The sequence below is a fragment of the Macrotis lagotis genome, chromosome 6 (genome assembly GCF_037893015.1).
Source record: "Macrotis lagotis isolate mMagLag1 chromosome 6, bilby.v1.9.chrom.fasta, whole genome shotgun sequence".
Lineage (NCBI taxonomy): Eukaryota > Metazoa > Chordata > Mammalia > Peramelemorphia > Peramelidae > Macrotis > Macrotis lagotis.
This window is the reverse complement of record NC_133663.1, coordinates 203,211,476-203,283,564: the sequence shown is the minus strand read 5'-3', so window position 1 is coordinate 203,283,564 and position 72,089 is coordinate 203,211,476. Positions and strand designations below refer to the sequence as shown.

Genomic DNA, 72,089 nt, shown 5'->3' with positions numbered 1-72,089 from the left:
ATAGTTGTGTCTAAACTGTGTCTGTGTGTGTGTAATTCAGATTTGAAATAGTTACAGTTGCCTGAGTTAAATGTTATTCCTTTTAGTTTGGATTTTGAATTTAATTGCTTGAAAGGATCTAGTTTTAAGTAATTAATGAAGTTGGGATCAGAGCCTATTACTTCATACCATTTAAAAGTGTGTAAATCATGAAGTCTGTGAAATTATTTCAGCTGTGAGCCAAGTTTTTGTTAACCTAATATTGATTGAAGGCTGTATTCAACTTAGATTAATTGAAACTTTAAGTTTTAGCAAATGTAGACTTTCTGCCCCCAAGAGACATTGAGAAAAGGGGGTGGAAAGGCATTTGATAGCAAAAGGTCACCACCTTGTGTATGAAAAGAAGAAACTATTTGAGAGCTAAATGAGAGTAATTTAGTAACCTTTGAGAATTCTGTAACAAGTCTTAAGAATTTGTGTGTGTTATTAAGAAGGAAAATATAATTGGGATAAATTGTAGGTCAAGGAATTTGGGAATATTGAATCATATATATTTACTGATTTCTATTGGGAAAGAAAAAATATTGTACTAAATTTTGTAATTGGATCTGTTTTGATGTTAAATTGATGTACAAGATTATTACAAACTTTCTTCCTTTACCAACAATCTCACAAGGTCTTTTGTTGGTAAAGGAAGAAAGTTTGTAATAATCTTTGTCTCTTAACTATCATCACCTGATTATGGAAGGGAATTTATATGTATATATAAAATATTGACAATATTATCAGCCTTTAAGATTACAAAATTTTTTTTGTTTCATATATATATATATTTATATATATATGTATAAAATTCTGAAAGTAAGCTGGAACTAAGCTGAAAATTTGCTTTGAAGGAAAAACATCTTTGTAACATGAGGAAGATAAAATAATGATGATGGTTTGAGATTTCTCTGTGGTAATCTCTAGCTAATTGACATGTGAAAAGTATGAAGATGATGGACAACCTTCTAGCCAGAAAGAGACATTTAGTTATTTTAAACACAGTTAATAACTAAATGGGTTCATTGCAAAAAGTTGATTTTATAAAAAAAGTTTGAATTAGGGTTATTTCATTCTTTTACATCTCAATCTGTTTATTGCATTTCATTCATAACACTGTCCTTAGGTATATGAGCAGCAATTCAATTATGGTTTTTTCTCCTGAATCTCTTATACCAAACTACAGCCTGGCACACTCTTGGTTCTCCTCAGTGCTCAATCCACCTGAAGCTCTGATTATAGGTAATTTCTATATTACAACATACTGATAATTGATAAGCCTGGCATTGGGTATGTTAAAATAGAAAGACAATATGCCAATGAAGCCATTTATTCCTATGGGGTTTGATGTTAAATGCCACAGATATAGTAAGTGACTTTTGAAAGGACGACCCTAGCTTCAACTGGGGTAGGATTCTCTTAAAGGAATCCCCTCACCTGGCTCATTGAAAAAGGATTGTCTGTATGCCATCATAAGGGAACATGTCCTCATGTCCCTCTCTGCTCTGTAATAGCAAATTGCCATGATCATTCCAGGTGCATCATAATTAAGTATGAGAGTGAGCCACCAGATCAAGATAATGCCTGTTAGTATATTTTTTAAACTGCTTTAAAGAGAGAGCAATTCTTCAACTGGAATTTTTGTTCATTCTAAACATGGCCAAAGCTAAAATAGAAAACTTTATTGCAAATTATTTTTTGGACACGTCAGTTTTAAAATGCTTATTTAGTATATTTGTTTATACAAATTTTGAGCTTTTGTTTACAACTTCTGTGGCATCCATCAATGAATCTGTGTTATATTGTAACCCATGTTCTTACAAAAAGGTATTTTGATACTGGTTTAGAATTATAAAGTATTATTCTTGCCCCTTATAGACCTAGGTTTCCTAATTATTGGGCCTCTGTTAAATAGCCTTCTCTGTTACATTATATTTTACTTGCTCAATTTTCTTACTTGAGTTTTGTTTCTCTAGCTGTATGTCTCTGAGACCAGTCTCTGCAGGATGTCAGTCAGCTTTGACAGCTGGTCATTATCTGGACCCTGCCTCAATGAAGTCCTTGCTATAATGCATTCACCTCCAAATGGATTTTGAAAGGACCAGAAGAATCTGGGTCCCAAATAATTTTAAAGGGGAGATGATGCAAGGGAAAGATGGAGAAAATTGTGAATGTAGAAATTGGGTAGAGGCGTAAATTGACTACCAACTACTCTTGAGATGCAAATTGACTACCATGGAAAAGATATAGAGAATTATGATTGTAACAGAAAAAAATTTTGTAATCTTAAAGGATGATAATATTGTCAAATTGGGTGGAGATCCCCATTTTGATGTAAATCAACTCCCACTGATTCATTGTTTAATGTAAAATTTGTATCCTGATGTCCTTAGGCTTTACCTTCTACCTAATTCCAGATCCAGTAAGGGGAAGGTAGTTCACCTTTTGCCCTCTCTGTGAGAGGCAAGACATAAAAACTTGGGTTCGACTCCCATTCAAGACCAAAGTCTTCTCTGATGTGTGGCTCCAGCCAACACTGCTTGACTGTTCTTTTATCTCTCTCTCCCCCTCTAGCTCTACCAATCCCTTTCTATATATTATAACTTCTTTTAATAATTTTTTGCTTTATTTCCACCCTTGCTTTCCTGAGTCTGAACAATGATTCCTCATAGGCAGAACCAAACTCAAGTAGCCAGCAGCTAGTCCAACTACCTTCTTTTTTAGATAAGGAAACTGGGTCCTAAGGAGGTGAAGTGATCTATCCAATATCAAACAATTGAAAGAACTGGAATTTGAATGTAGTATCTCTAACCCAATACTCTTTATACTATATCACACCTAACCATTTGTAGTGAAAAAGAAATTTCTAAAATAAAGATATGGCATTGATTGTATACTTGAGTGCTTGATTTGAACTTGGGTCAATAAGGATGATCTTTTTGGGTTACCCCCATCACATCATGAGGGTAATACACATTGTGCCTCTCGCTGTGTAGGGAAAAGGAGATGATTCACTTTACTATGTGAAGGTGGATGATCACGTTAAAATCACAAGTGTAAAGAATAATTTAAAATTTCGTGTTATTCAATTTAGCTAATGTTTATATATATCAGATATTAGAATGAGTTCCCTAATGCTTATGCTGTGTTATATTGTTGCACTTTGCTTCTCACAAGTTTCTGATGGAAAGAAAATTGGTTTTAAGAATGCTTTGATAAAATGTGAAATCAAGCTTTCTGGCTTTGGATTGCAGGGTCCTTCCATATTCTGAGATACTCTTGAATGGCTATAGTTCACAATTAAACATTAAGTGGAAGTTTCAAGGGCTTTGTAGACCTAAGACTGATCATGAGGGAAGACTGAAATAACCTTTTGTGAACAGAAAGTTGAGGTTTCAAAAAGTTATCAAACTGCTAATGCATAAAAAGGTAGAAATATAAATTTACATCCCTATTCTAGAGGCAGCCATTGAAGATCTTTGAATAGGTAAAGAATGTGCTTATGAATATGGAAATGATCAGGTCTGGGGGGAGACTGGAGGGAGGAGGACAGTTACCAAGATATTACAATAATACAGGAAATGATTGAACTACTTAAGTGCCATACCAATCCAACTTACAAAAAATTACTTTAATGAGCTAGAAAAAAATTGTGATTAAACTCATATGGAGAAACAAAGTGAAGAATATCAAGGGATTTAATGGGAAAAAGTGCAAAAGAAGGTATCTTAGCCTTACCAGATCTAAAATTATATTATAAAACATCAGTCATCAAAAATGTCTGGTACTGGCTAAGAAACAGAGTGGTGGATCAGTGGAATAGATTAGGTGCAAAAGAGACAGCAAGAAATGATTATAGTAATCTCCTGTTTGATAAGCCCAAAGGGTTTCTGGGATAAGAACTCTCTCTTTCATAAAAACTGTTGGGAAAAATTAGAAGATAGTATGTCAGAAATTGGATTAGACAAACATCCCACACTGAATTAAGTGTGTCCATAAGATCAGATCCAAGTGGGTGCAGGATTTGGGCAAAAAGACAATAGTATAAGCAACTAGGAGAACAAGGAATAATTTACCTGTCAGATCTATGGAAAGGGGAGCAGTTGATGACCAAGGAACAGATGGAGTACATCATTAAAAAGAAACTGGATAATCTTGATTATATTAAATATAAAGCTTTTGCACAATCAAAACCACTGTAACCAAGAGCAAAAGAACTGCAGAAAATTGGGAAGCAATTGTTACAATTAATGTTTCTGACAAAGGACTCATTTCTAAAATATATAGAGAACTGAGTCAAATTTACAAAAATAAAACAAAACAAAAAACAAATGAGCCATTCCCCAGTGCACAAATGGTCAAAGGATATACAAAGGCAATTTACAGATGAGGAAATCAAAGTTATCCAAAGTTATATGAAAAATTGCTCTAAATCAGTACTGATTAGAGAAATGCAAATTAAAGCATCTCTGAGGTACCAACTCATACCTCTCAGATTATGACCAGAAAGGACAATGATCAATGTTGGAAGGGATGTGGGAAATCTGGGACACTAATGGAGCTGAGAACTGATCCATGCTTTCTGGAGAGCAATTTGGAATTATGCCCAAAGGACAATGAATATGTGCCTATCCTTTCATCCAGCAGCAGTAACACTACTGGATCTATACTCAGAAGAGATCATGGAAAAGGGTAAAAACATAGCTTGTACAAAAATATTCACAACATCTCTGCAGTGGCAAAGAATTGGAAATCTGGGGGATATCAATCAACTGGGGAAATCACTGAACAAACTGTGGTATATGTATGTGATGGAACACTATTGCTCTACTGGAAACCAGGAGGGACAGGACTTCAGAGAAGCCTGGAAAAACTTGCATGAATTGATGCTGAGTAAGATGCACAGAACCAGAAGAACATTGTATACCCTAAAAGAACATGGGGCTATAATCAAACATAGTGGACCTGCTTACTCCATTAGTGCAATAATCAGGGACAATTTTAAGGATCCAGAGAAAGAACTGTGGAATTTAAACAAAGATCAAAACTTATTACCTTCAGTTTTTTAAAAAAAAAGTTGTCTCATATACTATATAATTTTACTATCTCTAATATTTTATTTCTTCCTTAAGGATATGTTTTTTTCTCTCAACACATTCAATTTTGATCAATGCATAGCATGTAAACTATGTAAAGATGATCAGATTGCTTTCTATGGAGTGGCAGGAGGGGGAAGGAGGGACGGGGAAAATGCAAAATTTTGAAAACAAAATATTTTTATAAAAAAAATAATGGAAATGAGGGCTTGAGTTAACATACTAGTGTTGTGAACAGAAAAAAAGTGAAAGATGACAGGTTGTTGAGATAGAAGTGATAAGACATGGTGACTGAATCAATGTATAGAAAACGAAGAGACTTAAAGTTTGGGAGGTTGATTCTATCAATAGAAATAAAGCAGGAAGGAGAAGAAGCAGGTTTTAGAGGGAAAATGAATTCAGTTATGGACACACTTTAAGTTTGAGTTATGAGTAAAACATTAAGTAAAACAATTGGTCATTAGAAATGTGGGGCTAGAGCTCAGAAGAAAAATACAACTGATTATATTCATTTCACAAGGCTCATCAAGATAACTACAGAGGTTATATAGAAAGAAAGAGGAGAAGAAAGTCAAAGATGGAGCCTTGGTGGAGAATACACCAGGAAATCAGACCAAATAATGACTAGAGCACTGGAATGGGAACCAGAAGTCTATCATCCTGGAAACCAAATAAGAAGAAAAGTTCAGGTCCAATGCTTCAAGAAAGACCAGGCCCCTCCAACTCTTTTTGCCTCCATGTTTTTCCAGCCCATTTTCTGAGTTACAAATGACAATGTCAAGTCACTGAAAAATAAATACTTTTTTTACTTGTGATTAAGGTCTCGTGATTTCCTGGTTTGGGAGACATTCATTCCCTAGCCTTTTTAAGAACTGACCCAGGAAATAAGAAAAAGCCAAGGCCAGAGATTAAAAAGCACAAGTATATATTTTTCCTTTTTTTAAACCTCTTGTCTATTTTTTCTGCTCCCCTTCTTCGTGATACATCCAAATAGTCTGCTGCAGTCAGAGATTGCCAGGTAACCATTTAGGCCAATTCCATTCACTGTATACTAAGAAGATGAATATGTTCAGGAAGTCTGGAATTTGCAGTTAGGCAAAATCAGCTGAGATAGCTGTGAACCTTTTGTTTAAATTACTTATGCAATCTATCTTCACAGACTCCTCTTTGACAAAGGCCATTTTTTTCAGGTTTTTTCAAGGCAAATGGGGCTAAGTGACTTGCCCAAGGCAACACAGTTAGGTAATTATTAAGTGTCTGAGGTCAGATTTGAATTCAGGTACTCCTGACTCCAGGGCCGGTGCTCTATCCACTGTGCCACCTAGTACCCCCAAAGAACATCTTTTAAAGATAGATATGTGCATTTGGAGAAGATATCTCAAGTTCATCCTGTGTTAATAAGGCAAATATTTATTGAGCACCTATGGCATGTCAGATATTGGGTTAGGTGCTGGTGATGCAAAGACAATAGAGAAAATGATCCTGCCCTCATGAATTACTTTTTAATCAAAGGGAAAGCATACATGGTTATAAGTATGTGTGTGTCTGTATATGTATGTGTTTGAATGTATTGTGTATATTCTATCATGTATGTGTACATACATGCAGTATTAAGTGCATGCATGTATTGTATATAATATACATTATGTATATATATATATATATATATATCTATATATCTATATATCTATATATATATATATATATATATATATATATACACTCCTATGAAACAGTCTTTGTTCTTCATGACCTCATTTGCGGTTTTCTTGGCACAGATACTGAATAGTTTATCTTTTCCTTCTACAGTTCATTTTGCAGAGGCGGAAACCAAGATAAACAGGGTGAAGTGGCTTGCCAGGATAAGTAAATACCTGAGGTCATATTTGAACCCAGGTCTTCCTGACTGCAGGTTCAGTGTTGTATCCACTATACTAACTAGATGTCTAGATTTAAAGTCACACTGGGAGAAATATCACTATCAGCAGGAAGAATTATAGAAAGCCTTTTGCAGAAGACAATGCTTGAGCTAAGTGTTGAAGGGAACTTGGAATGCCAAGGGACAGAGGTGATGGGAGAATTTCTTCCTTGAATATTGGCAGATTGGATATTAATCACTTATTATGTAGCAAGCATGGATGGCCTGGATCCTTCCTGAATGATGCTCCTTTTCAGGAATTCACCATTTAACAGCTAGGCTATCTTAACAGAGCACTTGGTGTGGAATCATAAAGACCCGAGTTCAAAGCCAACCTCAGACACTAGTAAGTAAGTCATTTAGCCTCTGTCTGCCTCAGTTTCCTCAATTGTAACATAGGAATAATAATAGAACCTACCTACTGGGATTTCTGTAAAGATTAAACAATATAATAGTTGCAAAATGCTTTGTATAGTGTCTGGCTCATAGCAGGTGCTATCATAAATGTTTATTCTCTCATCTCTGTTGGAGAAGGGAACTAAAGGACCAAAGTCATCTCTAGCATGAGAAGGTGGCCTGGGGTAGAAAAGACCAGGGTGAGAAGTAAAAAGAGCTTTGGACAACCAAGGGATTCAGTGTCACATGTAAGGAATGAGCTCAGAGGTCAATTCAGCTAGAGCTTAGAAGATAAAAGAGGGAATAAGAGATAATAAGGTGAGGGCCATAATATAGGTTGGGGCCACATGGTGAAAGATTTTAAATGCTAAGAGTTGCAATCTATGATTAGTATATATTTCCATTTAAAAGAAAGGTTTTTAAATGATTCTAATTTAACTATGATAAGACAAAAAAATGATAAAATTAGAAATAATATTCTAATCAGACCATGAGGAAATTGGTAGTTAATTTGTTAGTATATTTTCAAATTAATGCAGGGTCTGAAGTCAAGAAGAATCAAATTTCTGAGTTCAAATTCTACCTCAGACACTTCTTAACTGTGGGACCCTGAGCAAGTCACTTAGCCCTGTTTGACTCAGTTTAATCATCTGGAAAATGAACTGGAGAAAGAAATTGTATCCAGTATTTTCGCTAAGACCCCAAATGAGGTTGCAAATGGTTGAATACAACAGAAATAACTGAACAACACTTTTCAAATCAATTGGCCCATGTGGAAGGAAGCATATTTGTTGAACTAGCATTCAACAAACCTTCATTAAGTGCCTACTCTTTTTTAGAATATTTGATCATGAAAGGAATGAGTTGCAAAGTTTAGAAAGTCAAAGGCCCCTGGCCTCAGAGAGTATGGGTATACTGTTTATTAGAGAGAGAGATGAGAGCAGGGGTATACTGGTGAACAAATTACTCTTGGAAAAAAAATTGTATACACAACAGGTTTTTAAGTTTAATGTTTATTATTAACATTTTGTCCACCAATTTCTTAAGTTTAGCCAATCAACAAGACAATAAATCATAAAAATAATCAATTTTTATTGATTGTAGCATTTGCTAATTATTATATGAAGTTCACCCTGAAAATTTAAATATTGACTTTCAAGGGTGAGTTGGAGCTGACTTTAGGGATATCACTTTAGACTCATATAAATCACATATAATATACACATAATAACATATCTTTACATATATAGGAATAAGTACTTTAGAGAATTTGCTTCATGGGTCTGAAAAAGAGGGTGGTTACCCTCCAAAACTTTAGGATACCACTTTAGACACTATCTAGATAGATTACTTATATAATATATTTATAATAACACACACACACATATATATATATATATATATATATATATATATATATGAATAAGCACATTAGAGAATTTGATTCACAGATCTGAGGGTGATTACCCTCCAAGAAATCAAGGATTAATGTAAGAATTGACTTTTTTTGCTAGCTTTCAAAGATTTTATCAGACAAAGATGGGGATATTTGGGGAACAGAAAAAACATAAAAGTTTCTTTCTTAAAACCTTTCAACTTTCATCATTGTTCTTGGTGAGTTGGACCAGGTCACAGAAAATTCTCCATGGTCTGAGAAGTCTCAAGAAAGCATTAGATGCACTGGGGAGGAAAGGGTCAAAGATGTCAACTGCTGCCAACAACCCTATTGTCATGGCACCAATCCATTTCATAACTCTGATTCCAGGGATCTAGGATTTGATTACTATTGGAATTCTCTGACAATACAGATTGTGATCCTTTCAGGTCATGTTAGCTAAAATAATGATTGTAGTAGAAGCTAGGTTTCTGCTGATGAGCCTCTCTGAGTTGATTAGTTTTGTCCTTGGTCAATAAAACTGGTCCATGATGGAAACCTTCCCAGATCATTGCTCTACTTTTTCTATCTGTTGGACTGATCCTTCTCATCCTCTCATTTTTCTTTAAAGATTGTCATACAGGTATTAATTATTGTGCTCCAGGGTTATGTCATCTCTCTGTACTATCTTTGTTCTATTTTTTTTTCCTGGGTGCACATACATCCCAAAGCAAATGACTTCCATATTTAGCCTCACAGTTCATCTTAATTCTCAGTTTTGCATCTTTAACTACCTGCTGAACTTCTCTACCTGAATATTTCATAGACATCTCAAATGTAATATGTATAAAACAAAACTTATCTTCTCTTCTAACTGAGACATGTCAAATTTATTGCACTAGAGAACCGGATTAAAATATCACTGGGAAATGTATCACAAAATAATTTAAAAGCAATATAATGTTAATTTGTGGTTTTCTAAGTCAGTATGTAGTCAACAGGGATCCGTTTCTTTTTGATGTCATTTCCCTAGCCAGATTCCACCTTCTGACCTTTCTGAGTCTGCCAAGGGTATTAATATTCTTCTAGTTATTCTAGAAGTTATTCTCAACTCTCCACTATCACTCATCCACTCTTATCATTTGCCAAGACTTATAACTTCTACTTAGTCAACATCTTTCTCATCTGTTTTTCTCTTCCTACTTATATGAGAAGCATCCTGTTTTAGGCCCCTATAACCTCTTGCCTTGATTTATTACAACATTCTCCTAATTGGTCTCCTTTCATTCATTTTCTACCTTCTTCCACACTGTTCTCAAATGAATGTTCCTAAATTCAAGAAACTTTTGTCTTTAAGGAGCTTTATAATAAAGTGGAACCATTGTTTTTTATCATCTAAATCCTGTCCTGCTCTGACTTTAGGTTAGCTAGTGTCTGTTCAGATAGTTGAACTCAGATAGACAAGTCCTTCTGACTCCAGGTCCATCACTGTCTACTAAAACATCTAGCTGCCCAAGATAGAATAAGAGGAGATACACTTCCTTTCCAGTGAAGAGATACCTATTCTCTATAGGTGGAAAACATCTTTGCTGAATGAACTCAAGGCTAAGGTATTGCTATTTCCTGAACAATGAATTCAAGAATAAGACCGATGAGTGTTCAATCCATTTTGGTTTCCTCTTCCTTCTCTCAGTCTCTCTTTGTGGGTATAACTCTCCAGATCTTATCATCAGTTCTCTTCTTTTCTGATCCTCTCTCCCCTGGTAACAGTACCTCACTGTTTCCATGACTCCCCTTCTGTATCTCCTGCCCCAAGTGCTTCTCTAAGATCTGGTCCCATGTTTTCAGTTGACTGATAGATGTTACCTCAAACTCAGCATATTCACAATTGAGTTCATCATTTTCTCCTTAAACTTTCCCCTTTTTGTGAGTGATGGTTTTTTTGTTCTTTTGCTATTAAGAATTCAAATATTTTAGGGGCAGCTAGGTGGTGCAGTGGATAGAGCACCAGCTCTGGAGTCAAGGAGTACGTGAGTTCAAATCTGGCCTCAGACACTTAATAATTACCTAGCTGTATGTGCCCTTAGGAAAGCCACTTAACCCCACTGTCTTGCAAATAAAACCTAAAAAAAAAGATTTAAAAATTTTATTTATATATTTGGTTTTTTATTATCACCATTTGTTTGAAGTCTTTCCAACCCCTCCCAATAAATCATTCTCTATAAAGAAGAATTTTTAAAAGTTCAGCAAAATTACCCAACATATCAAAAAGTCTGGCAACATATAATGCCCATAATCTTCCAGAATCAGGGAAGTTGTCATCTCCTGTAGCTCCTTTAGTCTTTATAACTTCACAGGATTTGGTTTCACTTTGTTATTGTTGCTTGGTTCACATTGTTGTAATTATATATACTCTTTTCTTGGTTTGACTTATTTCCCTTTGCTTCCCTATCTTCATCATATCCATCATTGTCTAAAGCATGACAACATTTATGTACCACGATTTGCTTAGTTGTTTTCCAATCAATGAATATCAACTTGGTTTCTAGTTTTCTGCTTCAACAAATGAGCTACTAGGATTAGAATATGTCTGTTTGATACCCTTTCCTTGATCATCTTTGTGCAGTGTCTGTCTCTGAAGGGATTTACACATCTTTGTGCATCTGTAAAGGACCTGGAGTTCTCCCTCATTAGCCCTTTTTGTCACTTTTTGTATCCATAGCATCTTCATCTTCACCTTATAGAAGTTTGAGTTTGAATTAAAGATCAGCTCAGGTGCCACTTCCAGAGATATTTCCTGAATCATCCAGTCCTTGGTCCTCCTTTCCTTTTGAAATTACTTGGTATTTCCTTATCTCTGTTTATATAGTGCCCCACCTCCTTCACCCTCTTAAGTAGAATAAGTTTACCAAGTACAAGGACTGTTTTTTACTTTTGTTTGTACTACAGTAATAAGAATCATGATTGCTAATATTTATATAATGTTTTTACAGATACTTTGAAATTCTCATCCAATTTGATTAACACAACACTGGGAAGTAGATGCTATTATTATCCTAATTTACAGATGGGGAAATTGTGGCAAATCTGAAAAATCTGAAGATTTTGGACATAAACACACCTACACACACACACACACACACACACAATACACACAGATCAACCATTAGGCTTCAATATTTGAAAAAATTATGGTTAAAAACAAACATTCCAAAATGCACTGAAGAGGAGAATGAGAACAGTGAGTGTGAACCAAAATATTTTTCTGTAAACTCATCTATTAGATTATAAGTACTAGTTTCACTTTCCTAGCAGAAGGCTGGCTAGGTTTCTCCTCAGTATTATAGAGCATCCTTGATAAACCATTTGCTATTATCTTTCTCTAATGTCATCAGTTTGAGTTGCCTATTATGATATTACTTCAATTTAACCAATTCATTTCAGTTAGCTTTTACAAAGCTCTATTTACTTGGAATGTGTGGCAAAAACAGAAAATTGAAACTGTTTTCTTCACTAGTGCATACACTCCACTAAATTATCTTGCTCTCTGGGAAAGTGTACTCAAATTTAATGATTTTGTTTATGTGACCTTTTCCCTACTCCAAACTGCCCTATTCAATTCATTATTCAGTCTGTCATAGCTAATGGATAGATGCGTTTGCTTTTGTGTCCACTATTTTTGGTCTAAGTTTAGCAAGTTTATCATGGAATGGTGTGACTTACATCAAATCCTAGCATGAAATCCAGTTCCCCAACTCTCCTGACCTTTTGAAGCCCACAAGGTCATAGGTGACTTCAAATCTTCACCTAAAACACGAAAGAAAAAAATGCAAAGGAGTCAAGATCAGAGGCCCCATGTTCATGGGTCATGATGTCATCTTTGGATAGGAAAGGTCCAAGGCTTCCCCTCTTTACAGCATTGTTAATCACACTTCAACTGCAGCTGAGAAAGAAAGAAATCACCACAATGGGGACAAGGCTTTGGCTGATCATTTCCTTTTGTGAATGCCTCCCAATTTTAGATATATGGCCAATCAATTGTCTAACTCACCATGTGGTCAACAGAATGGAATTAGTTACAGAATGTCTGTTTGTGTTCCAAATAGGGGTGCATGGCACTTTTTGGTCGAATTCCCATGTGGGGAGTTATATCACACATTGCTTCCATCTCTTCACACACTTTCTTGATAGAAAAATAAGTATGATGAACAGAAGGAAAGTGATGTTAGCAAGTATCTGCTTTGGTAGCCTGGGTTAGGATGTACTTCTATCAGGAAGCTAGTAGGTATAGAAAAAGGCTAGTATTAATCTGACATAAACATCCCTATTGGTCACATATTGACTTGTTTTTAACATGAAATGAAAACTACGTTTTATCATAATTTTATTTATTTTGTTAAATATTTTCCAGTGACTTTTTTAATCCTGTTTAGGTCCTACATGGGGGGGGGAGTACCTGAGGCTTGTGTTTGATCCCTCTGATATACAGGATGAAGAGGTCCTCAGGCATCAGTTAGTCTGTAAAGAAAAATTGAAATGGAAAACTATCTTCCCTAAAAGCATTGCTTGAAGCAAGTCTTCTGTTTCTATAATGTTCTGGCTTTTGTCCATCTTAAATCCCCATGTTGAAGGTTTTTAATTGCTTTGTATGATTCTATTGTCTTTTGCTAAGGTCTAGAAAAATGGAAGCCCATTCATTCATTCATTCATTCATTCATGCATTTTCCCAACATCTAATCAATAGGATACATCTGACCACATCAGACCTTTGTTCAAAACCCTTACTGATTCCCTCCTGCCTATATAATCAAAGGCAAATTCCTTAGACTTCCACCCAAGTACCATCACCTAGCTCTAAACCTATCTTTCTAGTTTTATTTCATCTTAAAGGTCATCAAATGAGATAATAAGTAAAATGCTTTGCAAAGTTTGAAGTACTTAGCTAAAGCCCAAAGTAACTTCCTCAACTTTACACAGATAGTAAGCAGCCGAGCTTCTGATGGGAATCTATCAGTTGACAGGTAACCTTGAAACATGGACTTCTGGACAACCTGTATTGTTCTACAGACAGCCTTCCATTAAAGGAATACAATGTTTCCTCATGATTCCTATGCACTGCTGTCATCCTCTTGCTTCTAGACAAAGCTCAGGAAGTTGAAAAGGAACACCACCTCCCCATATTCTTACTATAGTATTTTGTCCTGAGCTTTTTTGATTTTGCAAGGTCCCCTCCTATGACTGGTGTGTCCTACATTTACATGTTAAACTTTAAGCTTTTTGATAGTGGAGCTTTGTTATTATTTTCATCTTTCTATGCCCAGGGCCTAGGATAGTGCTTTGCACTAGACTATTAAGATTTAAGGTTTAATCCAAGGGAGTTGAATTCACTTACTCAATATTTAATAAATGCCTACTTGATGCAGGGCAGTTCACAAAGTCTGCCTGTGACAAATTCACACGATGTCTGGAAGGGAAGATGAAGCATCTCTACTTGGATGTTTGAAAATTTTTTTTGACTATTTTTCCTTTATATTTTGTTTTCTGGGGATTTAGAGGTAGCTAAATGAAGAAAAGGAAAAAAAAACTGGTCTAGAACTGAGACTCACTTTCCCAATGTTAGGCCAGTGTTTGAATTTAAAAACTTGAGAATGTGAATGCTGAGTAAATACTAGTCAATTGATTTAGCTTAGTGAGGTAATAAGATACATTCCCACTTAGGTTTAGAAATGTAACTTAATCTAAAGGGAAGGGGGTGACTGGGAACAGGAAAGATAAGGAAGGAAGGGACTGATAAAAGGGGAGAGAAGGCATAAGTGAAAATAAACAAAGTTAAATTTCTAAAAGGAAAATCAAAGGGGAAAGGTAGCTAAATTTAGGTGAGGAATAGGAGAAAAGGAAAGAGATAAACATGAATGGAGAAAGATAAGATGAAGGGAAATATAGAATTAGTAATCTTAACTATAAATGTAAAAGGGATGAACTGTCCCATAAAATGGAAGTGGATAGCAGAATGGATTAAATAACCCCATTTCAGAAAAAGAAATTGAAGAAAAAATCAATAAACTCCCTAAGAAAAAGTCTCCAGGTCCAGATGGATTTACAAGTGAATTCTACCAAACATTTAAGGAACAATTAATTTCTATTCTACATAAACTACTTTAAAAAATAGGAGAGGAAGGAGTTCTGCCAAACTCCTTTTATGACACCAACATGATACTGATCACTAAACATACAAAGAAAATTATAGATCAATCTCCCTAATGAATATTGATGCTAAAATCTTAAAATTTTAGCAATGATACTACAGGATAATACACTACAGGATAATACATCGTGATCAGGTTGGATTTATAGCAGGTAGGTAGGGATGGTTCAACATTATGAAAACACTCAACTAAACTCAACATTCAATTAAACATATCAATAGTAAAACCCACAAAAATAATATGATTATCACATTAGATGCTGAAAAATCCTTTGATAAAATATAACATCTATTCCTATTAAAACCTCTAAAAAGTTTAGGAATAAATGGAGTTTTCCTTAAAATAATAAAAGTATTTATCAAAATATCAACAAATATTATATTTAATGGGAATAAACTCTGAGCATTTCCAATAAATTAAGGGGTGAAACAAGGATGCCCATTATCCCCATCGCTATTCAATATAGTATTGGAAATGCTAGCAGTAGCAATAAGAGAAGAAAAAGTAATTGAAGAAATTAGAATTGGCAATGAGGAAACAAAACTTTCACTCTTTGCAGATGTTATGATGGTATACTTAGAGAACCTGAGAAAATCATCTTAAAAACTCTTGAAACAATTAACAAATTCAGCAAAGTAGTAGGATATAAAATAAACCCATATGAATCATCAGCATTTCTATATGTGAACAAGAAAGCCCAAGAACAAGACAGAAAAATTTCATTTAAAATAAATGTAGATAACATTAAATACTTAAGAATCTACCTTCCAATACAAAACCAGAAACTGTATGAACACAATTAGAAAGCTTTCCTCACCTAAATAAAGTCAGATCTAAATAATTGGAAAAATGTCAAATTCTCATGGTTGGTTGAGCTAATATAATAAAATTTACAATTCTAATCAAATTAAATTACTTATTCAGTGCCCTACCAATCTAACTACTAAATAACTATTTTACTGAGATAGAGAAAAAAATAGAAAAAATTCATCTGTAGCAACAACAAGGCAAGAATAGCAAGGGAACTGAAGGAAAAAAATGCAAAAGAAGGTGGTCTAGGTTTACTAGATCTAAAACTATACCATAAAGCAGCAGTCATCAAAACTGCCTGGTACTGGTTAAGAAATAGAGTAATGGATCAGTGGATTAGGGTGATTTTAAAGAAACTGCAGTAAATGACTACAGTAATCTACTATTTGATAAATCCAAAGATAAATCCAAAGATTTTCTCAGGTTCTCTAGGTATACCATCATAACATCTGCAAAGAGTGAAAGTTTTGTTTCCTCATTGCCAATTCTAATTTCTTCAATTACTTTTTCTTCTCTTATTGCTACTGCTAACATTTCCAATACTATATTGAATAGCGATGGGGATAATGGGCATCCTTGTTTCACCCCTTAATTTATTGGAAATTCTCAGAGTTTACTCCTCTGGGATAGGAACTCACTATTTGACAAAAATTGTTGGGAAAACTGGAAAATACTATGGCAAAAACTAGGCATAGATCCACATCTCACACCCTATACCAAAATAAGGTCAAAATGGGTACAGGATTTAGACATAAAGAGCAATATGAGATAAATTAATAGATCAAAAAATACTCTATCTGATCTATGGAAAAGGGATACATTTATGATCAAACAAGAATTAAAGCATATAATAATTGGCGAAATGAATGAATTTGACTATATTAAATTGAAATGTTTTTGCACTAATAAAATCAATGCTGCCAAAATTAGAAGGAAAGCAGAAAGTTGGGAAACTGTCTTCACAATCAATAGTTCTGATAAAGGTCTCGTTCTAAAATATGCATCAAATTTATAAGGTCACAAGTCATTCTCCACTTGATAAATGGTCAAAGGATATGAACAAACAATTTTCAAATGAAGAAAGCTATATATAATCATATGAAAAAATGCTCCAAATCACTATTGATTAGAGAAATGCAAATTAAAACATCAATGATATATCATCTCATACCTATTAGATTAGCCCAAATGAGAAAAGGAAAATGATCAATGTTGGAGAGGTTGTGGGAGGATTGGGACACTGAGAGCACTGCTGGTAGAGTTGTGAATATACCTTTCTGGAGACAATATGGAACTATGCCTAAAGAGAAATAAAACTGTTCATACCCTTTGACCTAGCAATTCCAATTCTAGGCCTGTATCCAGAAGAATTTGTCAAAAAATGGGAAAAGTCCTACTTGTTGCAAAATATTCATAGCAGCTCTTTTTATAGTGGCAAAGAATTGGAATTTGAGGGGATGCCCATCAATTGAGGAGTGGATAAACATGTTATGGTACATGAATACTACGGAATATAATTGTTCTATAAGGAATCATAAATGGTTGGAATCCAGACAAGTATGGAATGACTTATGGGATCTGATGCTGAGCAAAGGGAGTAGAGTCAAGACAACATTGTACACATCAACAACATGAGATGAAGAACCTTGATGGAAGCAGCTCTTCTCAGCAATCCAGAGAGCTAGGACAACTGTATTAGACTAGTACTCATTTGTAAATATGTTTAACAAAATATGTATGTAAAATACTAACTTGACTGTTCCATACTGAGGGGAGAGGAGTGGGAAGGAAGGGTGGAGGGAAATTTTGTAACAGAAATATGCATGTACAAATGGCTGAAAATAAAAAAATAAAATAAAATAACAAACAATGCAAAACTTAGGGAAGAGATAGGAAAAGATAACAAAACATGAAAGGAAAACCCAAACAATACCAGAGCTCATAAAGATTCAAGTTGCACCACAGAAAGCCACTTTCCCTTAAAGGATGCTCAAAGATAGGAATGGCAAAGATACCCTGTTCTAAATAAAAACAGAAATGATATTGTTTTATTATCTTCTCCAAATATAGAAGTCTAACAGTAAAGAAGCTTACAGATCTTTGCAGAATTTATTATCTACCATATCCTGTATTTGAACTGATACTCAATGCATAACAGTAGAACCATGGTTTTGTTGATAGCTATAGCTATGAGCAAATATACTCAAATGTATTTGGGTTTATTTTATTCAGACTGTTAAACATAACCCCTTTCAATATCATAGCATCATAGATGGAATAATTAAGGAAGCACCTTGATTTCAGGTCATATGACTTTATAATGTTGACTATTGTATTTTTGATCCCAGTTTTATACTTTATCTTATATCAGCCAGGATTACTTTCGACTTGCTATATGTTAAAACTGATACCAGTTTAGTAATTATCTATCTGATAGGTGCTATCATGAAATGGAAAAATTGAAGCCATCAATTTACTCTCTGTCAAAAATTCATATTGTTAATTATAAAGAGAGTAGAAAGAGGCTGGCACCATTTACGATAATGCTGATTTTGAAATTTAGTTTTTCAACTTGGGGATCTTAATTTTTAAAATTAAGAAGCTGAGTCTCCTGCCACACCTCTTTTTTGACACATGGCTAAATGCTTTATGACTTAAAAAACTGGTAGATCATACCATGCTATTTCTCCTCAGGTTCTGCTTTCAAAAATAACAAAAAACTTTAAGAAAATAGCGTTGATCTGTTTAAAATACTTTTCAAAGAAAATTTAGAGCACAGATAAACCCCCCAAGTATGGGGGATTTCTGCAGACAAGGCAGCTACAGTGTGGGCAACAGTCTACCTATAAGGTCCAATTGTCCATCAAGGATGCCAAGGTGTCCACTAGTGATATGACCATGGGATAGACATGTCCCATTTCACCTATTGTGCAACATTAGTATAGATTTGCCTGTATCAGACAGTGCTGCAACCACCTTTAATACAAGAACAAGAACCAGAAATAAAGGGAAAAGAATAGGAGACAACATGCCTGGTTAGTGCAATAGTGCAGCAGGGAAATATTGTTCACTCAAAGAGTCTAGAGCTTCACCAAGAGGGAGGGGAGTAACTAAGAAATAGAAAATGAACTTGTAAGACACTGATTTTTATAAGAGACAGTACATAGGAGTTTACGAAACCAGTGCCATGAGTGGTCCTAAATATTTAATTAACTTAGTGCTTTTAAAATGCATTGCTTAGGGGCAGCTAGGTGGTGTAGAGAATAGAACACAGGTCTTGGAGTTAAGAGGACCTCAGTCCAAATCTGACCTTAGACACTTAATAATTGCCTAGCTGTGTGACCTTGGACAAGTCACTTAACCCCATTGCTTTAAATAAATGAACAAACAAATAAATAAGTAAATAAATAAAGAATGAATGAATGAATGAATGAATAAATAAATAGAATGCATTGCTAATTTCTGGAATTATAGGGATTTTTACCATGTTGAAGGTCTAACTTTCTACCATCACAGCAACCACATAAATATTCGGTAGCATTAATCTGTTTTTGTGTGAATGAAGAAAACAGGGCCATATATGTTCATTTCCCCTCATAACTTTCAAAGTCACAAGCATTCTAATTACATGCATTGTCAATGACATTATAATCACTGGAAGATACTCAAGATCAGCAGAAAAAGGAGAATCAGTTTATTAGTGGAAAGGAAAAAACAAGGAGAAAAAGAAAGTCATAGTGAATTATTACTTAATTATTTGCTCTTTCATGATAATATAATCTAGTAATTTTTCTAGCCTACAGATTAGCACTGTCCAGGCAAAGATACCTGATACATCTCCAAGAGATATGCCCATCCAATGTTGCTCAGGAAATAATCAATATTTGGCTGAGATTCCACAGTGTTTTCCTTCTGAACTATTGTCTATGGTTAAAACACAAAGATCCCTTCAAAATGACTTCGAAATTATTTCATTATATTTTAACAATTTTAACAATATTTAAAAAGTGAAAACACAAGACATTGTTTCCCACATACTTTAATTTTCTACATTGCTTAAAAATAACAAAACCTAGTACAATGTTTGTAATTGCTGGAATTTTCATTACGACAAATTCAAAAGGAAAAAATTAACTTCTGAAATGCAGAGCTAATAGTGGCAAATAGTGGACCATGGTCACATCATTAAAGTTCAGGTCTGTGTGTCCCAAATCAAAACAAGTGACAACAAATACAAAAGACAAAAAGGAACTTATAAGAAGAGGCTCTTGTGCACCTTCTTCTGTGAAAAACCAGTCATGGTAAAAATTTAAATGACAGATTGTCATTAATAGGGAGGGATAGAGAGAAAAGATCTGTGTTAACAAAAGGGAGAAAGAATTTAAATAAAAACTAACTTTATTCAAAGAGTCTTCCAAATCCTAATCACCCACTTACATGTTGAATAAAGTGTTTCTACAATTTTGTATTGGTCAGACATGTAAGTCACCATATTTGTCATGTTATATTCTGATGTTCACACAAGCATTAGAACAAAAGCAGTAGCTAGATTTCATGATTCCATCTGAAATAAAAGAATGGATAAGGGTGGAGGGAGGGAGATACAGGATTATTTTGGGGACACACAGAGACAAAACTAAAATACCTTATGCTGTCATTTACATGCTGATGGGGATCCAGCTGCATAAATAGGGAAATGAGAATTAATCAGAAAAACAGTGAACTAAGGAGGGGAGGGGAGCACCAGGAGGGTTTGAGGACTGGAGGAAGAACAAAAGTGCCCTTGTATCCTTGTATTGCTGGGGAAAAGTCAGAACTTTGGGCAAAATACATCCAGGAGGGCACCCCCATCTTCTTCAGGAGGATGTTCCCCACAAGCACACTCTTCTCCTCACTACGATGCCAATTTGATCTTTTGCCTTCCCACCCCAAAGGAGGCAGAGTCCCTGGCCCAGAGCAGCCAGAGTGATGGGCAACACAGGGCTTTAGTACAGAGATCACAAAAAATCTCTGCAGAACACTCAAAGGTCACTAGAAAAGCTGGTGCTGGGCAGGAGGAGGTTATAACATTACACAGATGACACTATGCCCAAATTAAACATGTAATGACGGCCCTGACAGGTGAGTGCCCCCTCAGCAGGGACAAATTTATGGAAAGACATGTAAAATTGTCTCAAATTGTTCTCTTTTCCTAGGGAGAGCCCCCACCCTCATGAGACAGAAGGATACAAGCAAAGAAGCTATCTCCTACCCAATTGGAATGGGCCAGGGGACACTCCTCCAGTGTAACATCAAAGGTACCTATAGCAGCTGGCTTTTTCTCATAATATTTGGTATGCCTTTTTTCCAGTTGCCTTTATCTTTTAAAGGACTGATGTCATCTTTGGTGGTGATAGATTGAGGGCAAAAAGGTAAGGAAAAATAAAAGATATTTGAATCCTCATTCAAATCCATCATTTATACTTGTTTAAATGGATTCTTTTAATATTTTTAATAAGTGTATCAATTAACAGTGTTACAAGTCATCCTGATCTATTTTCCTCTAGTCTTTCATTTCCAAATGAAAACTACCTTCTATTTAAAAGTATACTGATAGCTTTTTCCATCTCTTTACAACATACATTATACTGAATTTTTCAATGGAAAAAAACCCCTCCAAATGTTCACATTTGCAGTTAACTGCATTAGAGCTACAGAGGAGGATTCTTTAAATATTCTAGATCCATCATCTTTGATTTCAATATATCTCTATTGTAACTAAAACAAAACAAAACAAAACTACTGGAAGGGGAGGTGGGAGTCTGGAGGATAAAGATTCAGGAATTCTATCTTTAACATTTAGTAGCTTTATTTGTACTAATACATCTACACACACACACACACACACACACACACACACACACACACACACACACCTGTGTTGACAAATTTGATTTTTTTTTTTACCAGATGTGTGATATTACCAGTTCATGCAAAGTCCAGATTTCCTTCTTTGCACCTACGGGGGCTCTGAGAGAAACCTGTCACACTCAGAGGTGAAGAACCTTACCAGGGTAAGGCCACACAATCAATAGGTACCAGATAAGAGACTTGACTTGTACGCCCTTTTTTGTCTGACACTGAGGCTAGCTGTCTTAATCTGTTGTCCCTACTGTCTCTCATTCTAAACAGAAAAATAAAGGACTGGATAATATGTCTGGGGGCTTTCAGATTTCTATTTCAGATAATATGATCATAGTGTTTTCCTGCTGAACTGGTCTTAGTGACAGTTAAAAAGATATTTAAAATTTTATTGCTGTAGTAGTGAGTCTTGTTAAGAAAAGATACCATTCTAGGATGGTCCATATGATTTAGGAGAATGTGAGTGACAGTTGGTTTCTCATTGGCCAGGTTTAATTTCTACATAAAACAATATGTACTAGAGCTGAATTTTGTACTTCCATTTTAAAGGAATACATTTTGCTTGGTTTTTTAAATTTTTGTCATATATGTGTATATATATATATATATATATATATATATATATATATATATGTATATATTATACAAAGTTAGCTACATCTTTTTTGAGCCTAAGCTAGGCTCTAGGGACCTCAGAAGGTAAGGAAACCCAACCACTAAAGGGTATTAGAAGTAACACTGAGGAACAAATTTTTCAAGTTAGAACTTAATATTCTAAGTAGTCTTAATCAGTAAGTATGTTAAATCTATCCCATTTACTGAGGTGTTTTCTTTCTGACTCTTCTTTGGCAGAGTATGGACTCTGAAATTTTTATTCTGATTCTGTCCCAAGAAAAGTGTGCCTGGGGCAGCTAGATGGCACAGGCTCTGAAGTCAGGAGGACCTGAGTTCATATCTGACCTCAGACATAATTACATAGCTGTGTGACCTTGGGCAAGTTGTTTAACCCCATTGCCTTGCAAAACAAAAAACAAAAACAAAAAAACAAGAACAGTGTTCCTGGTAATGAGACTCTGACAATGTGTTTTTGGCAGCTGCTCTGCTTTGCTAAAAGAAGGAAATCAACAGTTAAATTCACTGGCTTTCTTCCTACCCCCCTTCTCACTTCAAATCAACCAGAAACCAAATTTTCCCAACAGAGGGTGGGAACCTCACCTCATCAGACTATGGTCTCTGCTAGTGACTTCAGTGTCCTATAAAACAAATGGAGGCCAGGACTGAAAAATCAACTTTTCAAAGTCCCCAATTTTAAAAACATGTAATAAGTGAGGCCTTATACTTTCTCACTGGAACATTAGGCTTGAAGTAAATTGGTAGAACCTACAAAATGCAACTGTTCAGAGAGGCCTGAAGCTATAGTATAAATTATTTTGTAATAAAAGGTAGTTGGAGAACTTTTGGCTTAAAATGGAAAAAAATAAAGCTTATTTATTTTCATATGGAGAATTTGCCACTTAAGTATCACTAGTAGATTTATGATCTCATAGAATTCACATCTTGCTAAATAGCTTGGTTTTGAAATCCTAATATAGAGAGGAAAGAAGCATAGGAAGGAGATTTGGATGAATCAGATTCTAGGGCTTATTCCCTCCAGGAGCCTTTCTGACAAGTTGAGCCTCCTGCCTGTGTCTGCTGCAATATTCAACAAAGTGAGAGCCATACCTCCCCAGGTATCAGATGCTTCGGCCTCAAGCAGCAAGTTTCTCTCCTTGGTGCAATTTGAACATCAGTTATGAACATTTTACCCCAGTCAGATAAAAATATAAAGGAACTAGCTTGGTGTGAAGTTTCTGAGGAGCCCTAGTCTGCTGGCAGAATTCTACTAATGGTCACCCACAATAGTGCACTTTCACAGTGCCTTCTGAACATTATCTTGTATCTATTTCTTAATCATAGCAATATACCACAAAGATCATATACTACAACTAGGTGGGATTTATACCAGAATTATAGAACTGGTTCAGTATTAGGAAAATTATCAACATAACTGATCACATCAATAACAAAAACAACAAAATAATTTTATTATCTCAATAAATACTGAAAAACTTTGTACAAAATGCAAAAATGAAATGTCTTATCTGGAAAGGAAATGGATTCCTTTTCATTGGGTATGTCTTCAGTGAGTTCATGGTGTGAATTTATACCCTCAGATGTTACCTAGTTGAGAATATCTCCAAAGTCCTTCTCAATTCTGACATTCTAAAAGCTCCCTTGTTTCCTCACAAAATTCTTGTGAAGTAAGAATCTTCTCATTAGTGAGAAAACAAGATATGTGAGACTAAGATCTTATAGTGACAAAGCCAGTCTTGTGATGAAGAGTCTGATGGACAGTCCAGGAAAGCTTGGCAAGTCCATCCCTACTTTCCCTGTTCCATAACAGTGAATTTCTGGTAAATAAAATTACAACAGAGGAAAGTTGTTCTCTCCTCACCATCAATGGCTGATGAAATCAGGACTGAAAACATGGGACTCCCTCAGAAAAATGTACCTCTTCCCTGAGAGTGCTACTTTTCCAGATGATCTATATCCAGGCCAACATGTTATCTCTATTTTCCACTTGAAATAAGTAGTCACAATTTGAGCTGGTAAACCTGAATACATTTTTCCTTTTGGTTTCATGGTAGAAAATATCTATCAAGCAACCATTTATATTGATTGCTTGTTCTTCCTCAGATAGGGTTGTTTCTTCTATTTTATCCTTGTGCAAGTAAAGCCAGTGGCCCTGAAGGCTCACATAAATCTATTTCCATGGCTGAATTCTCCTCCCAACTCCCTGGAAAACAAAACCAGGGCAGAAGACACTGACTTGAATGTCTGAGCAAAGCTTCTCAGAACAAGTTAGAGAAATGACTTCACTCTTATATGGTCTGATAAGTTAAGATGAGGACACATCCCTAAAGTGCTACATAAATATGAAATATTAACCCTACTTTTGAAAAAAACAATAATTGAAATAGGAGTATAAATGGAAAAACTACACAGTATAAGCATACTGCAAACCATACATAAATTGTGGAGAGAACAAGAAGGCATTCAGAATGAGATAGGTTCAGAAGAGTGTTTTGGTATTCTATTTGAGGGAGTAAAGATTGATAAACCTTGAAATATTAAGATTGCTTTAGCTTGGTTTTGGCCAAGAGGATCCAAAATAAATTATGAACACAAAATTAATATAATTGAAAAATATTCAATAATTTTCTAGCAAAGTATAATATCCAAACAGTCAAATTTATTATGATGACCATTATAGATCTTTATCACTAAATGGAACTTTATTCATCATTAAGTTTGCCAGTGTATACTTGGATCTTTTTTTTACAGTAGTTTCCCTGGAAGGTTATTTTATCTAGATAACATTTGAATTTCATAATTTATAAAGAAGTAAAATTACAAGAGATTTAGACTGAAAAAAAGGATTCATTAAGAGTATTGTAATGTATATAATATAAAAGTGGATATTTTCATGATGACTACTATATGGGTTAATATATAATCATCAGAGCAAAGAGCATGCCTTCCTTTCCAGGAACTCTGCAGCTATTTTGCTCTAATATATGGAAAAAAGTACAAAATCCAAAACCTGTTAGAATGTTTCCAAACAATCTAATATCTGGATTTGGAATAGTAGGGAAATGAATGATTGAATTTTTGAGGGATATTTTCACCTGAAGTAGCTACAGACTTTACTTAATGATTAATCTGTCATGTGTTTAATTAGTTTGGCCATTTAAGAATAGCTTTATAAAATTATCTTTTATATATCTCTTCTCCTTAATGCTAATTCCTCAAACTGAAAATAACTAATCTGTAAACATATTTATCAAAAAACATGTGTGCTGACTGTTCACCACTAAGGGGGAGGGTTGGTAGGAAGAGAGGTGGAAGGAAATTTTGTAAATTAAAAATATACATGTGCAAATGGATGAAAATAATTTTTTTAAAAGTTAAAAAAAAGATTAGCTTTAAAATTTAATACCTTCCCCTTTTCAGTAACAAGTTGTTGACACTGGAACTATACTTCCTCAGTATCATCACTAAATACCTCTAAAGAGGAATCTTTTCTGGATCTAGAGTGTTCTGAAGATTTTTGACTGGCTAAGACATAGAAAAAAACACAAAAGTATAAAATGCTTTCTATTTTCCCCTGTAAAATAATATATTACCAAGAAGGAATCTAAGAATATAGAGTAGGCCTGTGAGATCTTCAGTATTCAACTTTCAAACTCCTTGTAATTTCAAATAACTTGGTTAGAACACAATGAATGTCTTCTTTATAATCTTTTTTAGCAGTTCCTAACCACTTGGTAGCTATGCTATCTTATCTTCACCAATTCTCATTACCTTTGATTTCACTGGTACAGGGATTACCCATGTGAGAAACTCTACCTATGTAGGGTCAATAAATTCTCTGCAATTAATATAGTCTTAGATGGTTTCCTAGATGATTAAGAATGAAAGCAGAAATTATTATAGTATAGAAGTCCTCAGACACATGTTTAGTTAGTAAAACTTTTGAGAGAACAGGAAAGGTTGTCAAAATATTGATTTCACTACCATTAATATTTTATGGTTAAGTTTTTTCCACATTTAGCTTAAATAATTTAGGAATATCTGAAATAAAGTATGAGATACCAAACTTGACAAATATGACTTTTTATAAAAATTGGATGAAGTTGAATTTTATTTACTATTTTGCAATATTTTGAGAATTTACTGAAGAAATTCAAAATATGTAAATATTAGTATTTATTTCTTTCAGTCAAGTCCCTGAGAGAGCTACAATAATAAAAAAAAAAGAAACAGAATCATCTATAACATGCTTGAATAATAAGATACACTTACCTAGATTCTCTTCAAGAGAGATACATGCTTAAAAGACCTGTAGGGGAAATAAATAGTATCTGGTTATAACACTTACAAAATAGTAGTTTGAACTTCCGGCCAAGATGGCAAAAAGAAGACTGGCACTGTGCTAAGGTCCCCTAGTTTCCCCTCAGAAATAATATGATAGAAACTTCTTAACAGAAATTTGTTGACAAAACCCAAAAAAAGAAGTTAAGAGAAGAAGATCTAACAAGAAGGTCTATCTCAGGGGACTGTGGGTGAATTGGGAGGGAAGAGCAGAGAATCAGTCCAGGGGAAGCAGTGGGGTGAAGCCAGAGGTCCGGTCTTAGTCACAAAGTCTTTGGTTGTGGGAGCAGAAGTCTGGAGTCCCAGAAGGGCTGGAGGGCAAGTTCCAGCACAGAGAGCTGCTGAGGGTGACTGGACACTGATCTACTCAGCTCCACTGAGCTTCATACTGTCTCTTCCTAGAACAAACACAGTAAAAGCCCTCCCCAATCTACCCCACCCGCAGGTTAAGGTGTGGTCAGGAGAACTCCCTCAGCCAAATAGGGAGTTTATAGTTCTCGCCCCAGGGCCCAGCCTACATTATTCAAAGAAAACAGATTCCAGTTGCACTCCCACACCCTCCAGGTCTAAGGAGAGGCCCTGAAATCAAGTCACAGACACTCCAGAGAATGTAACCAACATCCCCTACTGGCCCACTTGAACTTACTGAACCCAGTTAGCAAAACTTCTAGAGTTATCAAAAACAATGATCTGTAAACCAACCCCTCTGCCAACACAAGATCCTAGGAAAAATAAAGAAAGACCAATGGAATGAGGGGCATTGAAAACAACTTCAAAAGCAAAGGTCCTAATTCAGAGAGAGATCTAGAAATTCTGAGAGGAATACAAATTGGTCTCTAACTCAGAAAGACTTCCCAGAAGAAATTAGGAAAGAGTTTAAAAATCAATTGGAAAAAATTGGGAAAAGAAACAAGAGAAAATTAACATCTTGTAAGAGAAAAGTAACATCTCGAAACAAAGAAAACAAATCCTTAGAAAATAATTCTCTCAAGTCCTCAAATGGGAAAATGCAAAAAGAAAATAATTCTCTCAAAACTACAATTAGGCAAATGGAAAACTACTTCAAAAATAGACTTGACAAATTGGAAAACGTAAATGAAGAAAATTCTTCTCTAAGAAAAGAATGGAATCTGTAGAAACTAATGATTTCATGGGATAACAAGAATCTCTTAAACAAAAACAAAAATCGAAAAAAAATTAGAAGAAAATGTAAAATACATCATAGGCAAAAACCACTGACATTGAGAATAGATCTAGAAGAGACAACCTAATAATCCCTGGGTTTCCTGAAAACATTAAAGAGAAAAAAAAAGCCTGGATTCATTATTACAGAATTTAGTGATGGAAAACTGCCCTGATATCATGGAACCTTAGAAGAAATCTAAGGATATAGAGTAGGCCTGTGAGATCTTCGGTATTCAATTGTCAAACTCCTTGTGATTTCAATTAACTTGGTTAGAACATAATGAATGTCTTCTTTACAATCGTTTTAGCAGCAAGAAGAGGGCAAATTATTTTTTGAAAGAATACATAGATCCCCCTCCAGAAAGGGATCTTAAAAGGAAAACAGAAAGGAATACTGTGACCAAATTCCAGAACTATCAGAGAAAAGAGAAAATCCTGCAAGCAACAAGAAAGAAATAATTCAGATACAAAGGAGTCACAGTAAGGATTACACAGGACCTCACTGCATAAACATTAAGGGATTGAAGGGCCTGGAATGTGATATTCCAAAAAGCAAGGGAACTTGGAATGCAGACAAGAATTCACTATCCAGCAAAACTGAGCCTTTTCTTCCAGAGGAATAGACAGGCGATTAAAAAAATAGGAGACTTCCAACTTTTCCTGGTGAAAAGACCAGAGTTAAATAGAAAATTTAGACATCAAACAGGAGACTCAAGAGACACAAGAAAAGGTTTAAAAAAACGTAAAGGGAAAAAAAGTGCTATCCAATAAGATGAAACTGGCTATATCCCCACCTGGGAGAAAGATTCGCATAATTCTTGAGAATTTTTAACTCTATTAGAGAGACTGTACTAAACAAGAAGTAATAGACACTCATGACTTATCTGTGACTCTGATAGAATGATTTAAAAATAATATCTCCTTAAAAAGGGGAGACAGTAAAGAGATGGGAGGATGAAGGATACTGAATGGGGTAAATCACATTACATAAAGAGGTACAAAAGACCTCCTGCAATAGAGAGGAAGAAAGGATGAGGTAAGAACTGCCTGAATCTTACTCTCATCAGATTAGGCCTAAAGTTAACATAAACACATTTTGTTTAGTTGAGAAACTTATCTTTCCTTTCAGATATTAAAAGGGGAAAGGGGAGGGGGAAGGAAAAGAGGAACTAAGAGAATGAAAGGAAGGAAGAAGAGGCAAAGTAAAAGGGAAAAGAAAGAGAAGGGGGTTGGATATAAGGAGGCAAACACATTGAAGGTGGTGGTATCAAGAAACATGATACAGGGAATATGGATAAAGTGGAAAAAAAGGGGAAAATATAAACAGAGGGAAGATAGCATGAAGAGCAATAAATAGTAATTATAACTTTGAATGTGAATGGGATGAACTCTGCCTTAAAATGTAAGTGAATAGCAGGGTGGATTAAAAACCAAAATCCTACAATATGCTGCTTACAAGAAACTTATTTGAAGGAGACAGATACATACAGAGTAAAGGCAAAAGGTTGGAGCAAAATAAATTTTGCTTCAGTTGAAGTGAAAAAATCAGGGCTAACAATCCTTATCTCAGAGAAAGCGGCTGCAGAAATACATCTCATTAAAAGATATAAAGAAGGAAGCTATATCTTCCTAAATGGTACCATAAACAATGAAGCAATTTGAATACTAAATACACATGCATCAAGTGGTATAGCATCCAAATTCTTAGAGGAGAAGTTGGATGAGTTACAAAAAGACATAGACAGCAAACCTCTACTGGTGGGAGACCTTAACCTCCCACTCTCAGATTTAGATAAATCTAACCATAAAATAAATAAAAAAGGAAGTTAAGGAGGCAAATAGAATGCTAGGAAAACCTAAACATGATAACCTTTGGAGAAAATTGAACGAGGATAGAAAGGAATATAATTTTATTTCTTCAGTATATGGAACTTACAGAAAAATTGACCATGAACTAGGGTATAAAATCCTAATAATCAAATGCAGTAAGGCAGAAATAGTGAATGCATCCTTCTCAGATCATAATGCAATAAAAATCACATGCAATAACGGGCCAGGGAGATATACCTAAAACTAAATTGAAGCTAAATAACCTCATTTTAAAGAATGAGTGGATCAAACAACAAATTATAGAAAGAATTAAAGATTTCTTCCTAGATAATGACAATAGTGAGACAACATACCAAAACTTATGGAATACAGCAGTTGTCAGGGGATATATTATATCTTTAAATACTAACATGAATAAATTGGAGAAAGAGGAAATCAATTGAAAGAAGCAAAAAATCGAGAAAGAACAAATTAAAGACCACCAAGTAAATACCAAATTAGAAATTCTGAAAAGTAAAGGAGAAATTGATAAAATTGAAAGCAAGAAAATTACTGAATTGATAAATAAAACCAAGAGTTGGTTTTATGAAAAAACAATAAAATTGATAAACCTCTGATTAATTTGATTAAAAAAAGAAAGTAGAAAGCCAAACTACCAGTATTATAAATGAATAAGGAAATTAAATGAGGATGAAATTAAATGAGGGGGAAATTAAATTAATATTGTAGAATTATTTTGCCTAATTGGATGCTATTAAATTTGAGAAATCCTTGGAAAATGCAATTGGACAAATACAAAATGAGAATAACTCTCTCAGATCTTTAATTGGGCAAATGCAAAAAGAAAATTTCTCTCAGATTCTCAATTGTGCAAATGCAAAAACAAATGAATATCTCAAATCTACACTTGGGTGAATGGAAAACTCCTTCAAAAATAAAATTGACCAATTGGAAAAAGAGTTGAAAAAGGTAAATAAAGAAAATTATACTCTAAAAAAAGAATGGAATTTGTGGAAACTAATGATTTCATGAGACAACAAAATTCTGTTAACGAAACTAAAAGATCGAAAACAATAGAAGAAAATGTAAAATACCTCATCAGAAAAATTACTGACCTCAAGAACAGATCAAGAAGGGGCAACCTGAGAATTATAAGCCTTCCCAAAAACACTGAAGAGGGAAAAAAAACACCTGGACTTAATATTACAGGATTTAGTGATGTAAAATTGCCCTGATTTCATGGAACCAGAGGGGGAAATAGTTAATGAGAAAATAAATCACTTCCCTCCAGAAAGAGATGATAAAATGAAAACACCAAGGAATGTTGTGGCCAAATTCCAGAAGTATCGGATAAAAGAGAAAATGCAGCAAGCAGCCAGAAAGAAAGAATTTAAATACCAAATAGCAATAGTAAGGATTATACAGCACCTGGCTGCATCAACATTAAGGGACTGCAAGGCCTAGAATGAGATATTCCAAAGAGAAAAGGAAGCTTGGAATGCATCCAACAATCCACTATATGGCAAAGCTAAGCCTTCTCTTCCAGGGAAAAAGATGGACATTTAACAAAATGGGAGACATTCAACATTTTCTGATGAAAAGACCAGAGCTAAATAGAAAATTTGGACATCAAACATGATTCTCAAAAGAAACATGTAAAAGTTTAAAAAAAAGAAAAGCTAAAGGAAAAAATTGCTATTTAATAATATGAAACTGGCTAAATTCCCTACATGAGAGAAAGACTCTAATAACTCTCGAAAATTGTAACTCTATTAGAGAGAATATACTTAGCTTAAAGTGATAGACACTCATAACTTTTCTGTGACTCAGGTAGAAGGATTTAAAAACAATAGCTCATTAAAAAGGGGGACAGTAAGGAGATGGAAGGATGGGGAAGACTGAATAAGGTAAATTTCATTACATCAAGAGGTACAAAAGACATATTGTAATAGAGGGGTAGAAAGCAGGGGGTGAGGACAACCTGAATCTTCATCTCATCAGATCTGGCTTAAAGTTAACTTATAAACACCCAGTTAAGTTAAGAAAATTATCTAGCCTTTCAAGTATTAAAAAGGGGAAAGGGGAGGGGGTACAGGGTGGGGGAGAAAAAGGGACCTGACAGAAGGAAGAGAAGGAGGGGAAAAGGGAAAGGGGAAAGAAAGGGGAGGGTGGTTGATAAAAGAGGGGAAAGACACTGAAGGTGACAGAACGCAAAAAGAAAACCGATGGGGACTATGGATAAAGGGAAAAAGGGGAAAAATACAAACAGAAGGAAGATAACATGGAGGGCAATAAAGAGTTGCTAATTATACCTTTGAATGTGAATGGGATAAACTCTCCCTTAAAACATAAGCAAATATCAGACTGGATTAAAAACCAGAATACTAACATATGCTGCTTACAAGAAACTCATTTGAAGCAGAGAGAGATCCATAATAAAGGTAAAGTGTTGGACTAAAATATATTTTTCTTCAACTGCAGTGAAAAAAAGAAGGGGTAGCAATACTTATCTCAGACAAAGCCATGGCAAAAATAGATAGTGTTAAAAGAGATAAGGAAGGAAACTATATTGTCATCAAAGGTACAATAGACAATAAAGTAATTACCATATTAAAATATGTATGCACCCAATGGTATAGCATGCAAATTCTTAGAGGAGAAACTAAAAGAGCTCCAAGAACACAGAGGCAGCAAAACTCTACCAGTGGGAGACCTCAGCCTCCCGCTCTCAGATTTAGATAAATCTAATCATAAAATAAACAAGAAGAAAGTTAAGGAGGTAAACAGATGGTTAGAAAACCTAGATAAGATAGACTTTATGGAGGAAATTGAATGGGGACAGAAAGGAATATGCTTTTTTCCCTACAGTACGTGGCACTTACACAAAAAATTGACCATGTACTAAGTAGGGCATAAAGATCTAATGTTCAATTGCAGAAAGGCAGAAATAATGAATACATCTTTCTCAGATCATAATGCAATAAAAATCATATGCAACATTGGGCTAGGGAGATATAGACCCAGAACAAATTGGAAACTAAATAACCTCATTTTAAAGAATGAGTGGACCAAGCAACAAATTATAGAAAGAATTAATTATTTCATCTTAGTTAATGACAATAATGAAACAACATAGTAAAACCTATGGGATATACTCAAGGTGGATGTCAGGGGATATATTATATCTTTAAAGACTTACATGAATAAATTAGAGAAAGAAGAAATTGATGAACTAAATATGCAATTAAAAAATTAAAGAACAAATTAAAAACCCCCAATTAAACACAAAATAAGAAATTCTAAAAATCAAAGGAGAAATTAATAAAATTGAAAGCAAGAAAATTATTGAACTAATAAATAAAACCAAGAGTTGGTTTTATGAAATAAACAATAAAATTGATAAACGTCTAGTCAATCTGATTAAGAAAAAAGAAAGAAAAAAACAAATTGCTAGTATCATAAACGAAAAAGGACAACTCACCACCAATGAGGAGAAAACTAAAGTAATAATTTGGGAATTAGTATGCCCAACTCTATGCCAATAAATTTGACAATCTAATTGAAATGAATGTTTATAAAAAATATAAGTTGCCCAGATTAATTGAAGAGGAAATTAAAAACCTAAATATCCCTATCTCAGAAAAAGAAATTTAACAGGCTATTATTGAACTCCCTAAGAAAAAATCAGGGGCCAGATGGATTCACAAGTGAATTCTATCAAATATTTAAGGAACAATTGGTTCCAATTCTATGAAAATTTTTGGAAAAATAGGTGAAGAAAGAACTCTGCTTAACTCTTTCTTGACACCAATATGGTGCTGATACATAAACCAGTAAGACTTAAAACAGAGAAAGAAAATTATAGACCTATCTCCCTGATGAATATAGATGCAAAAATCTTAAATAGAATCTTAGCAAAATGATTACAACAAATTATCACTAGGATAATACATTATGACCAACTAGGAATTATCCCAGGAATGCAGGGTTGGTTCGATATTAGGAAAAACTTTAGTATAATTAATCATCTCAATAACACACCTATCAGAAGTCATATGATCATATCAATAGATGCTGAAAAAAGATTTTGACAAAATACAGCACCCATTCCTACTAAAAACACTAGTGTATAGGAATAAATGGTTTGTTCCTTAGAATAAGAAGTAGTATCTCTCTGAAACCATCAACAAGTATTATATGCAATGGGAATAGGCTAGAGGAATTCCCAATAATATCAGGGGTGAAATAAGGATGTCCATTATCGCCACTATTATTCAATATTGTACTAGAAATCTTAGTTACGGCAATAAGAAAAAGAAATTGAAGGAATAGGGAAGAAAGAGTTAAAACTTTCACTCTTTGCAGATGACATGATCAGTATACCTAGAGAATTCCAAAAAAAATCATCTCAAAAACTACTAGAAAGAATTAGCAACTTTAGCAAAGTTACAGGATACAAAATAAACCCTCATAAATCCTCAACATTTCTATATATGGCTAGCAAGATACAGCAGAAAGAGTTAGAAAGAGAAATCCCATTCAAAGTAACCTCAAGGCCAAGGCATTCTCACAGACTTTTTGAAAACAATTACAAAATATTTCTCAGGCAAATAAAATCAGGTTTAAATAACTAGGAAAACATCAACTGCTCATGGATAAGTCCAAGCTAATAAAAAAATGACAATTCTATTTGTTTAGTGCCCTACTAATCAAAATTTCAAAAAATTACTTTAATGAGTTGGAAAAAGTTGTAAGTAAATTCATATGGAGAAATAAAAAGTCAAGGATTTCCAAGGATTCAATGAAAAAAAGTGTGAAAGAAGGTGGCTTGGCTTTACCAGACCTAAAATTATATTATTAAAACATCAGTCATCAAAACCATCTGTTATTGGCTAAGAAACAGATTAGTGGATCAATGGAATATTCTAGTTTCAATAGCAGGAAATAATTATAGTAATATGCTGTTTGATAAACCCAAAGAGTCCAGCTATTGGGATAACAACTTTCTCTTTGATAAAAACTGTTGGGAAAATTTGAAGTTACTATGGAAGAAACTTAGATTAGAGCAACACCTCCGACCCTATACCAAGATAAGATCAAAATGGATACAGGATTTAGACATAAAAAGCAATATTATAAGCAAACTAGAAGATCAAAGACGAGTTTACCTGTCAGATCTATGGAAAGGGAACTAGTTGATGATCAAGGAAGAGATGAAGAACATCATTAAAAACAAACTATATAATTTTGATTACATTAAATTAAAAAGCTTTTGCACAGACAAAAGCACTGTAACCAAGATCAAAAGAAATGCAGTAAACTGGAAAATAATTTTTACAACTAGTATTTCTGATAAAGTACTCATTTCTCAAATACATAGAGAATTGAGTCAAATTTTGAAAAAAAACAAGCCATTCCTCAATTGACAAATGGTCAAAGCATATGCAAAGGCAATTACAGCTGAGAAAATCAAAGTGATTCATAATCATATGAAAAATTGCTCAAAATCATTACTTATTAGAGAAATGCAAATTAAAGCACCTCTTACATACCACCTCACACCTCTTAGACTGACCAATATGACCAGAAAGGCCCGTGTTCAATGTTGGAAGGGATGGGGAAAATCTCGGACACTAATACATTGTTAGTCGAGCTGTGAAGTCATACAACCTTTCTAAATAGCAATTTGGGATCATGCCCAAAGGGCCACAAAAATCTGCATACCCTTTGATCCAGCAATATCACTACTGGGTCTGTACCCTGAAGAGATTATGAATAAGGGTAAAAACATCACTTGTACAAAACTATTTATAGTAGCCCTGTTTGTGGTGGCAAAGAATTGGAAATTAAGTGAATGTCCTTCAATTGGGGAATGGCTTAACAAACTGTGGTATGTGTCTGTGATGGAACATTCTTGTTCTATTAGAAACCAGGAGGGATGTGAATTCAGGGAAGCCTGGAAGGATTTGCTAAGAGATGAGCAGAACCAGAAAAACATCGTACACCCTAACAGCAACATTGAGGTGATGATCAACCTTAATGAACTTAACTCATTCCACCAGGACAACATTCAGACACAATTTTGGGATATCTGTGAATAGAGAATATCCCAAGAAAGCACTGTCAGGTTTAAACAAAGAACAAAGACCTTCAATTATTAAATAACAATTATTAAAAAACAAACCTGTTATATTATTATTATGTAGTTTTGCTACCTCTTATACTTTATTTTCTGATTTAATAGAAAGTCCAGATCCCTCTGATTTTCTGATGAATTAAATTTTTAGAGGAAACTGAAGATAATGATGACAGAGTCTTTGATGCTATTTCTAAAGAGACTTGCTCATTGACACCATTTCTGACTTCTTCAGTTCTGTGTCATGGACCTGTAAGGTCATTTCTACCAGATGGCAAATCTACAGCCTTCACAGAAGGCACAATGACAGTACTAAGAGTTTCACTGAAAACACATACTGCCACATTTGACTTTGCCATATCTGCAATATGTGTAGTGATGGAGGAACGTGAACTTCCATCTTGTAGGCAGTGCCAGGTTGGGTCGGTTCTGAAGTACAGATTGCCGATTTGCACAATAAAGAATCATATCTTCTTCCAGCGCATTTGCCATTCCTGAAGTTGAAGGAGAGAGCCAGGGGTAGCAAACGGGCAGGGGCTCAGGATTATTGTGGCTTTGCCACTGTAAGTTTCATTGCTTTTCAAGTAGGCATCTTAAGAAAACACCTGTGCATGAATGAAAATAGGGTGTTATCTAAAATTATTAAAAACAGCATTCCTACTTTTGATGTTCCTTGTAAAACAGATATAAGATCATATTAATTAAATTTTTGAAGAAAAGTCAATTCAGAAACTAAGGGAACTCTAAAATATGCAAATTTTAAAAATAATTACTAATGTTTCCATTTGACATTTTGAGAAATATATCAAAATCTTTTCCCTTATTTGCTAAACACTGTTACTAAAATTCCCCACATTTAATCTTCTTAGTGCTGTTGGGATTTTGACAGGTTAAATGGTTTCATAAAAAAAAACCTGATAAGTCAGGATTCTTTTACCCCTGTCAGATAAAAGAAACTGAAAAGATTAAAAATTCTAGTGATATAAATACAATATTTCCAGTGAATAAAATTCTTGAAGAAATACCTAGTATTTGCTAATTCTTAATTTCTAAAAATGATGCCATTGCATAAAAGCTTAAGCAATATGCTTATAAATTTACATTAAAAAAGAAAAAAAGTAGTATTTTTTAGAATTCAGTAAATATACCAAAAAGCATATACACTATCCAAGGTCAAAATAAATTAGCAAATGATTTCCCATCTTACCTTATATGTTGGATTAATAAAACATTAGAAAACTAGATATATCACATGTTTTAATTTCAGTGAACACCCTTGCTTATAAAGGTAAGCCTACTTATGATAATCATGAATTCTAAATTATTTTTTCAAAAATTTATGACATTATTCGGAAAGGTACTTTAAAAAACTTTATGAAGATTAAAATGGAAATAGAAATCCCACAACACAGAGTTGACCAATGCAATAAAAGTTGAAGCACAGTAATTATTCAGGATATGAAAGAGGAAATATTTATTCTAATCAAAACAATCTTAATTCAGAAACAATATTCTTGGTTTTGCCCTTAGGCATGCTGAAAGGCAGAAGTGCAGTTATCAACCTAAGAGCCAAGTATTCAGGGGTTGGGGAAGAGGAGCTGGAGGGAGGACAAGGCCCTCAAAAACCAGATGAAATAAATACTACATTGAACACTAGTTAAAATGAAGATATGACAGAAAACAACCCCTTCCCCAAAATAAATATCACAAGCACAGATTACACATTAGTAAGGCTAACCATAAGGAGAGATGTGAACAAACATTGAGATCAGTAACTTGCAGGTTTAATAGACTGTATTATGACAAAAAACCAAAACAAAACAAACTAGCATGCCTCAATAATAAGGGAAATGGCTACTGTGCATTTTATACCAGTGCTGTGATATCCTTTGTAAACTATAGATGGCAGAAAAGAGGAAAACACAGTAAAAGCTGCTTTCATGATACAAAGACAGAATTATGTTGTAATATTGGTGCTAGAAACAGCAAGTTACAAATATGGCCCTCTTGGGGTACATTATAAAGTAGCCAGCATGTACTGCCTAATGCAGTCTCTTGGTCATTTACTGCTAAGATAAATGATTTCTCAAAGGCTGGGGTGTTTGAACCTCCTCAGGACCACTGTTTATTTGTTATCTAGAGTCTGCTTTGCTCATCTGAAATTCAAGCTTGCCTGAAGCTACAGACGAAGAGGGGAACTTCCCAGTATCTGTCATGTGGACTAGTACAGTTTCAGCTCTTAATTTTGATTGCTGTTTTACTAGATTGTTTGAATTTAAGTGATTTATTGGTCTTTGGTCTTATGGTAGGAGCAAGAGAAATCTGGTTAAATAATGATTTCACCCAATAGGTAGAAGAAGATTTCAAAGAGTTACTTCTAACTTTTACCAAAGGTGACCTGTCTTGTGAAATACTTTGAGGCAATGATGTTCTGTAAGTATTTTGAAAATTTCAAATTGAATGCAGGTTTTTAAATCTGGTGAATCTTTCTGCAACTGATACCCAGATCTGAATCTTCTAGCCATTCAATTGTCTACTATCTGAATTTAAAATGCCAGGGACCACAGGAAACCTTGAATTTGGAAAAGACTGATGAAAGTCTTGTTGTCTAGATCTTTCATAGGACTGACTTCTATCTCCATTCAAAATAGATTCATGGTTCTAGGAATCCACCTTTAAGGATTTGTAGTCTTGCCCACCCAGACAGTTTCAAGAATGGGTTCTGTGTCTCCTAAAGTTAACATAAGGGGAAGCAAGTCAACCCTGAGATGTGGTTCTTGGCCAATACTTGATCAGCACTTAGTCCTCTAGTCTTTACTAGGACACGCTCCTCTGACCATCTGTTCTACCCTGAGAGGTGCTTATTCAGCCTGCCTACAACACAGGGCTATTTGATACCAACTGGTTATATGCACTTGAGATTGGAGAAGATGATCTTAGACTATCTAATTTTTGTGTATTGTCCTATACTCCATATGCAATTGTCTCTTGTTGGTATACTCTATAGATTTTAGAATTTTTCTAAGTTTATTTGCTCATGGGATGGATAATAGTAGAAACATAGGGAGTATCCAATGCTTGAGGATGTGAGATTCCTTCCTGATTTTCACCATATTTTTCAGATTTAATAGAAAATCCCTATGGAATCTGATGAATTAAATGTTTTGAGGGAACTGAAGGTGATGGTGGCAGAGTCTTTGATGCTATTTTTAAAGAGCCCTGCTCATTTCTGACTTCTTCAGTTCTGTGTGATGGCCCTGTAAGGTCATTTCTACCAGAAGGCAAATCTACAGCCTTCTCAGAAGGCACAATGACAGTACTAAGAGTTTCATTGCAGATACATAACATACTGCTGTATTTGACTTTGCAATGTGTTAGCAATGGAGGCACTTGAACTTCCATCTTGTAGGCAATGCCAGGTTGGGTCAGTCCTGAAATTCTGACTGGTAATTTGCATGGTAGAGAATCAGGATCTACTTCCATGACTTTGCCTTTTCTGAAGTGGAAGGAGCGAGCCAGGGGTAGAAAATGCACAGGGTCTCAAGAATATTGTGGGCATTGGCACTGTAAACTCATTGCCTTTCAAGTAGGCATCTTGAGAATACACCTGTGAATGAACAAAAATAGGGTGTTTCTAAAATTCTTAAAAACAAAAATATTTCTACTTTTGATGTTAACTTCAACACAGATATAAGAACACATTAGTTAATGGCACACATTTTGAAGAAAATTCAATTCATAAAGCAAGGGAATTGTAAAATATACAAATGATAAAAAATAATTTCTAATCTTTCCATTTGACAACATTTTGTGAATATATAAAAATCTTTTCCCTTATTTGCGAAACACTGATTCTAAAATCCCCCCCCCATTTAATCTTCTTAGTGCTGTTGGGGTTTTGACAGGTTAAATGGCTTCATAAAAAATCTGATAAGTCAGGATTCTTTTACTACTTGCCATATAAAAGAAACTGAAAAGATTAAAAATACTTAATTAAATATAATTAAGTATGACATTTTCAGTGAATAAACTTCTTGAAGGAAAACCTGGTATTTACTAGTGCTTAATTTCTCTCAGTGATGCTATTATAAAAAGCTTAAGCAATATGCTAATAAAATTGAGCAATTTTTACATCTAAGTACATATATTAAAAGCATATATACTCTCCAAGATCAAAATAATTAAAATTAGTAAATAATTTCCCATCTTTCCTTACATGTTGGACTAATAAAACCTAAGAGAACTGATTATGTCACATGTTTTAATTTCACTGATCTTGAGGATGGAGTCAAGATGGCAGGGTAAGGCATCATTTCCCAGGAACTCCATCCCAAATAAACTCCAAAAGCTGTCAAATTATTACTCTAGGCAAATTTTAGAGGGGTAGAACCCATAGAAAGACTTGAATGATACATTTTCTCAGTCCAAGATAACTTAGAAGTTCTGTGGGAAAGGTGTGTTTCACTAGGACTGGAAGTTGGAAAAAAGCCCTGGTCACAGCACAGCCCAGGAACAGCTTGAAGGGGGTGATGAGAAAGTTCTGCTACACCAGAATTAGCATGGAGTAAGGAGCACTGGCTGCAGAACTTACAGTGAGGATTGGGAAAAACCAGCCTGTACCTCCAGAGCACAGCCCACAGATGGTAAGGGGGTCAGGGGAGACTGCAGAAATTTCTCTGTTCTCCCTAGGGGCAGAATTCTGCTGTTTGCCCACTCTCAGATCCAGGTTGCAGTTTGGGCTTCCATACTAAGATAGCTGAGCAGGTGCTCCTCCTTACAGCTGCAGGGCAGAGGGAAGTGCTGTGGTCATCTGCATATCAAAGCACAAGCAAGAGATCATAAGACCTTGGAGGAATAAATATCCCAGTGGGGTGTCACCCCAAAAAACCTCAAAGCCTTGGAAGTGCTGTAAATTTAGTCTTAGGATGAGGAAATGAGTAAATAATAGAAAAAGAAGTATCTGACCATAGAAAATTACTTTTGTCCCATGGAAGATCAAGAGACATAGTCAGATGATGACAAAATTGAAGCATCCATGTCCAAACCCTCCAAAAGAAATAGAAAATGGGCTCTGACTATAGATGAGCTCAAAAAAGACTTTGAAAAGCAATTAAGGCAGATGGAGGAAAATTTGGGAGGAGAAATGAGAGCAATGCAGAAAAATCACGAAAACAAGATCAACAGCTTAGTAAAAGAAATAAAAAAATACTGAGGAAAATAATATGTTAAAAACCAGTTTAGGCCAAATGGAAAAAAAGCAAAACAAAAGGCAAATGAGGAGAAGAATGCCTTAAAAAGCAGAATTGGCCAGCTAGAAAAGGAGAGAACAAAGTTCTCTGAAGAAAATAACTCCTTCAAATGCAGAATGGAATTAAAGGAAGCTGATGACATTGCAAGAAATCAGGAAGAAATAAAACTCTTCCAAAAAAGCCAAAAATTAAAAGAAAATGTTTAATATCTCATTGAAAAAACAACCTACCTCGAAAACAGGTCCAGGAAAAACAATTTAAAATTTATTGGTCTACTTCAAAGTAATGACCAGGAAAAGAGCCTAGACTTCCTTTTTCAAGAAATATTACAGCAAAATTTCCCTAAGATCTTAGAAGCAGAGGATAAAATAGAAAATGAGGGAATTCATCAATCACATTCTAAAAGAGATTCCAAAAGAAAAACTTCCAGGAATCCAAATTCCAAAACTCCCAAATCAAAGTGAAAATTCTAAAAGCTGCCAGAAACAAACAATTCAACTACTGAGGCTCCATAGTCAGGATTACACAGAATCTGGTAGCATCTACATTAAGGGCTCGTAGTGATTGGAATATGATATTCTGGAAGGCTAAAGATATTGGTTTACACCTGAGAATCAACCACCCAGCAAAAATGAACATCCTCTTTCAGGCAAAAAGATAGACTTTCAATGAAACAGGGGACTTTCAAACTTTCTTATTGAAACAACCAGAGCTTAACAGAAAGTTTCATCTCCAAGTGCACGATTCTGGTGAACCATAGAGGGGGTGGATGAGAAGGACTAACTATGAGGAACTTAATGATATTGAACTGTTTGTATTCCTGCATGAGAAGAAGATATTGATAACTCATATGAACTTTCTCATTTATAAGAGCTGTTAGAAGGAGCATATGAGTCAATGGGTGCTAAAGGAAAGTACTCAGAAGAAGGGAATGGAGATGAAGAAGAAGCCGAGAGATTTCACGTAAGAGTCAGGAAAATGCTTTTTTCAATGGAGTGGAATGGGGGGAAGATGTGGGGGGATGAGTGAGCCTTCATTCTCATCAGAAATAGCTCAGAGAAGAAGTAACATACACACTTAATAGGGTGAAGAAATCTATTTTACCCTAGAGGGAAAATAAGAAGAAAGGGGTGGGATAAGGGGAGATGGGGGGAGGGAAGGGGGTAATATATGATATAAGAGAGGGAAGATTATGGAAGAAGGTACTCAGATACAACACACCTTTGGACAGGGTAAGTATGAAAGGAGAGAGAGAATAGAATAAATGAGAATGGGGAGGAACAGAGTGGAGAGAAATACAGCTAGTAATAGCAACTGTGGAAAAATATTGAAGCAACTTCTCTGCTGGACTTATGATAAAGAAAGTAACTCACCCCAGAAACAAAGCAATTGGAATCTGAACACAGACTGAAGTATATTTTTTTTCTTCCCTTACTCTTCTTGAGGTTTCTCATCTTTTTTTTGGGGGGGGGGGTTGTGTTTACTCTTATAACAAAATTATTGTAATAATATAAAATAAATAAATCTAGATCCTTCAAAAAATTTCACTGATCTCCCTTTTTTTTATAAAGGTATACCTACTAATAGTAATTATTCATTCTAAATTACTTTTTTTAAAAAAATCTGTTATTTTATTCAGAAAGGTACCTATAAAAACTTTATAGTTAAAATCTAAATAGAAATCCCACAACACAGAGTTGACCAATGCAATAAAAACTAAAGCCCAGTATTTACTCAGTATGTGATACAGTTAGAAGTGATATTTCTTACTCTAATCAAAACAATCTTAATTCAGAAACAAAGATTCTAGGCATGCTGAAAGGCAGAAGAGTCCAGTACCTGGGGGTTGTGGGAGAGGGGCTCAAGAGAGGGCTAGTCCCTCAAAAACAAGACGTAGTAAGTACTACATTGAACACTAGTTAAAATGATGATATGACAGAAATAAAATCGCTTCCCCAAATTAATCACAGATTACACGTTATCAATGTTAACCCAAGGAAGGATTTCTGTGACAAGTTATCGAGGTCAGTAACTTGCAGGTTTAATAGACTGTGCTATGACAAAAAGAAAACAAAAAATAAACAAACATGCCTTATAAAAAAGGGAAAGGGATACTGTGCATTTCTTACCAGAGCTGTGACATCCTTTGTAAACTGTAGCTGGGAAAAAATAGGAAAACATAGTAAAAGCTGCTTACTGACAGGATTATGTTGTCATTTTTGTGCTAGAAACTGCAAGCTACAAATATGGACTCTTGGGCTGCATCATTAGGTATGGCACAGTCTCTTGGTCATTTGTTGCTAAGATGAATTTTGTCTCAAAGGCTGGGGTGTTTGGAGCCCAGATGGAGGATTTTCCCTCAGCACCACTGTTTGTTATCTGGAGTCTGATATTTGAATTTCAGTTTCTTGGGTATCATTCATCTGAAGTCCAAGCTTGGCTTGGAGGACCATGTGGTCTGGTACCCTTTCAGCTCTTAATTTTGATTGCTTTTTTAATAGCAGTATACTATAGAAGGAGATAAGCAGAGTAGTTTTAAAATTATCATATTAAAAAATAATCCTTATTGTATTCAAATCCAATGTTCCAAACATCATATTATCATATTATTTGAAAATTTCATTAAAAGGAAACTTAATCTACTGTCATGACTCTTTTATTTATTATGTAGTATTTTTAACTATAATAATTTATAATCATACATTTATATTTTCTATAATATATTGACATAAATTTATAATATATTGTTTTAAAATTCAATAATATTTAATATATAAATTTTTCTTATATATTATTTACATATTATAATTTTATAATTCTTCATTATCAAAAATTAACCCTGTTCATATTTTATAGGTTAATAAAACCTTACTTCATTTTGATCTTGTATAACTATTACAAATGAACATTTTTTCCTATCTTAAAAACTAGTTTAGGAGTGGTAAATCAGAGAAATATCGAGTGTCTGAAATACCATGTGCACAGAGTATTTCTAAATCTAACCCAGATGTATTAAATAACATGTCTGTAAATGCATCAAGTTATTTAAGACTTAAAAAACTCTTAAGTTTATTGTATTGCTCTTTATCCAAGCTATAAATTTAAAAAGAATGGCAAGCTAAGTAGAACCACTGGTTTGAACAAGGATAAAATTGCATTGGAAAGTTCATTTTAGTAGCTTAGTGTCAGTAGATAATCTATACTGATAAGATATATCTTTTAGGGGCGGCTAGGTGGTGTAGTGGATAAAGCACTGGCCTTGGAGTCAGGAGTACCTGGGTTCAAATCCGGTCTCAGACACTTAATAATTGCCTAGCTGTGTGGCCCTGGGCAAGCCACTTAACCCCACTTGCCTTACAAAAAAAAAAAAAAAGAAGATATTTTTTGCAAGGATACATTTTTACATTAATAGGCTGCAGAATCTCAATGGTATGTATGTTGCATTATCCTTTTGCTACCAACTGCAGACAAAAGGAAAACTTCTTTTAAATAAAAGTTAAATTAAAAAACATTTATTTTTCCAAATTTTGTTTTAAAATGAAAATTGTCATTCTGAACAGTAAAATATTCCCAAATATTGAGCATACCAACATGAGAACAAATTAATATTTATTTCAAGGAAAACAAGTCATAAGAGAATGACAGATATTTATATTTATAGGCATAAAAATATGAGCAAACACCCTACATCCCAATTATCATAGAGAAAAGAGCTTGGAAGTCTCTCCCCTATCTCTGCCTCCTAAGTATCATGTTTAAATTGTTACCACTAACCAGAACATATAGAACCAAGGTATAGGCTATGCATTATCTCAAAATATCATTCACTCACATAACTGAGGGCATTAGATTATATTCTTGAATATCTGTCCTCATCAAACCAAATTTATTTTTTTATTTGCTATCAATAATGTAAACAATCTTAGACACTAACAATACTGTTTATAGTTATACACTATGCAGTATGGATCCAATCAGCTTCTCTGAAATTAAAGGCTTATTTAAAATTCATGAGTGTGTTCTGTGATCCCTAAGTGGCTTTACTGATGAAGCCCAACAGAAACAGTCTAAGTCACATCCAGGTAGTCCAGTGACTCACAAATAGTTCACTTGTTACAGGCTCAAGTCCTCATCATTATCACTTCCAAAGATCACTCTGCTAAACTGAACTGGGAAATAGAAATCTACCTGTGGTCCAAATCAGCATTATTCAAATATCTTACCTGTTCTGAATTTAACCAATATCTTGGGAATAAGTATTTCCAATTACACTTTCTCTACTAACTTTTATAATAAGTTCAGCTGCAAGAGAGGTGAAAAAGACTCATGAGAAATTCCTTAAGGCAAATACGTTTTGGTATACTTATGAGGTTGGTGCTAAAGAAAATATCTTCATTAGTTCTGCATCATAGAATCTTTATCATACGAGAAAGGAAAAAAAATGAAGTAGGCAAATAACCAGCCCAAAAAAACCCTTCATTATTTTCTGAAAGCCTTCTTAGATGCATTTTAAAGAGTGCTTTCTTTTAAGATGACAAATTAAGGGCATCTAGGTGGCAAGTGAATAGAGCACTGGCCCTGGAGTCAGGAGGACCTGAGTTCAAATGTGGTCTCAGACACATAATAATTGTCCAGCTGTGTGAACTTGGGCAAGTCACTTAACCCCCCCTGCCTTGTAAAAACTAAAAAAACAAGATGACAAGTTAAGCTATTATATTGTTCACCAAGAAAAAAAAGACAGCTGGCATTTCTTTAGGTAGATTACGTGTTAGGACAGAACAGAGGATCTGATAGGAAACAGCCCATCTAGATTAGAAGTAAAATCAGAGGAAAGAAGAAACAAATTGTGTTTTTTAACTGTTCTATTCAATGTTCTGTTTCACCTTCTGAACCTCCAGATTGAAGACTTATACCTGTATTCCCTGTGAACAGAAATTGGAAATCTACTCTCGTTTTCTTAACCTTAGATCCAAAGACCCCAAGGAGTCTGTGGTAAGATTTCAGAAGGTTCATAAACTGCCAGAAAAAAAACCCAAAACTTCATTTTATAAGTTTAAATCATTTTTAAATGCTATTCAATATAGTTATTATTTGCATACTCAAGAGTTTAAGGGGGTGGCTTGGTAGTGCAGTGGATAGAACATTGGCCCTGGAGTCAGGAGTACCTGAGTTCAAAGCCAGCCTCAGACACTTAATGATTACCTAGCTGTGTGGCCTTGGGCAAGCCACTTAACCCCATTGCCTTGCAAAAACCTAAAAAAAAAAAGAGTTTAAAATGCTACAACATTTTACTCAAAAGTCAATGAAAGACTAGGAAGTTTCTAGGTAATTCCTGTTACAAAGCATTTATTTCTTGATGACAGAAGGTCATTATTTGAAACACTTTTCTTTTTCTATAAAATAGTAACCACATTTATCAAATTTAATTTCTGAGAGTAAAACCCCATGAGAGTGAACTGAAATCAAATAATAGCTTATATTTCTAGTCCAAAATACTTTATGTATACTATCTGATTTTAACCTTTAGAACTTGGGACAATGCTATTACTGTTGCCATTTTAGAAATGAAGAAACTGAGGCTTTTATGACTGTCCAAATTCTCAATCTAGTATCAAACTCAGTACACACAGACATGCACAGACACAGACACAGACACACACACACACACACATGCATACATAGTCTTAGTGCCAGGCTTTAATAACAAAACTTCACTAAAAATTTTGGGATACAGTAAAATTCCAAATGTGAGATATCTTCCCCTTCAAAGTAAATTACCTCTCAAGTGGACTTTTCTAAGCACAGGCAAAATTGTTAGCTCTATTTTAGAAAGAATTCTCGTTTTAGTATTAGATGAAATAAATACATGGTTCTCTGAGGTACCTCATTCTGACAATGGATAAAGAAGAGGGAGGAAAAAAAGAGAAAGGAGTACCCTAACCCGGTAAAATGGGAAACAAAGTGGAAACAGTAAACAGTGCTGTGAGCTTCAGTTACAAAAGGTGAAACAAAAGAGAACACCTGTACATAATCCAGCTTCAAAAGCATGTCCCCCTTTAACTTGATTAATGAATATGGTATCCATAGGCTCAAGTCAGTTTCTTTGCTTTTCTGCAGAAAAAGACATGAATTTCTATTAAAGTATAAAATTATTAAACTAATCACAGAACTACTTTTATCTTTATTTTCTCTATACTTATTGATTGCTTCCTGCCTGCTAGTCTTAAAACATGCCCCAATCTCCCTTATCCCATGAAAACAATCAAACAAACATCTTTTTGGATGGAAAAACTGCAGTTCCTTGGAGCCAGAGATTCTTTACCAGAGGTCCATTGATTTCAGGTGGATCATGGATCTGGATAGCAAAAACTTAGATCTCACTTTCACTAATCTCCAACTGGAAGTCGGCATTACCATTAAAGGTTTAAAGACGTCCTTCCTAGGAACTGAGGCTTTATTATCTGACTGTGAAAGGATTCAGGACCCAAGGAGGGCAAGAACTCCTGACTTAATGGAATCATCCTTTATCTCTCTTCAAGCATTTCAAATGTTATTCTTAACTCTGCTGCTTCATTTCTTTTAGCTTGACTAGTACAATTCTCAAAAAGTTCAATTTTCCATAATAAATAATTTCCTGGTGTAAGCAGATTTTTGCTATCATAGTCCAATATTCTGTGACCAATATTTGTCTGGCTAATATTTCTATCATAGTTAAAATATATGGGCTAGTATTGTCATATGTGCTTGTTGCTGATTTTAATTCTTTAAATGTTTTAAAATTTAGATTATCATAATCTCTCAAAACATTCCCTGAATTCTTTGGATCAGGTCTCTCAAATATGGGAAAGGAGAACAATAACTCTTTCATGTCCCATGGAATCTCCTCTTCTTTATCAATTGTTTTTGGAGCAACATTCATATATCCCTTATCTTTGTTAGCATTTTCTTCTTTAGACCATAAAGGAGCAGAAGGTGGGTTATTAAAGTTAGGAGGAGGTAGCACTGGAGGTAAAAAACCATTCTTCTTCCTCCTTTTCTTTTTTATTCTTATCTTTCTGAAGAATAGTTTGAACATCTACATTAACTTTTAATATACTCTGAGCCAAAGGAACATCTCCAGTTGGAGTCATACAGATTTTTAAACTATTCCACAATGAAAAGACTCCTATAGGAAATGCCTCCTGACCTTCCTGTTTAAAATCTTCGCTCATCTGCTTCCCCAGTGTCTCATTTTTCAGTTTTAAGCACTCCTTCTTCTGGAAACCAAGGACAACATTTTTGCATACATTCAATAAATTCTTCCAATTGCTTTGTTGCTATTAAGAAGCTTCTTTCTTTAACTATCTGCTTTAGCACTCTCAAATAATGTTCTCCATCCTTAGACTGTCCCTGTCCCATATTAATACTCTCTGTTTTAAACCTGGTGAAAAAATGTAAAAAAGCATATATCCCCAATACCTGATGTCTTGTAGCATGCTTTGTGACCTGCAGGATGTCCAGACAGTGTCTTTCCTTTCAAGACTAATTTCCCACCAGGTCCCTCCTGTTTAGGCACTGCTGTGATAATTCAGGTGTGCATCTGGCATTTAATTGAGAGCCAGGTTGAAGGAAATGTACTAGGAACACTTAGATGTCAAGAAAGCACCAACACTTAAAGTCATGAAACAATCTCTCATCACTTTATTCTTGAATACTCAGACTTTTATAACAAAACTCATCTCAGATGTGACAGGTCAGATGAAACCCAGCTGCATAGCTTCCCTGATTAAATTTATGACATTTATCTTTTGAAGTCTGTAGACTTCCTTATTAGAAAGCTTCCCACACACCTCTAGCACCACAGATGTTTTAGATCAGGATTCACTGGTGAGCCAACAAATGCATTTAATTAGCAAGAATACATACATATCTCTGGTGACAAAAGTCACAAAAAACACATATAAATCACTCCTAGGGGCTGGACCTTGACAACTGTCCTCTTCTGGCACTTCCTCTTGTGAGACCCTTCATCTCCACCATAACTGGAATGCCTCTCTGTCCTTATCTCTCTCTACTGACTGTCCTGGTTTCCTTCAAGTTCCAGGTAAAATCCATCTTCTCTAGGAAGCCTTTCCTAATCTCCCTTCCCTTTACTGATTATCCTCAATTTATCTTCAATTTAGCTTGTTGGTATGTAGCTATTTGCATATTGTCTCTCTTGTTGAGAGCAGAGACTGGCTTTACCCTTCTTTGTAACCTTGGTGCTTAGCACAGAGAAGGGGCTTAAATGTATATTGAAAAGCATGTGAGGGAATTGTGACATTATTTGTGTCAGTACTCCCTTCAAAACAGAGTATTTGTCTTGGAAGAAAATTGTCTAAAATTTCTAGAGTTAAAAACTTCATGACTCTTTAGCCAATCTCAACATTTATAAAAGTGATATCTTTAAATGTTTAGTTTTGCTATTAATAATGTCTTTCCCATACTTAAAACTACTTCAGAATGAAATCTAAACTCTCCAGCCTTCTGGAATAATAGTAGTGGCTAAGACTTTAGGAGTTGATGCAATGGATAGAGCACTGGCCTTTGAGTCAGGAGGACAGGAGTTCTAATTGGAGCTCAGACACCTGCTACTTACTAGCTGTGTGATCTTGGGCAAGTCACTTAACCCTGAATGCCTTACATTCAAGGTCATCTCTAGTCATCCTGATTTATAACTGGCCACTGGACCAAGGAGGAGATGGCTCTAGAGGAGAAGGTGAGGCTGGTGACTTAGCACAGCCTCACTCACTCAAATCCAATTCATGTATTTGTCATGACATCACCTCCCTGATGTCATGGTCTTCTTCCAGAATGAAGGACAAACATCACCAAAATGAATGCCTTATGTTATGTTACCATTTTAGTGGCCTGGTGAAAGGATCAGGAGATCCCTTCTCAGAATAATGTTTTTTTTAATTAAATGAAAAAAATGTAGAGGTTAGTGAAAATAGTATTGTAAACATTTTTTCATCCATCAAATTTCTTAGAGTGATGAAAACTGTACAGATGTTTATGGTATGCTCTGAAGAAATACTTTAAATTTTATAAAGCATTTTTTTCATATAACCCTTCTCCCTGTCCCTCAAAGGTAAAATGACCAGCTTCTGGTCAATGGTTTGTTAGTGTTAGGGACTGACCTTGAACTAGGTCTATGTCTTGCAACTCCAAAACTGGTGTTCCTTCATCATAAAACACAGATGACATAATTCATGCAAGAAAAACTAATATGTCAGAGGTAGATTTGGGATTCAAATAGACCAGGATGTAACCACAATCAACAAAAGAAACTTGATAGTAAATGTAAAGTCCCATATTTGAATTTCTTGTTCTTTTTAGACTTAAGTCTGAGATGGGAAAAAGTAGAGTTTGAAAGCAATTTACTTTAAAAAAGAATGTGGGATTTTAGAAGCTTAATAAATATTACAACTGCTATAAACAAAATCTTACCTATATTTTTAGAAACATATATTATCCAGATCAAGGGAGGTAGTGGATTGCACAATACTCTGTAAAGACTATATTTGAATTTGAAGGCCTAGTTCTGAGGACCAGGACCATATTTTAAGGAGTGGGGGGAACAGAGTTTAAGAAGCATCCAGAAAGAAAAAAAACAAAGATGATGAGGGGTGTGAATCTTATGTGTCAATGGCAGAGATAATATTTACCTTGAAAAAGAGAAGTCTGAAGGGGAAATCATTGCTGTCCTACTATATCTGAGGAATTGCCAAATGAATGAAGGGGAAGATATTTGTTCAATTCCAGAACATACATCAAGGAGCTGGGAGACAGGTTTTAATTAAAAAAAATTATAACATAACTGTCCAACAATAAATAGATAAAAATAGACAGTGGGGTACCAAGGTTAGTCTAGATAACTTTTAAAATTCACTGTAACAAAGATCCTGTGATACTCTAAGATCTCATTCATTCCAACAGCTTCAGGTATCACCTCTATTCTATGGATTTGTTAATCTCTGCAGTTTACACCTCTTTGGAAAGCTAATCCCACTTCTTCAAATTCTAGTTCTGTTTACTAGGATAATTCAACCATACTTTGGGTCACTTAACTCATGATATGTGTACAAAGTGTGTGTATATATATTTTATTTAATGCTCCCTAGTGGTTCTCATTCTTCCTATCTGATCAATTCATATTCTCACATGGATCATCATCCATTCCCTGTCCCTAACTATGGGTGTCCTCCAAAGATCTGACTTAGGTTATCTCTGTAAGCTAGTTAAGGGCAGGTTTTCTGTCTGGTTTTAGCTTTTACTAAACTGGCTTTAGGCTTTATATCCCCAGTGTCTTCTATTATAGTTTCCACATAGTAGATGCTTAAGAAATGCTTATTGGAGTTGGGGATGTCTACCAAATCTATCTGTTCAGCTCACAGCTATCTCTTAGGTTGCAGTGCCTATATGATCAATCAGTGGACAATTTCCACCTGAACATCTTTTAAACTCAAAATGTCCCAAATAGAATTAATCTTTTCTACTACATTTAAAACCCCTCTAAAACTCCCTATTTCTGTTAAGGCCATTATCATTCTAGGCAATCAGATCACAAACTAGGATTCGTCCTCAATTCTTTATTCTCTCTGGCACATACACACCTTTCCTCTAAAACCCCCCTCTAAACCATATTCAATTAGTTGCTTAAGAGGTAAAAGGTGGGGCAGTAGATAGAGTCTAGGTCTGACTAAACTGTATGAACCTGGGTAAGTCACAGGCTGTTTGGCTCAGTTTCTTCAACTATAAACTGAGGACAACAGGTCCCTAGGTGGTTGACAACAGTGCTTAGCACAAAGCCCAGCACACAGACTCTACATACAGAAATGCTGCTTCTCCTTGGCCTTCCCTCTCTGTACAGTGCTTAGCACAGGGCTTGGCTCAGGCCCTGTAGATGATCCTCAGAGAACTGGACACTTCCACTTTTAACAGGGAGTCAAAATTTTCACTCGCCATTAACTATTGTCACCACTACTGTCAGCCCAGACCCTGGCAATGTGGCACCTCTCCCAACCACTTGCAAAGGCATCCCGGCAGCAAGCCCTTCCAAGGCTTTCAAGATACATCAGAACAATGGCTTTCTGACAGTTTATATTTCAACAAATCAATAACAGTTGATATAGGAATGACTAAGACCTCATCCTCCCATACCAGAGACTTTCAATCTAAATTAAAGCTGATCCTGCTTTAGTTTGTCAGTGAAGGAGTCACATCATCTTTGGGGATTTACATTTTAACTGGCTTAGCATGGGCTGGATGTGATGCTATAGCTGAACCAAAGCAGGTGAGAGGTTTGACACATTCTTTTACAGGTGAGTAAACCAGACTCAAAGGGGAGAGTAAATGGTGGAAGGCCACAGATGAAGACTTCAGCCCTGGTTACTTCCACTGCTGGACTGCTCCTGAACTCCAGTATTTCAGGATAGTCAGAGGTGCGGGCAACCTTGATCTTCCTTCAGTCACATTGTGAGCTCTTGTGGGGGTGGGGACACCTACATTGACAGCTGACCAGGAGGGTTAGGGAGCCCATGAGGATCCTGGATGATGTCCCTCTGCCTTCTGTCATTGTCACCTACAGCATAAAACCTTTCACAAATGCAGATGGCCTAGAGGCCTGGGTTCAAGTATTTGGGGTGTGTGTGAGGGGGAGGAGTAACATGGAATCATATGGAAAACGGGGCTGGAGCCAAACTGGGAAGAAATTCAATATCAAGCTAAGAAGTTTCTCTTCTATTGTAGAGGAACATGAAGCCAACCTGAACAAGAGGAGTAAAATTTCACCTGAAGTCAGAAAAGTATTGCTCATATATAAGAAAACAGATCTCAAAAGACTGGGAAGATATAACATAGCTGTACCCTTGAATTAAAAAAATCAACTGTTTACTTAGATACCTATCACTTTAAGCAATTTCATATAAAAATTAGTATTTTCATAATTTAATAAACAATTAGTAATTATAGTTAATATTTACATAGCACTTTACAACTTTACACTTCTCATTTGATCATTTCAACAACTCAGTGAGGCAATAATTGAAGATAATATCATTTCCATTTTACAGATAAAAAAATCTAAGGATCAAAAAGTTAACTGACTTGTCCATGGTTATACAGCTAGCAAATTCTGAATCCAAATTAAGAACAGGTCTATACTTATTCCACAACTATGCTGTGTCTCTAAGATTTCAAATTCAATGAGTCAGGATTGTGTTTTGGCAACAAAAACAAAAAAGGGGGTGAATACAATCTCAAAAGGCAATAATCGACAAAAAGCTGGGGGAATGCCTGTAGGAAGCCAGCACCAGGTCCAGGCGGCCCTCCAGACTTTTTTCTACCTTGTCCCTGAAACTTCTTAATCCTGGAAGCTTCCTCCTGTCCTGGAATTCACACATTGGAAGCATCTTCTTCCCCCTGGCCTCTCCCTCACAAAACTGCACTGGAGGAGGGGGCTTTGGCCAGGCACATCTCAGTTCTCCATGTACTCCAAGGACTTTCTCTAACAGGGCCTTACTTCAGATACCTGCAGCCTCTCTCCTCTTCCTACTTTTGGACAAGAAGACTACTAAGCTGCCCAAGGAGGGAGTAAATTAGCTCAGATCAGGAAAACAGAACTGATTAAAGTTTCCAGTGATCAGTACTGGGTTGAGTTCATAAATGGATGATACATTTGCAGACTGGAAGAGAGATCTGGTTTGGGGAGGGGAGAAAAATGAAGTCATATAAAAGAAGAAATAGATTGATTTTGCTCTTTCCCAGTGAATAAAATTATAACCAATGAACAGAATTTACAGAGAAGGCTTAAGTTTATTACAAGAAAAATTTTTTTTCTATCAGAACAGAGCAGAAATTGGCAGGTCATGTGTTCTTCATATTACAGCTCATGAATGCCATAGAAAAAGTTTATTTTTCTAGTACAGGTTATACTAGAATAGTTGAGAGTCATTTCAAATCTAAGATTCTATGGTTTGATATTTATCCATAAACAAAACAAAACCCTCTCTAAGTCATAATCTCTCTTTTTCCTTTTTCCACTCTTAAGGAATAGATACTTCCTGTAGAAGTAGCCCCACCCCAATTGCTACAATTGAAATTGGACTTTGGTCCCTAAAGCTATAGCAGAGCATTGCCTGTATCATAACAAACTTTGAAGCAGGTTCATAACCTTCAAACCAACCTATACACAGACTCCTTCTCCCAGAGATCTCATTACCGGCCATTTACTCTAAGAAAGTGTCCTCTTTAAATTTGACTCAAATATTTCAAGATGACTATCATATCTCTACTAAATATTCTCTGCTCCATGCTATACTTAACTAATTTCCTCCATTTCTGAAAAATAAAAGTTTCTAATCTCTTCAGTGTTTTGGTTGACCCCTTCTGGATACATTTAAGTTTGTTGATCCATGGATCCCCCAGAAATAGGCAAATATACTTGATCATGAAATATCTCTTATTTTGAATGCTATTATTAATAAAGTGAATTAATATAGCCAAAATAGAAGAGAAAATAAAAGGCCAGACCATGAGTCTGGAAAGTTTGCTTTAATATCCTGTCTACTGGACATATAACCACAGGATAATTAGTTGATGCCTAAGTATTTCAGACAATTTTCTAAAGCTCTAAGTTACAAATTACTTACTCATTCATTTGTGGAAGAAGCCTCTACATCATCTGTTTGCCCACACTAATGCAGTTACAGGTCCAAACCATAACAAACATCCCTTACTCCTTTTAATTTCCTTTTTTAGTAGTTACATCATCCTGTTAAATTTAAAAAAATAATAATGATATATTTTTATAATACTTTAAAATTTACAAAACACTTTCCTTACATTATCTCATGTGACCCTTTCAGGTATTTTGTGGGATAGGTGCTATCATCTTCATTTTACAGATGAGGAAACTGAGACAGGTTAAATTATTTACCCAAGACTACAAAACTAGTAAGTATCTGTTGGGGCATTCAATCCCAGGAGGTCTTCCTGAAGCCTCCTCACCAGAGGAACATCACATGCCAGTCCCTTGCTCACATTAGTGAGTTCCTTATTTAGGGAATGATGGCCCAGGCTGGTAATTCTTTATTATATAAATATTTATTTGTTTTCCAATTATATACAATAGTAGTTTCTACCAATCATTTTTGAGTAAGGCTTTGAATTTAAAAATTTTTCCTCACCTTCCCTTCCCTCCCCCCTCAACAGAAGACAATCTGATAATCTTTCATTGTTTCCATGATATACATTGATCAAAATTGATTGTGTTGATAGAGAAAAAGACATATCCCTGAGCAAGAAATAAAATATTAGAGAAAACAAAATTATGTTATGACATAAGACATTTTTAAGTTAAAGGTAAAAATCTTTTGTCTTTGTTTAAGCTCCACAGTTCTTTCTCTAGATACAGATGCTATTCTCCATCACAGATCCCCTAAAATCAATCAAACAACAAGTGCTAAGCTCTCAAGAGCCACTGTATTTCTATCAATCAATAAGTAGTTATTAAGTACATGCTATGTGCCAGACACTGTGCTAGGTGCTAGAAATTCAAAAATGAAAAAGGATAATTTACTGGAAAAACTGAGCCTAAGCTAGAAAAGAAAAAGGATGTTTTATGAAGGGCCTTCCAAGCATTCATGATGAAAGGACCAGAGCTGAATAGAAAATCTGTATACTAACAGAAAACTTACAAGAAGCATAAAAATGAAAACTAGCAGAGAAGTCATAAGAGAATTCATAAGATTTAACTGATACATTATTTTATGGGAAGATATACATGTACCCCTTCCCTCAACCCCTCCCCCAACTTTATCATTACTAGGGGTTTTAGAGGAAGTCTAATTAAAGAGCAGGTTAAGAGATAATTTTATAATTTTTAGCTTATTTAGAATAGCAATACACAGAGAAGGAATAAGGGAAAAGAAGAAAGGGGGAAATTACTGCAAATCAACAGGGTGCTCAAGGAAGAGTTTCTAAATGGAAGTGGCAGTGGGCCTGAAAAGGAAACATGAAGCTCACTCTCATGGAAACTGGTTCATGGAAAGATTAAAAATATAGAGGTGGGTGCAAAAATTCATCTTACCCAGCAAGGAATTAGAAGGAAAAAGGGTGAAGGGAAGGGAGAGGAATAAAAGGGAGGACAGATTGGGGCAGCTGGGTGGCAGAGTAGATAGAGCAATGACTCTGGAGTCAAGAGTATCTGAGTTCAAATCCAGCCCCAGATACTTCATAATTGCCTAGCTGTGTAATCTTGGGCAAGTCACTTAACTCCATTGTCTTAAATAAATAAAAAAAATTTAAAAAGGAGGACAGATTTAGGGGGGGAGGAAGTAGATAGAAGTAAACTAGATTTTTGAAAGTGCAATAAGGAAAAAATGAGAAGGAAAATTGGGAGAGATAGGATGGAGCTAGGCAGAGAAATATATGGTTGGCAATCATAAAAATGAATGTGAATGGGGGGCAACTGGGTGATGCAGAGGACAGAGTGGAACCCTGGACAATTCACTTAACTGTAATTGCCTCACAGATCCAAACCAAATTAAACAGAATGTGAATGGCATGAACTCACCCATAAAAGGGAAAAAGCATGAATTCTATCTTAAAAACACCACAAATTGAACAAAGAATATTGAATGCATCTTTTCTCAACCATAGTGCAAGAAAATTGCCTTCAATAAAGTGTGAGTGGAATATTTCCAATATAATCATTTAAGGGTTAATATTCCTAGTGAAATTCTCTAAGGGTTAAGAAATATTAAAGAAAGAACAAACTATTATTCTTAAACTTTTTCTAGAAGAAAGGCCCTTGTATTTCAAACAGGTGGATCAATCTCCTAACTTTTGATAAGATTATTTTTACTGACTACTGATAGTAGTCTTTTCTTAGAAGACCTTCCATACTCAGATATTATTTCATTTTGATAGATATAAAAGGGAAGGGCTGACATAAGGTCATTAAAAGTCTTTTTGATACTCTCACCATCTGGATGGTGAGGTAATGTTTCTTTTCTTTGTTGCTAGGGTAGATTTTTCAAGTAGAATATAACTCTGAAGACTACACAATGAATCAACACACAGAGAGAGAGAGTATAGGGAGGAGGAGGGAATCCCATTAGGGAAGATAATCTTGCTTGACTGTCAATTGGGGAAGCTCCTTGATCTTCACTATCTTTGTGAGACTTAGAGTGCACCCTTCTCTCAAGAAAAGCAAATAAAAACTTTTCTTTTGTTCAGACCAGCCCTGAAGATTTTGATCAGCATGATTTTAACACACACTTTGGTGCATTGGCTGGGAATCAGTCCCCTCCTTAAGATTCTCCTAGACAGAGATATAAGCAGGCACACCATGCTGATAATTCCAGCAGTTTGTGATTTAGTGCCCAGGCAGATTCCTTGAGGAGTGAGGGAAGAATCCTGAAGAGAGATTTAGTTTGAGCAAAATTGAAAGCCAGAAGACCTCTGGAGGCAGCACTAGAAGGGAGACAGGTTTGCCACAGGAGATGTTCCAGAGATGGCACTACGGGTCCATAAGTTTGAGTATACGGCCTGGGTAAAGAAGACCCATGAGTCTGGATATGACCCAGATAAAATAGGGGAGCACTTGGGTCACCAATACTTGCTACACTCAAGCAGATTGAGTCTGCACAGTGCAAAAATAAAAGGCAGGGGTAGAAATACTCCCAAGCAATGAATACAGTTTGCAGGGAGAGATTCCAAAGAAGTCAAAGCAGTTAGAGGCTATAGAGGCAAGACAGAAGGATCATGAAGTTCCTGCTGAGAGCTCTAGGGTCTAGACTTAATAATGGGGAAGAAATACCAAAGTAAAAAAGGAAAGTGCAGAAAAATGATAAAATGCTGTTGACTTTTCTCTTCCCTGATTTTTTACTGTGATCTGTGGGACCAAAATGCTTTCTCCCCCACCCTGCTTTTTTTCTCTGGGGCACATATGTGGTTTTGTTGTTGTTGTTGTTGTTTTTAATTTAATTTTATTGTTTTTATCTCTCGAATTTGGGAGACAGGAGCAAAAAAGGGAATTAAGAAAGGACTAATTAGTAATAGAGAATTGTTTCATGAAGACTTAGTAAAATAAGTGTTAAAAGGGACTTTATTTGATGTTAAAGATACAGGAAAGAAACAGTGAATATTATCAAAAATGAAAGAAATGCTAATTTAATTTGAGAAAGTTTTGGGGAAGTAAATTCCAGAAAATCAAGTGAATCAGATAATTCTAATGTATTTAATTTGGTTACCAAAGCTGCCAGAAAAGGGGAAACTGAATATTTAATCTTTTATCAGAATGATATGGTAATATTATAGTTTCAGGAGTTTATAAGTATAGATGCTAGTAATATTAGTTATTACAGATATAATTACAAGTGGGGATCTAAGAACAGAAAAGCCCCCTGGAAGGATTTTTGGATCTGTCTCCTTATGAGAGAAGTTATATGGTTTATTCTATCTGCAGAGAGAGACAGGGGATATTCTAATTAACCTGTGAGATTTTTTTAAAGTGACTGTTATACCTGTTAGAATCAAGAAGTGTTAAATATTAAAACCTGATGGAAAATGTTTTGTGAAAAGTAGAATCATGTCTGTGCTTTTTATAGTTGTAAAATAAAGTTTTAAATAAATTATGGAGATCTAGTTCAGAACAGTATGAACTAAAGTCCAAAAGAGTTAATGAGAAAGAATAGTGGAACAGTATATTAAGGAAAGTGTAAATTGTGTAGTCTGAAAAATGGGTTTTGAAAGAATTGGGAAGAGAATCAAGGCATAGAGATAGTTGGGGTTTTTAAATAATTTGTTAAGTATGAAATTTGGTTAAAGAATGTAGAAAAGATTTGAGCAGGTTTGATTTTTGTATAAGTAAAATGATTGATTTTGGGATTTAGTGAGCTTTGGGAGGTTTTAAAAATCAATGTAAGAAGAAAAAGAGTATATAAATCTAAAAGTTCAAATGGAGATATGTATTTAAATGAGGTTGGGGTAATCTGAAAATTGTACTAAACTACCACTTTTGCATTATCTGACAATGATTTGATTGGAAAGTATTAAACCCCATAATATGAAGAGTTTGATATGAAAGCAATTGCTAGGTAAATGTTCATTGTTCTTCAAATTGGGTAATTCTATGATGTGCTAATCTTTTGTACAAAGTAACCTGAAGATACATATAAACTGAATTAAGGGGTTTGTAAATGTTGTATGGCTCCTCCAGAGTCATAGGAGGAAAAAGAATGATTGGAAATGCTATAATAGATAGGGATAGAATGACCTTGGTGGAGCCTGGGAGTCTGCCAAAAACTATTGTCAGTACAGAGTTTTGTGCTCTTAATCCAGCTTTAGAATTACTAAACAATGGGAAGGTAATATTTACACAAATTCAAAAATATGCTTGGGGTATAGTTTGTGTATCTGGAAAAATCTGGGGTGAACAAGGAATGATAAAAATTAAAGGTAAAGAAATTGTACATACTACCTTGATAGATCAAATTTTGGGGAATCTCTAATTCCCAGAATATAAAATGGTCTAGTAGTAAGAAATGTTGGTCAGTGAGTATAAAAAGCTCTTATCAATTAGAGCATTGAGAAGTTAGAATTGCACTGATAAAGATAAAGAAGAATGTATAAACTTTTTTTAGAATTTGAAAAATAATATAAGGTTATTTTGAATATGGTTTTTGGAATTTAAGAGAAATATAAAGAAAATCTTGGACTTCTAGAAACATCTGGTCTTAAGAATTTTTCTGTATTGAAAAATTCTAGGAAGTAAAGGGAATATACATAAAATTGAAATATGTAATGAATAATTAGTAAGTTTTCTATAAGAACAGGATCAAGCAATTTTTTGAGAATTTAAAATTGTGTTAAATAACAAACAATTAATGAATTGATGTTTAATCTATCATATTTGTAAAGATTTGTTATGAGAAAATTAGAGAATACCTTGCTAACAGGCAAAGATCTTTTTGGCCCAGAGAGTTTGTGAAAGTCTTTGTTTTTTCACCTCATGTATATGAAAGGGCATATTTATATGTAAGATTAATGTAGCTTATTTTATATCTGTTATTTAGGAAGAAAAATTTTATATGTAAATGTAACACTGGTATGGGTAAAAAGTGTACATTGGCTTTTTGAAATTATCGTATGTATAAGACTAAATTCATGAAGAATCTTATTTTCTTTGTTTTGAGAATAGAAGTGTATTTGGAATAAGAAGTAAATAATTATTTGTATGTAAAGATAATTATAAGGATAATATTAACCTGTTTTGTTTTGCTTTAAGAGAATGAGATGTCAACATAGAAACCTTATGTTTCATATAGGTTTAAACTTTAATGTTTAAATTTTAAAGAAGTAAAATTGTAGTTTTCTTCCCCCATGTTAAATGCAGATTCAGAAGTATATCTTAACTGCAAGATACTCTTTCCAATAATGTTGAATAAAAGTGAAGGACTCTGGAAAATGATTAAGCAATTTAAAATATAATGCAACCCTAATTAGATGACTTATTAATGAGCACAGTGTTAAAGAGTGTTATCAAACATGTGACCTAATTTTGGAAATATAAACTATTTTACTGTAATGATGTTAAAACCTGGAATTAATGACTGATTGCTTTGTAGGAATAATGAGGGAAATTATCAAAGATCATGACCCTCTGGGTTCTCTGAAATTCTTAAATAATGTGTTGAACCTTGCTCTAAATGTGTTGATCTAGGTATAAATATAATAATGCAAAGATTGTTTGGTGAAATTAGTACTTAATGTGTTACTCTTATTACTGTTTTGTTACATTTGTAATTAATAACACATGGTGAAAAATTTAGAGACCCATACGTTATTCTAATGGATTGAAAGAATTCTTAAAAGTAATAATTTGTATTTCAAACAAGGCTAATTATTAAACAGGTTTATTATAGAGAATTGTTTGCATAAGAATTTGCTAATTATATATGTAAATTGCATTTTTGTGGATACATATATATATTGTGGAACATAACTGTGAAGAATATTCTTGTATGTCAAGGAATACTCCAAGCTGCTGGGGAAACTTGACTGCTTTTGACTGCTTTTTGAAGTTTAGAAAGTAACCATATTTAATGTATTCTGATGACAGGGACACTCAGAGTATATTTTTGTGATATATGTATAGGGAAGTGGATTGATTGATTATGACCCCGCCATCCAGATTATAATTATTATTTAGTCCTTGTGAAGTGGATTCCCTTAGAGATTCAGTTAGATGGAATTACCACTTTAGATCATGGGACTGTTAATTGGCTTTTGTTTCATGTCTGATATCAGGTATGATCAGCAAAGAAGTATTGTTGAGTCAATGCTCTCTTGAAACTTGGAAGCCCCAAGGAGGTTTTTAGACTATACTAGTGACAGTTGTAGTGTAATAATAAGTTAAAATGGTGGCTTTTTAGTGCAACCTGAGGTTGGACTGTTTTGACTTGACTTCCCCAAATGTGACATTTGAATAATATTTCACTGGATAAATCTAAAATTTGGCTTAAGGCATTTGACCATCCACATGACCTCTGCCTGGAAATTGACATTCAAAATTATATCTATAAAGAAATTTTCCTTTGATGTCCTGGATCTTTACAGTAAATTGCTAAAAGTCCATCTCATATAGAAATTTTAGGTCAATTCAAGTTTCATAGCTAGACAGGCCAGCATGTGGTTTGATCTTCTGCTATTAGCTATATGTTTTGAAAAGAATTAAAATCCCTTGATTTTATTTTATTTTATTTAATGGTACAAAAAAAGATATTTAGGTAAGAAGAATAAAAAAGTTTATGTAGTCTCAAGATACACTTTGGTACAGTAGCAGTTTCAAGTTCTACTTTAGGAAGAGAATGTAAGTCAGCTGAATATATCAGGAGAAGAATCACCTATAGTTTAATTAGAAAAGTTTTGGGAAGGAAGGAAATTTATTTTAGTTAAGGATGTTTGAGTTGCTATTTTAATTAAGAGCAAGAGGTTAAAACAGTTTGTATGTCACTTACTGGATACTCTTTGTACTAAGACCATCATCTAATATAAATATTATAAGCTTAAGTTAAATTGAAATTTTTCAACACATTCATTTGTGAAGTGAACAATTATGGAAGTTTCATTTTTGTTGAAGTGAAGTATGTATATAAATGTGACAGTGAGAAAGGCAAGATGTGAATTATGAAAAAAATAAAAAAAAATAAAAAAGATGTGAATTATGATAATTCCAGAATTTTATAATCTAATGATGAAAACATGAGCCTGAGTCTGATAAGATGCTATGTTAAGAAGTTCCTTTACCAAAAGAGAAGGTCTGAACAAGTCATCCAAATTGGAAATTGGAATGGACTCTTTAGATACAGAAATAAATTGAATGTCTCCAGGGGAAAAGAGAGAGACTGGAGCAATTGATCTTCCTTCATTGTGTCTATGTGTGTGTGTGTGTGGGGGGGCGTTGTTTGGTCAGGGGTTTCCAAGAAGAAGATGGGTCCCAAGTGGAAGAGAGAATAGAATCTGAGGGGTATCAAGGATAATGTGAGAGGCCTTCAACTGTTGAAAAATAAGAGGAGGGACTTATTGGTATATTCCCAATAAATTATTTTGGGATTAATATTTCTAGTGAAGTCCCTCAGGTTTAAGAAATATTAAAGAAAGAACAACCTAATATTCTTAAACTATTTCTAGAAGAAAGGCCCTTGTATTTCCAACAGGTGGCTCACTCTCCTCACTTTTGATAAGATTATTTTTATTGACTGGGGAAAGAGTAGATTTTTCTTAGAAGACCTTGCATACTCAGACATTATTTCATTTAGATAGACATAGAAGGTCATTAAAAGTCTTTTTGATACTCTCACCATCTGGCTAGTGAGGTAATATTTTATGAAAACCTTTCATTCTTTTATTCTTTTCTTGGTTGCTGCAGTAGATTTCTGTGAGTAGAATATAACTCTGAAGACTAATCAATGAATTGACAGAGAGAGAGAGGATACAGAGGAGGAAGGGATCTCGTTAGGCCATATAATCTTGCTTGACTGTCAATTTGGGAAAGCTTCTTGATCTTTGTGGGACTTGAAGTATGCCCTTCTCTCAAGAAAAGCAAATAAAAATTTCCTTTGCTCAGATCAGTTCCTGAAGATTTTGTTTAGTGTGTTTTTATCACGTACAAGGGTCTTTGAGGCAAAGATTTAAAAAATGGAAACTAATATTCTCCTAATGGATAGATAAAAGAATAAATTATGGAAGTAATAATTTCATTTGATATAATAACAGTGAAGCAACATGGCAAAATCTGTGGAATGTCACCAAAGTAGAACTTAGAGGAAAATGCCTATCCTTAAATGCTTTCCTCTATCAATTTTTTTTAAAAAAGAGCAGAGCAATAAATTTTTCATGGAATTAAAAAACTCCCAGAAAACTAAGAAATTAAAATCTCCTAAATACCAAAATAGAAATCCTTAAACATCAAAGGAGAGATTAACCAAATTGAAATTAATAAAAGTCATTGAACTAATAAAACTAAATGTGTGTTCCCTCCTTCCACATGAAATTGCTAAATTTGGTTTAATAAAATAAAATTACCAGTATCAAAAATTAAAATGCTGAATTCAGAATCAGTGAAGAAATAAAATTTATTAGGATCTATTTTGCCCAAGTATATGTTAATAAAATAGTCTAAATAAAGTAGATGATTAATTCCAAAAATGTAAAATGCTTAGGTTAATTGACAGAATAGGAAATACAATACTTAAATAACCCTATTTTAGAAAAAGAAATTGAACAAGTCCTAAGTGAACTCTCAGAGGGGAAATAAACCCCAACCAGATGGATTTATAAATTAATTCCACCAAACTTTTAAAGAAAAAATAATTCCAATACTATATAAACTGTTTAAAGAAATAAATAAAAGGTCTTAGCAAATTCCACCTATTATACAAATACTGTCTTGATACCCTAAACCATGCAGAGTCAAAAGAGAGGATGAAATTGATAGTCTCTCTGAAATAAATGATACTAGCAAGCAATTATGTCTATATAATATTAGAAACACACATTATAACCAGGTTATTTTATACCAAGAAAGCAGTGCTGGTTCAATATTTGGGAAAATATAAGGCATTATTGGCCATGTTTGATAAAGCCAACAAAAATCTAATGATCACTTCAAGAGATACAAGAAAGGCTTTAGACAAATTATAACATTCTTTGATGTTAAAAAACTCTAGAAAACAGGAAAAGTGAAATTTTCTTTATTAAGTATCTAAAAATCAAGAGAAAAACTAGAATTCTTTCTATAAAATCATGAGTGATGTAAGGATGCCTACTGCCACCTTTAATGTTCAATATTGGAATAGAAAGGCTAAATAGAGCAATAAGACAGAAAGAGAAATTGAAGGAATAAGGATAGACAGAGGAAACAAAGTTATCACTTTTCACAGACAGAATTCTTAGAAAATCCTCAAGAATATATGTTAAAAGTAATTAAAACTACTTTAAAAAATGCAGAAAATAAAAACTAAACAAAATCCAACAGGAAAAGAAATATAATTTAAAGAAAATGACTGCATAAAATATATGGGAATCCCCTATCAAGACAAATACATAAACTACAAGAGCACAATTTTAAACGTTCTTATTACACCGAGCAAAATAATTAGAAAAATATTAAATTGCTCATGGGTAGTTTGAGATAATATCATAAAAACATTAAGTATTACCAAAATTAATTTGCTTATTCAATGCCATACGAAATTGTCAGGAGTCTACTTTTTAGGGCTAGAAATGAAAGGGCAAGTATATCAAGGGAATCAATTTTAAAAGTCAGAAGGAATTATACCAAGTAATACCAAATCTCAAACTATAGGAGAAAACTGTAGCTGTCAAACATTAAGTACAGGGTAAGAGAGGTTTATCAGTTGAACAGATTTGACACGTACAAATAGAAGAAAAACATTATCCAGGGGATGACAAACTGAAACAACTGAAAAAACTGTTGGGAATCAATGCTGCCTCAATTAGAAGAAAAGCAGAAAACTGGGAAACAATCTTCACAATTAGGAGTTCTGATAAAGATCTCATTTCTAAAATATATATAGAACTGCATCAAATATATAAGGTTGCAATTCATCCCCAATTGATAAATGGTCAAAGGATATGGATAGACAGTTTTCAAATGAAATAATTAAAGTTATATATAAAATCATATGAAAAAAATTCCAATTATTACTGATTAGAGAAATACAAATTAAAAAGCTTTGAGGTATCATCTCATACCTCTCAGATTGGCTAAAATGACCAAAAAAAAAATGATCAATGTTGGAGAGCTTGTGGGAGAATTGTGACATTACTGCATTGTTAGTGGAGTTGTGAGGTGATCCAACCCTTCTGGAGAGCGATATGGAATTAGGCCCAAAGAGCAATAAAACTATTCATTCCATTTGACCCAGGCAATTCCAATTATATGTTCCAAAATATTCATAGCAGCTCTTTTAGTGGTGGTAAAGAATTGGAACCTGAGGGGATGCCCATCAATTGGGGAATAGTTAAATAAGTTATAGTACATGAATATTATGGAATGCTATTGTTCTATAGGAAAATATGAATCATCTGACTCTAGAGAAGCATGGAAGGAATTACAGGATCTGATGCTGAGCAAAAAGAGCAGGACCAAAAGAATAATATACACATTACCAACAACAATGTGAGATGATCAACTCTGATGACTGCAGCTGTTTTCAACAGGTCAGAAACCTAAAACAGCATTAAACCATCAATGGGCAATGCTATCTCCATCCAGAGAAAGAAAAACAAAACAAAACAAACAAAATCCCTTCAGAATCTGAGGAACACCACATTCATTTTTTTAAAAATATATATCTTATGTATTTCTTTCACTTAATTCTAATTCCTCTTACCCAAAATGGGTAACCTGTAAACATGTTTAACACGAATATGTATGTACAATATTAACCTGACTGTTCGCTACTCAGGGGAGGGGGGGTGGGAAGGGATGGTGAAAGGAAATTTTGTAACTTGGAAATATGCATAGGCATATGAATGAATGTCAAAAAAACTTTCATAATGTATATTTGCAAAAGTAAAACATCAACGAAAAAATTTTAAAAAACTGTTAGTAAAACTAGATAAGTGAAACACAAGACAGGTGAAGACCTACATGAAATGAAAAATTTTAAATGTCCAAAAGACAAGTTTATATTTGTTCCTAGACATAAAAAGGAATCACTGGAGTAAGATAGATTTCTATACTCTATTAGAGTATATATGTTATTTCCTTTCTGAGCCAATTCCAATGCAATGGGAAATGTACTGGATACAAAGTAACAGTGATTTTGTAGAGTGATCCATTGTGAATGACCTACCTCTTCCCAGCAAAGCTGTGACCCAAGAGAATTCTGAAGGGCTTCGGATTAAAAAATGCTATCCATCCCAGAGACAGAGCTTATGGTGTCTGAATATAGACTGAAGCATGCTATTTTTTATATTTTATTTTTCTTGAGGTTTCTCTTTTCTTGGTGGGGGAGGGAGGAGGTACTGCTAGGTCTAATTCTTCTATCAAGTATTTTGCTTTCTCACAGAGGGGGAGGAGTGGGGTGGGAAGAAGGGAAAGAATTTGGAACTCAGGGTTTAGTTTTCTTTTATCTTTTTTTATTATTTTATTTGTCTTCCAAGTATATATAATAGTAGTTTCTACCTATCATATTTGTAAGGTTTTGAATTTTACAATTTCCCCCCTCCTCTCTCCCTCATAGAAGGCAGTCTGATAATCTTTACATTATTTCTATGCTATACATCAATCAAAATTTAATGTGTTGAGTGAAATCATATCCTTGAGGAGAAAATAAAATATTAGACATAGCAAAATTATGTAGTACATAAGACACTTTTTAAAAAAAATGAAAGTAATAATAGACTTTGGTCTTTGTTTAGACTCCACTCTGGATACAGATGGTATTCTCCATCGCAGATATCCTAAAATTGTCTCTGATTATTGCATTGTTGGATTGAGCAAGTCTATTAAGTTTGATCCTCACCCCTATGTTGCTGGTAAGTGTGCAGTGTTCTTCTGATTCTGCTTATGTCTCTCAGCATTATTTCACGTAAGTCTTTCCAGGCTTCTCTGAAGTTCCATCCCTCTTGGTTTCTATTAGAACAATAGTGTTCTATTATATACATATACCACAATTTGTTCAACCAATCCTCAATTGATGGACAATCACTCTGTTTCCAATTCTTTGATACCACAAACATGGCTGCTATGAATATTTTTGTACAAGTGATATTTTTACCCTTTTTCATGATTTCTTCAGGGTACAGACCCAGTAGTGGTATTGCTGGATCAAAGTGTATGCACATTTTTTAATTGCTCTTTGGGTATAATTCCAAATTGCTCTCCAGAAAGGCTGGATGAGTTTATAACTCCACCAAAAATGTATTAGTGTCCCAGATTTCCCACGTCCCTGCCAAAACTGAACATTGTCCTTTCTGGTCAAATTAGACAATTTGATAGGTGTGAGATGATACCTTAGAGATGCTTTAATTTGCATTTCTCTAATCAGTAATGATTTAGAACAGTTTTTCATATGACAATGGATAACTTTCATTTCTTTGTCTGTAAATTTCTTTGCATATCTATTGGCCATTTGTCAATGTTCTCTCTATAAATTTGACTCAGTTCCCTATATATTTTAGAAATGAGTACTTTGTCAGAAATACAAGTTATAAAATTTTTTTCTCAATTTACTACATTTCTTTTAATCTTGTTTACAGTGGTTTTGTTTATGCAAAAGCTTTTTAATTTAATGTTATCAAAGTTATCTAATTTGTTTTTAATGATATTCTCCATCTCTTCCTTGGTCATAAACTGCTTCCCTTTCCATAGATCTGATAGATAAACTATTCTTTGAACTCCTAGTTTTCTTAAAATATTGTCTTTTATGTCCAAATTCTGTACCCATTTTGATCTCATCTTGGTATAGGGTGTTATATGTTGGTCTAATCCAAGTTTCTAAACGATACTAACTTACAATTTTTTCCAATATTTTTTATTGAAGAGAGAGTTCTTATTCCAGAAGCTGGACTCTTTATGTTGATCAAACAGCTGATTAATAATTGTTTCCTGCTATCTCTTTTGCACCTAAATTATTACACTGATCCACCACTCTTATTTCTTAGCCAATACAAGACAGTTTTGATGACTGATGCTTTATAATATAATTTTAGATTTGCTAAGGTTAAGCCACCTTATTGAATTCAAGGTTTTGAAAGTGAATGTTGAAACTGTTTTTGCATGTAACCAGGGGGAAAATGAAATTATTAAAAAAAGTAACCACTGGAACTTATTAGAACTGGGACCACTGTGGGGTGGGGTTGGGGATGGGAGGAGGAATTGTTGTAGTTTATTGATCCTTTTTTGTTTGTTTTTTTGATGTTTGAAGGTCAATGGGGTTAAGTGACTTGCCCAAGGTCACACAGCTAAGTAAGTATTAAGTGTCTGAGACCGTATTTGAACTCACTCCTCCTGACTCCAGGGAGTCAGAGCCACCTAGTTGCCCCTGACCAATTCTTTTGAAATTATTACCTCAGCAACTAGGTGGAGCCTTTATTGAAGGGTAGAGAAAATAGAAGTACAGAAACTAATTAGAAGGCTATTGTAATACTCCAGGTCAGTGAAGGAGGAAAGAATTGAGAGTTGAAGGGAAGGGCAAGAACACTGAACTGAATTTATAAAATTTAATCATTTCCCTAATTGATAAATGATCAAATGATATGGATAGTTTTCAGAAGAAATCAAAGCTATCAATAGTCATATTTAAAAAATATTCTAAATCACTATTGATTAGAGAAATGCAAATTAAAACAACTCTGAGGTATAATCTCACACCTATCAGACAGGTTATTATGACAGAAAGAAAAAATGACAAATTCTGGAGGTGATGTGGAAGAACAAGAACACTAATATCCTATTGGTGGCACTGTGAATGATCTAACCAGAATGATCTAACCATTCTGGAGAACAATCTGGAGCTGTGCCCATAGGACTAAAAAATTGTGCATACCCTTAAATCTAATTATAATACTAATACGGTTATATTTCTAAGAAATTTAAATGAAAGAAAAGGACATATATGAATAAAAATATTGATAGCAGCTCTTTTTGTGATGGTGAAGAATGGAAAAAGAAGGGGATGCTCATCCATTCAGAAATGGCTAAATAAACTGTGGCACATGACTGTGGTAAAGAGATGATTTCAGAAAGGAAAGTCTTCTATGAATTACAAAGTGAAGTAATAGAAAGAGGAAAATATTGAACACCATAACAGCAATAGCGTAAAGATAGTCAATTATGAAGACTCAGTTACTCTGAAGAAAAAGATGATCCATGACACTTCCAAAGTACGTGGCACAAGTACTCTAGAGAGTAAACTGTTAAACTCTAAATGTAGACTGAAGCATTTTTCTACTTCATTTTTGCTTTAAAAATTTTTTTCTAACATGCTTAATAAGGAAATACATGTATAATAGGTATCATTTTATTACTTGCCTTCTCAATAGTTTGGGGAAGGACTGGAGGGAGAGAGCTGAACAATTTTAAATGAATATTAAAAAAAGAAAAATGAACTGGAACACTGACTGGAATGGTCAGAAACTTTGGAACAAGAGGTGGGACAAAGATGGCAGCATGAAGACAGGAATTCCTGGGAACTTATTCCCCCCAAAACTCCAAAAGTTATAACATTATCATTCCAGTCACAATTAAGAGGGGCAGAACCTACAGAAAGACTGAGTGATACAGTTTCCCAGTCCAAGACAACTTAGAAGTTCAACAGGAAATGTTGGTTTCACCAGTACTAGAGGTTGGAAAGAGCCACAATGCAGACACAACACAGCACAACTGGTCAGGAGCAAACCAGCTCCAGACTTCTGAGAACAGCCCATGGCACACCTGGGTCCCTGAGAGCATCTGGGTCCATGGCAGAGGGGTAGTGTCCAGACTCTTGGCCCAGGTATCATCAGGGACAATGTGAAGGGGTAGTGAGAGAACTTTGCTGCACCAGAATGAACACAGAGCAGAGTGCTGGTCTCAGAGAAGCCCTGCAGTAAGAATGTGGAGACGAATTGGCAATGCCACCCAGCACTTCCAGAGTTCTCAGCCCACAGATGGTAAGGGGGTTGGGGGAGCCATCGGAGGTCTCTCTGCTCTCCCTGGGGAAGGACTCTGCTGTATGCCTGCACTCAGATCCAGGTTACAATCTGGGTCCCCATACCACCTTAGCTGAGCAGGAACTCTTCTCATAGCTCCAGGGCAGAGGGGAAGGCCTGTGGTCATCCACATACCAGAGCAATGGCAAGAGAATAGTCAGAGCCTGTTGAAGGAAGTAAGGTCCCTGTGGGCTGTCCCAACCCCCCCCCCAAAGCCTTGGAAGTGTGATAAATCAGTCATAGACTGAGGAGGAAATGGGAAAACATCAGAAAAAGAAGAATCTGACCATAGAAAATTACTTTGGTCCCATGGAATATCAAAATACATACTCAGAAGATGTCAAAGTTGAAGCTTCTGTATCCAAAACCTCCAAGAGAAATAAAAAAATGGGCTGAGGCTATGGATGAGCTCAAAAAAGACTTTGAGGGGTGGGTAGGTGGCACAGTGGATAGAGCACTGGTCATGGAGTCAGAAGTAACTGAGCTCAAATTCAGGCTCAGTCACTTAATAATTCCCTAGTTGTGTGGCCTTGGGAAAGCAATTTAACCCCATTTACCTTGCAAAAACCTAAAAAGAGTTTTTAAAAAATACTTTGAAAAGTAATTAAGTAATTAAGGTGGAAGAAAAAATGGGAGGAGAAATGAGAGAGATGCAGATAAATCATGAAATCCAAATCAGCAACTTGGTGAAAGAAATACAAAAAAAAAAAAAATACTGAAGAAAATAACATGTTAAAAAAAAAAACAGGTTTAGGCCAAATGGAAAAAGCAACCTAAAAGGCAAATGAGAAGAAGAATGCCTTAAAAAGCAGAATTGACCAGCTGGAAAAAGAGATCAAAAATCTCTCTTAAGAAAATAACTCTTTCAAATGTAGAATGAAACTAAAGGAAGCTGATGACTGTGAGAAATCAGGAAGAAATAAAACAATACCAAAACAACAACAACAACAAATTAGAAGAAAATGTGAAACATCTCATTGGAAAAACAATTGACCTTGAAAACAGATCCAGAAGAGAGAATTTTAAAATTATTTGACTACCTGAAAATCATGACCAGGAAAAGAGCTAAGACTTCATTTTTCGAGAAATACAGCAAAATTGCCCTGAGATCCTAGAAGTAAAGGGTAAAATAGAATTTGAGAGAATTCACCCGTCACCTCTTGAAAGAGATCCCAAAAGAAAAACTTCCAGGAATATGGTAGCCAAACTCCAAAACTCCCAAGTCAAAGAGAAAATTCTAAAAGCTGCCAGAAACAAACACATCAACTACTGTGGCTCTATAGTCAGGATTAGACAGGATTTGGCTGCGTCTACATTAAGGACTTGTAGGACTTGGAATATGATATTCTGGAAACCAAAGGAGCTTGGTTTACAAACAAGAATCAACTATCCAGTAACTGAACATACTTTCAGTGGAAAAGATAGACTTTCAATAAAACAGGGGACTTTAAACTTTCCTATTGAAGAACCAGAGCTGAACAGAAAATTTGATCTCCAAATGTCCAAGTACAGGACTCAGGTGAAGCATAGAGGAGGGGAACGACAAAAAAACTAATTATGAGGAATTTAATGATGTTGAATCAACTGTACTTTTGCATGGGAAGAAGATACTGATAACTCATATAAACCTCATTTATAAGAGCACTTAGAGCATATATAGACAAGACATGGGAAGGAGCTGAATATAATGTTATAATGTAATAAAATGATGGGGTCGATGGGTGATAAAGGAAAGTATTGGG

At 34.7% G+C, this 72,089-nt stretch overlaps 2 pseudogenes; both read right to left on the bottom strand.

Moving 5' to 3' along the window:
* Positions 1 to 18,741: 18,741 nt before the first annotated feature.
* LOC141492310 (rho GTPase-activating protein 21-like) lies at positions 18,742 to 36,340 on the bottom strand (annotated as a pseudogene).
* Positions 36,341 to 37,786: 1,446 nt separating this feature from the next.
* On the bottom strand, positions 37,787 to 38,797 carry LOC141492309 (rho GTPase-activating protein 21-like; annotated as a pseudogene).
* Positions 38,798 to 72,089: the final 33,292 nt, after the last annotated feature.